The 52126-nt window shown below is 42.5% G+C and overlaps 1 protein-coding gene across 1 annotated transcript; it reads right to left on the reverse strand.

The window, feature by feature from the left end:
- Window positions 1-532: 532 nt before the first annotated feature.
- nell3 (NELL (neural EGFL like) family member 3) lies at window positions 533-50588 on the reverse strand. The gene is made up of 5 exons (XM_060825717.1): window positions 50492-50588; window positions 49636-50318; window positions 10531-11069; window positions 2162-2228; window positions 533-2067 (listed from the first exon to the last, which is right to left on the reverse strand). The coding sequence occupies exons 2-5, from the start codon at window positions 50288-50290 to the stop codon at window positions 533-535; spliced, it is 2796 nt and encodes a 931-aa protein (XP_060681700.1). The 5' UTR covers window positions 50291-50318; window positions 50492-50588.
- Between the last annotated feature and the right edge of the window lie 1538 nt (window positions 50589-52126).

A 52126-nucleotide genomic window follows, 5' to 3' on the forward strand; every position in this document is an offset into this window, starting at 1 on the left:
TTCTATCTGTTTAAGCTTTACTAATGAATGGTATCAGGGTGGTGATCGTGGTTAAAACTTTGAACTGAAGTTTAAATAAAACTTTGGTCAGAGAGGAGCTGAAAATGATAAGGCAAAAGTTTGCTTACATAGAAGCCACATTCTTGTCATATTGTGATAGTAAACCACATTACACAATCACCAGATAATGTTCAATCATAGACGATGAGATTCTACTAGAGGAACTATTTACTGCATTGCAATGTTGGATCCAAGACAACGCTCCATAAAGCAGCAGTTATAATGACCATTAGAAATCTTGCAGTGTGCACAGAGTCAGTTTGGATTTTTGTTTTTTGTTTTCCACTTCTTTCCATTTATCTAGCTTCTTGCACAGCCTTGGTGGTGAGGTGTTATTGGAAGGCAGGGGTGAACAACATTTCTATTGGTTGCACTGTTTTCAATTATAGATCCCCCCCACTTCAAAGACCACCGTAATGAACTGCAAAATCTACAACAGGAGTCCATTATCTGAAACTCTTCATTCAATAACTCAGGATGAAATCCATAAAACAGAAAGGTGAGTCCCATGCCTGTGTGAAATCTGATTAATCCGTCCTCGCACACAGTCCAGGGAAATGGCAGCCATTGTGCCATTCTGAACAGCAAATGAAGCACTCAGACCGATGCTAGTCCATTGGCTACCTGCAGGCATCTGACCCCCAATTTGGCGTGAAACAACGGATGGCTGAACGTGGTTGTTCTGTAATTGGTTCAGAGTGACTTTGACGATATCACAAGAATGAATCAGTTTGATATTGAATGCAAGGCTGGCCACTCCACTCTGCCGGAACAGGACATACTTGCATGCAAACTGCCCAGAAGTCACCAGCACAATCTGATTCTGTTCTACCACTGGCGAAACACCCTGGAAGCTGAGCAACTTATTCCTCACTGCTCCTGTCGGTAATGCAGATGCCGAAACTGAAAGGGAAAGAGCTGATGAAATTGCTGAAGGGATCCAAATCAGGCTGAAAACACTGATCCCAGAAGAGTCACCAAAGTAACGCACACTGCATTGTGCAGGAGAGTGGATCTGAAAGCTGATGGTGTCTCCGCCATTTACCATAGCAGCTCCAGAGGCAGAAATGGAAGTATCCCGGTAGTTGACACCAGATTTATAAACTTGCATTAACTCTTCATTCGTCCCATTCCTGTTAATATAGGAAAGTAATGTAAAGCCTTCACAAATGCACGTGTGACCCATTGCATATAGAGCCTGGTGATACACAAATTTTATGACCCCTTGCTCAGTAAATCTCACAGCCCTGCCATCGTGGAACAAAGTGATCATGTAGGGATCCGAGATGGAAATGACCTTGAAGACAGGCCGATAGTTGGTCTGGTAGTGAACAGAGCTTGCCATGTGTGCACTCATGGCCACTGCTCCTGTGTCATGTGATAACCAGAAAAAACTGAATGGGTTCTGAAGGGGATAGAAGTTAAGGTCATTGCTTTGGTTGCAGAACTGATTGGGGCTTTTCATGAAGATTTGGAGCATGTGGCTCGGCTCCACCTCAGCTGAGCCACTCACACTGCTGCTTTGATAGTATTTCCCCTCGGGTTGTTCAACACGGACACCACTGAGATCACAACCTTTCTCCTCCTCTTCCTCCTTGTTCAGTCTTAATGAAACTTGGAGAAAGTTCCTGCAGTCGTGTCTGACAGCAAAATTGTAATCAATCCAGATCAGTCCGTGCTGCCTGAAGACCAGCCTGCCGTCCTCACTGGTAACCAGGCCAGTCTGGGGCTTTCCCTTTAAGGGGAGTTTCAAGCCCAAGTGAACTGTGCTTTGTCCGGATTTTAGCGACGGAGCTTCGGTGTTTGTCGACCATGATTCCGAGAGATGATTTTCAGGTGACTGGATGCAAACAGTATCACTCTGCAGGGAGCACTGGAAAGCTACCATGCCTTCATGACACAATGAACAGGCCTGGCATTCTTGCATTTCTTTATTGAAGAAGTAGTCATGCCCACAAAATCCTGAGGCTGCATCCCAGTCAGCAATGCCCAGACACCGGAATCCACCTGTTCAAAACAGCAGAAAAGAGACTGGCTGAAATGCCCTTGACCAGGTTTCACACTTGTCACTTTGCGATGAACAGAAATTATCTGGACCTACCTGGAGTGTTAAGACATTTTATCTGATCGCCACAAAGATCAGCTGACTCCAGACACTCATCTTTGTCCTGAATTGAAGGCAAGATGTATAGTCAGTCATTATCTCTGCAAGTAGTTTCACACAATGATCTTATCAATGCTGTGAAATTCCATGAGATGCTTTCATGGATTTATGGAGATAAGAAACATGCTTCCTGCAATAGCATGAGCCAAAGTTATTCAAGTTTGTAAAAATAAAAAGTGTTACTGAAACTTAGCAGGCCTGGCAGTATTTGTAGAGACGGAAACTGAGTTAACGTCTCAAATCTGATAGGACTCCTTTTTAGCTGTGGTCAGACCTGCTGAGTTTCTCCAGCATGTTCTGTTTTATTTCAGATTTTACAGTATTTTGATATTAGTTAAATAAATGCCAACTTTTGCAGGAACCTTAAACAGCAGCATTGCATTAATGAATCATGGTCATGCAAGTACTTATAAATCATTCTAAGGTCACTCAGGCATTGAAGAGGATCCCAAATTAAAAGTAGGTCCAGCAGAGAGTACACCATGCTATCCAACATGCTGAAAGAGCTGAAAACAAATTAGTCCCACTCTACTGAGGTTTCAACACAGACCTGTAATTCTTTTAAAATCAATTACTAATGCAATTTCCTTTTAAATATCAATAATGAACCTCCTTCCACCATCATTTCAGATAATGCATCATTGAGAAAACAATTTTTTCCTCACGTTGCCTCTGTAAATTTACCTTAAAACAGTGTCCAATGCTTCTGTTACTAGAGACATTTGAGCCAACTTCTTAGGTACTTAAATCCCAACTTCACCTTCTCCATTCTGTACATATGGGTTCCATCATTGAAAAGTACTGAGGTGGTGGGGGGGGGGGCACATTCTTTAATGGGGGAACGCCTAACCAAATTAAGCGCTTATCGGTCTTAATTCACAAACAGGAGACAGTGAGGTCTGCAGATGCTGGAGATCAGAGTTGAGAGTGTGTTGCTGGAAAAGCACAGCAGGTCAAGCAGCATCCGAGGAGCAGGAAAATCAACATTTTGGGCCGGAGTCCTTCATCAGGATTTATTTACAAACAATTTACAAACTTAATTTGCAAACAATATTGTGCCAATTTTAGGAGTGGAAATACTGCAGACCTTGGTAAGGGTAGGATTACAATGACAAGAAGATATCGGAGCTGTATTCCCATCTTAATCTGCCCACATTTAGGTATGGGAATGCTCCCTGCCCCAGAACTATGAGCTCATTTCAGTGATAAAGTTGCATCCCAACAACCCTATGTGTACACCATTTCAACCCTAGGCTATATAGTTTTCAAACCCCTGCTGGTGAAAACTGCAAACAGCAAAGATTCAGGAAGTACAGGCGATTACTTCTGAAGCAAGAACATTCTGTGTGTCCATAGGGATACATTGGGCTGCACCTACCTCAGGGTTTGCACCCTGGTTTTTAAATTCTTTCATGGCATTTGGGCAAGGCCAACATTTATTGTCCATCCTGAACTGCTGTCAGGAAGCTGGACATGTGCCACCTTCTTAAAATTCTGCAATCCATTTGATGCTGTTCTACCTAGAGTGCTGTTACAAATGGATGTGATTCCCTGTAAAGGTATATCCAAATTATAGGTTTAATCTCGGACAGCATTCAGCATACAATCTCCTCAAACTGTCTTTTATTTAAAAGTGAATTTCAACAGAGCTGTTAGGATGACTGCCAAAGGTCAGGCAAAATTTCTGCCTCAGGTGACAAGAATGGTTCTGGTCGGACAACGTTATGTGGGGGCCAGTCCCTTCAATGGACATACCCAAAGGAAAGCAATCAATGTGATTTATGTTTGTGTTTTCCTTGCGCTTTCCTGTAACTCAAAATCTATAAATTCCGTGATCCACCGTCTCAGAGCACAATATTTAGTAAATGATGCCTTTAGAAGCCAGTTCATCATGACTTAGTGTGAATGGCAATCCTTTATTGCCTAGCAATGGCTTTGGGCATTGAAATTGATCTGCGCGGACATTAGCAATTGATCATGTGACTGTAGAGGGGGAGAGAAGGAAAAACAGAGAGAAGTGTGTCAGTTTATACAAAACACCAACTGCAGGATCATCAGCAGCAGAAATGGCCTAACTTTTTAAAATGTTGCATCTTCAAATTTTCTCAACCTGCTCCTCGATCTTAAAGAAACAACCTCTTGGTAAGAAGACCACAAGTATTCAACCTCTGAACTTGCTAGAAAAGTCCATATCTTCAAAAGAATCCAGTGATAATTTGAATATACACCTGTGACTAATGTAATCGAGACTAACCCTTTAGGAGTAAAAATGCTCTCGTCAACAGACTTGCAATGATTGATTATTCATATGATGAGCCAAAGGTATAACGATAACTTACTTTTTGTTACAATTTTTTATTACATCACCCTTTCTGACATTTTTTTCTCTTGAGTATTTGCAGCTAAGCAAGTGCTGAACAACTGACATAGCACTGGATTTTCAGGATGAACATATGAATAAACAATCCTCTTTAAACTCATTAAAGCTTCCTACTGGTTTAATAAATAAGCACACGGTCAGGAGTTGAGAAACATATACATTTTCCTTTCCCAAAACACATTGGTTATAGACTGAAAGGGTAAGGGTACAAGGGTGTGAGTTTCTCTTGTCCCTGCCTGTAACAGAGTTTCAAGATTTTCAATCAGTGACAATGAAGGAATTGTCATATACTTCCAAGTCAGGATGGTGTGCAAATTGAAAGGAACCCTTCAGTGATCATGCCTCCTTTTCCCCCCAAATCATTTTGTACCTTGCTGGGAACCTTTTTTAGTGCCCCTGAGGATGGATGTCACTACCTCCACCCCAATATTTATTTCCTCCTCCTGGCAGAGACATTATTCTTACGACACTTGGTGTGAGGCATCAACGGCATGTGCAAGTATGGCCCGGAGTTAAAACCTCCTAGTCCTTGGATTCAAAAGGTAGGCCAGACGGATTGTTGATCCTTTCAGATGGGTTTAACCTTATGAATGAAAGCAATGTCACGGTGCAACTATCCTGCTTTTATCCTCAAGCCTGTAAAACATCTTGATACAGGGCTGTCAGTGAAGTCAAATCTCAAACTCATGCTGACTCTCTCTGAAGTACCTGATTTCTAACAGATTCTTTCACCTCCAGGTCAAAGTAAATCTGCAAGGATTGGCGAACAGCCTAGTATTGGAATACACTTTACTGATAATGACTTTCCGTTTCAAAGGAAACTGGCAACATTGCCTGAAGAATTAATCAATCCAATTTTGACCTGTTAAGGGAGTATTTTCCACCCATGACACAAAACTGGATAACACACTTAAATAGTCAAAGAACACTCCAGGCAGGCAGGTGTAGATTTCATTATGACAAAGGAAGTTTATTACTTGTCAAGTTTAAGGCACCTTGACAGCACTGGCTTGCAATTTTAATTGTTTTTAGACACTACAATTCACTACAAATTCAGATGAAAAAAAATGGAAAAAAACTAGAAATTTGGCAGCTCTCACTTATCACACAGTTTGCTAACACCTCCAGTGGCCATGAGCAAAATGACATATCGCTGCAGCCTGCACTACTCACATTGATGTTGGTCTCACAACACTAGTCAATCTCAAGGGATGTAGATAGTGCATTTAAGGAGGAAGCACTGAACTAATATGGACTATGTTTGTGTGAGAAGGATCCAGTGGTGATGGCTAGAAAAGGTGCAGAGACATAATTACCTCGTTTCTGAACCAGTTGCTGTTAGGAGTTGGGGCTGGGCCTGGTAATAATATTGGGGTGCGTGATAGCATCACAGCTATAGAGCACAGAAGAAACCCAGAAATAATGTTTTTATATCTGCAGAACAAATTGTGAAGCTGAATTTAAACTGTAAACTATCACCAGGAATAATATAAGCATGATAACTGTTATATTGACAGTCATAATGTGGAACAGTACCTAACACCTTGGATTAGCCTACACATGGCTTCAGTCCCAAACTGTGTGGCTCATTTTTAACTCCTCTTGGGTAAACAGTGATCAGCAGCCAACACAAGCCAGTTCACAAGTTTTTTTTTTGAAAGATTAATTTATTTCATTCATAACGTCCACGATAACCGTATTTATCGAAAGTGTTTAGCTGCTTGAGGAATTTTGGCTGCAAGTTGATGAGCTCCAATCCAACCTGCAATGCATTAGGGAGGAAAAAGGTTTCCAAGATGCTTTTTTCCCAACAAGATCATTACTGTACATTTAGTTTGTGGTCATGGTCAAGGGCAACAGTGTTTGACTGTAACTGAGGCAAGCATGAGGATCCAGAAAGTAGCAATGGAGGAGGTACAGCCATTGCAATTATCCAACAGCTTGAAGGTTCTCGCAACCCTGTGGACGAGAGCAGGGATTTTAAGGAAGTTAAGCAAACTGACCAACACTATCATGGTACAGAAACCATTCAAGCAAGGGAATAAAAAGGAATGTGGTCAAAGACAGGAATAGTACAGTTAGCGGGCAGATACAATTCTCTGCAGCTGAGAATGAGAGTTCCAAAGGCTGTGTTGCCTATCCAGTATCAGAGTTAAGGGCATCTCTATAGGTTGAGACAGGAACTTGTCATGGGGAAGGACTTATCATTGTGTATGTGGGTACCAACTGCAGGATTTTCAGTTTGTTAGTCTGAAGGAAGATTTCAGGTTTTTGCCTTAGCTTTCATTTTAAATGGTTTCGTTTGAATTTCTGCTAGGTAGGCAATTAGCTGTTAGCTATAAGTGCTGCTTATGAGAAACTGGTCTTTTTTACATAAAGGTGCCAAGGAATATGGCTTGAAGGAATTGTATCTATTGTAATTACATGGTGTGCCTCAAGATCTATTTATCAGTGTTAAAGAATTAAGTAAAAATGTTGAATTTAGCCACTTGAACTGATTTTGATGGCCATCTGTAAACAAGAATGATACATTTTAATCAGTTTGATCAGTTAACAGTATCGATAGATTAAAATAGTTGTATATTTAAAAGACATACTGATATTCTGCTGTAAACGATTGTGCCTAATTGTTTTAGTTGTTTTTTATTATCTACTGGAATGCTGAAGTGAATGGATTATGCCAGTTGACATTATTGACAACAGGATGTAACACTGTTTGCACAACTGTTTTGTATTTAAAGGGTTAACTCATAGGAGCTGGGAAATAAGAGATGGCATTTGTTTAGCTTGCATGACTCTAGTTCAATTCAGGGTGACACTAAATGACCCTCACCTTGAGCTTATGAAAAAAGTTAATTTAAAACATTTCCTCATAAGAAGTAAGAAGCCCTTGAAATTGGAGAGAAGGAGGAGAAACTCCATCCTTTTTGGAACAATTGATCGTGGCTTCAATGGTATAATTTTTCTGGGACACAGTTCAACATAATCTCACTTCAGAGACAGTAGAAGAAAGGCATGAAGATTGATGGCATCTTTCAACAAATCCTGGGTCTTGAAGAATAAGAAACCTCCATGTTCTCTTCACTGCTTGTTTGATGAGTAATTATAAAATCTTACTCAGTAAATTCTAATTGATTCATAACATTGGTTATTTACATCAAATTAGGTCAGGCACAACTAAGGGCTCCCACAGTCATAAATCAAAATTTCAGAAATTAGAGTTGTAAGTCAAAAGGTTTTATATCACAAACCCCTAAACTCCATTGGGAGGGGAAGGGTCCAGTTGTTATAGTGCACATGGGCACCAACAACATGAATAGGATTAAGAAAGAGATTCTGCTGATAGAGTATATGCAGCTAGAAGCTAAATTAGAAAGGAAGAACCACCAAGGTAATCTTTGAATCTTTGGGTTACTACCTGAATCACAAGCAAATTGACATGGGCTAACTAAAGGTAAAGAGTTGAAGCAGTGGCTCAAAGTTTAGTGTGGGAGAAATATGTTGCAATTCATTGGACACCGACACTAGTACTAGGGAAGGAGCAAGTGCTACTGTTGGGATGGCCTCACCCAAAACACTAGGGCCAACATCCATTGGGCTGAAAAGAGCAATTTATTTTAAATAGCAGAGTTCATGTGAAAGGAGATTTGAAATTTTAAGATGAGGAACGAGGTGGTAGTGCTAGGTTATGATGTGTGTAATGATAACCAGAATGTGACAGGAAAAGACAGAGTGTAGAAACTAAATGTGCACGGGTACAATTAATATAGGAACAGGAACAAATAGAAATGAATGGATTTGACATGCTAGCCATTCCAGAGATAATGCTGTAAAGTGACCACAGCCGGCAGTTGGACATTTAAGAATATATTGAAAGGGTCGGAAGAAAGTGAAAGTAGGGGTGGTGGCTCTGTTAGTGACAAATGAAAATCAAGATAGTAGCAAGAAAAGATTTTGATTTAGAACTTCAAACATGTACAAGTAGTTCTGGTGGCAATAAGAAACAGCAAGTCACTGGAAGGAACAGTTTATAGAATTTCAGAGTAGTTACACTATCAGACACAGTATAAATCAAGAAATAATAGGGACTTATAAGAAAGGCACTGCAATAATTATTTTTGGTTTCAATCTTTAAATAGATTGGACAAATGAAATTAGCAAACACAAGCCCAGAAGAGGAGCTCATATGGTGCATTTGGAACAGTTCTGTTTGGGACCAACTTATTTCAGGCCTGGCAATATGTAATGAAACAGGATTAATTAATGATCTCAGAGTAAATGATCCGCTTGTTAAGAGCAATCATAAGATGATAGAATTTCTCATTCAGTTTGTAGGATATTTGGGTTTGATCGAGTCTTATGGACTTAAATAAAGATAAGTACAAAGATACAAAGACTGACATTGTTGAATGTCAAAAAGATTTCATACATAGAAGCAGTGGTAGACATTTAAGGAGATATTTCATAAAACTCAAAAAAACAAATTCCATTGAGTAGGAAAGGCTCTAACAGAAGGAAGAATCATCCCTGGCTAAATAAGGAAGTTAATAGTGGTATCAAATTGAAATAAAATGTTAAATGTGGTAGGCATTGGAGTATGTGACAAAAACAGCAATCAAATATGCTACAAGGAGATAAAGGGTGTCATTGAGGGTTGGTCCATTAGAGTATAAGAGCAAGGAATAAAAAAATGGGAAACTGAAATAGCAGAGGCTTTGCAGAAGTATATTTTTTCTGTCTTCATAATAGAAATCCTGAAAAGCATCCCAAGAATAGCAGAAAAGGAGTTGGGAAGAAATGGAGAGAGGAAATTAAACAATCACAATCATTTGAGAAAATGTACTAGCAAAACTAAATAGATTGAAGTCTGACAAGTCCTGTGGACCTGATGGTCTATATAAAAGAAGATTTTTCAGAGATATTAAATATATTGGTTGAAATTCTCTCTAGTCTTGAAAGACCCCAATGGACTGAAAGCCATAAATGTAACACCACTATTCAAGAAAAGATAGAGACAGAAAACAGAACGTTAAAGTCAGTTAATCCAACAACCAGCATTTGGAAAATGAGGGAGTCCATTATTATGGGAACAGAAGCTGAACAGTTAAAGAATACAATGGAAGTGGAGTTAAACAGATATGGGATAAGGCAGGAGAGTGGAATTAAAGGTACAATCGGATCAGTTACAATTTCATTAAATGGTGGATCAGGGTCAAGGAAAGGAATGGACTATTCCTGGTCCATCTCTTGGTGTTCATCTAGAATTTTTGCAAGCAATCATCTGCAAGCTGAGAAGCAGAATCGAACTCAATGATACTCACAGTGAGCATAGCTAGAGAGATCTCTGTCAATAACTTAATGGGTAAATAACTTACCCATAACCAACAGAGCTAGAAGATCCTTAGATTAATTTCTATTTTCTGTTGTAACAGTAAATCTCAGCTAGATTCACAGCATGCTGCTAGAATTATTCGGTTAAGATTAGGGAAATAAAAATCAATCAGTACCTTTGCTTCTGACTAGCAACTGAGTTTGTGGATGTGGGTGTGGATTTGATAGGAACAGGTGTCAAGCTGAAGCCAATAACAGGCACTGAGGTACAGATCAGCTGTGATCTTGTAGAACGGTGGAGCAGACTAAAAGGGCTGAATGGATTCTTATGAAAGAGGCTCAGAGTAAAATTACCAATGGCAGAGAAATAAAGCAATGAAGAGTATCTGAGGCAAGTATCAATGGACTCTTCCATTCATGGAATCGTCATCAGACTGGACAAGAAGGAAATCAAAATTCTAAAAGAGAAATATCAATGTTTTTACTTTTATATCAAGCTATACCCAAGACAGTGATTCACAGACTGAAGGAAGACAGGAGGCAACTTAAAACAGTGATTTAAATTGAACCGAGGAGAAGAAGGGATCTGTTTTACCTGACAAATTCGGTCGGCTGTGGCAGAACATTCAGCCACCTGGAAAAACCCGGCCGGGCACATGGTACACCTTTCACACTGGGGCGGCATCTTCTGGAAATCACAGTATTCGTCATGTTGGCACAAATTACACTCCAGAAGGTGATCAGTGATATCAATCACCTTTGCATCCAAGTCCACTTTGTGCACAGCATAGGTCTTTTGCAGTTGACTCTGTATGTGACTCTGCAAACCCTGAAGTTGAGACTCAAACTGGTTCCGGACCTCGGCCTGCACGTTCGAAAGTGATGTCTGCTTAATGGTATCAAAGAGCATTGAGTACTGGACTTTCACCAGCTCCATCTGTTCAAACATGTTCCTCTGCTGTGCCAGAATTTCCCTTTGCTGGTTTATCAACATGGCTTGTTGCTCAGTAAGCCTCTGCTGCAAATCAGTGATCGTTTTCTGCTGACTCTTCAGCATTTCCACGAATTTCTCTTGTCCCTTCGATAGCTGGAGCTGCAAGATCAAGGCATCTTCAGACGGCACCTCATTGTCGCCTGAAATACAATGAAAGTGTAGCCATCAGTACACAGGCAGCTCTGCTAAATCTTCCCCATCCTCTTAACATGCATACCAATCACTGACACCCAGACCCAACTGCTTCTCCTGAATGTTCTACTACAGGGCTCCTCAAAACACTAAGGGATACAGCATCAAAATTAAAACATACCCATTTCTATGACAACTTTTGACAAACCGATAATGAGAGTCCAGAGACAGTATGTTCCTGTTAGGATGAAGGGCAAGGCTGGTAGGTGGAAGGAATGCTGGATTACTAGAGAAATTGGGGCTTTGGTCACGAAAATGAGGAAGCATATGTCAGATATAGACAGCAGAGATCGAGTGAATCCTTAGAAGAGTATAAAGGCAGTAGGAATATATGTAGGAGGGAAATTAAGAGGGCAGAAAGGCGACTTGGGATAGCTTTGGCAAATAGAGTTAAGGAGAATCCAAAGAGATTTTATAAATACATGAAGGACAAAAGGGTAACTAGGGAGAGAATAGGGCCTCTTCAAAATCAGCAAGGCCGCCTTTGTGTGGAGCTGCAGGAGATGGGAGAGATACTAAACAAGTATTTTATATCAGTGTTTACTGTGGGAGAGGATATGGAAAATATAGAATGTGAGGAAATAAATAGCGACATCTTAAAAAATGTCTATATTACAGTAGAGGAGGTTTTAGATTAGATTACTTACAGTGTGGAAACAGGCCCTTCGACCCAACAGGTCCACACCGACCCGCCGAAGCGCAACCCACCCATACCCCTACATTTACCCCTTACCCAACACTACGGGCAATTTAGCATAGCTAATTCACCTGGCCCGCACATCTTTGGACTGTGGGAGGAAACCAGAGCACCCGGAAGAAACCCACGCAGACACAGGGAGAACGTGCAAATTCCACACAGTCAGTCGCCTGAGTCGGGAATTGAACCCAGGTCTCAGGCACTGTGAGGCAGCAGTGCTAACCACTGTGCCACCGTGCCGCCCACAGATAGCTTAAAACACAAAGGTGGATAAATCCCCAATTCCTGATCAGGCGTATTGCAGAAATCTGTTGGAAGCTAGGAAAGTGATTGCTAGGCTAGAGTGGTGCTGGAAATACATAGGTCAGGCAGCACCGAGGAGAAGGAAAATCGATGTTTCGGGCAAGAGCTCTTCATCAGGAATTCCTGAAGGGCTCCTGCCCGAAATGTCGATGTTCCTGCTCCTCAGATGCTGTCTGACCTGCTATGCATTTCCAGCACCACTCTAATCTTGACTTTATCTCCAGCACTCTAATCTCCAGCATCTGCAGTCCTCACTTTCACCTAAGTGATTGCTAGGCCCCTTGCTGAAATATTTGCATCATCAATGGCCATAGGTGAGGTGCCAGAAGATTGGTTGTTGGCTAATGTGGTGCCACCATTTAAGAAAAAAGTGATAAGGAAATGCCAGGAAATTACAGACTGGTGAACAAGAGATAGGTGGTGTGCAAACTATTGAAGGAAATCCTGAGGGACAGGATTTACATGTATTTGGAACGGCATGGACTGATTTCGGATAGTCAACCTGGCTTTGTGTGTGGGAAATTGTGTCTCACAAACGCGATTGAGTTTTTCGAAGTAGTAATGGAGAGGATTGATAAAGGCAGAGCGGTGAATGTGATGTATATGGACTTCAGTAAGGCATTTGACTAGGTTCCTCTTGGTAGACTGGTTAGCAAGGTTAGATTTCATGGAACACGAGGAGAGCTAGCCATTTGGATACAGAACTGGCTCAAAGGTAGAAGACAGAAGGTGGTGGTCAAGGGTTGCTTTTCAGACTGGAGGCCTGTGACCAGTGGTGTGCCACAAAGAGTGATGCTGGGTTCCCTGTTTTTCATCATTTATATAAATGATTTGGATGACAGTATTGGATGTATAGTTAGTAAGTTTGCAGATGACACCTAAATTGGAGGTGTAGTGGACTATGAAGAAGGTTACCTCAGATTACAATGGGCTCTTGATAAGATGGGCCAATGAGCTGAGGGGTGGCAGATGGGAGTTTAATTCAGATAAATGTGAAGTGCTGCGTTTTAGAAATGCAGATCAGGGCAGTACTTACACTTTTAATGGTAAGGTCCTGGGTGTGTTGCTGAACAAAGAGACCTTGGAGTGCAGGTTCATAGCTCCTTGAAAGTGGAAACATAGATAGATAAGATAATGAAGGTGGTGCTTGGTATGATTTCATTTATTGGTCAGTGCATTGAGTACAGGAGTTGGGAGGTCATGTTGGAGCTGTACAAGACAATGGTTAGGCCCCTTTTGGAATACTGCATGCAATTCTGGTCTCCTTCCTATCGAAAAGATGTTGTGAAACTTGAAAGGGTTCAAAAAAGATTTACAAGGATGTTGCCAGGGTTGGAGGATTTGAGCTATAAGGAGAGGCTGAACAGGTTGGGGCTGTTTTCCCTGGAGCATTGGAGTCTGGGGAATTACCTTATCTTGGTTTATAAAATCATAAGGGACATGTATAGGGTAAATAGACAAGATCTTTTCCCTGGGGAGTCCAAAACTAGATGGCATAGGTTTAAGGTGAGAGGGAAAATATTTAAAAGGGACCTAAGGGGCAACCTTTTCACAAGGAGTGTGGTGCGTGTATGGAATGAGCTGCCAGAGGGAGTGGTGGAGACTGGTACAATTACAACATTTAAAATACATCTGGATGGGTATATGAATAGGAAGGGTTTAGAGGGACATGGACCAAATGCTGGCAAATGAGACCAGATTTATCTAGGATATCTGGTCAGCATAGACGAGCTGTTTCCATGCTGTACATCTCCATGACCGCTGGACTTAAGTTTATAAAAAAGCTTATAGAAATAAATTAACATGTCATTGAAATTTATATTTCCTGGCTTTAAGCAGAGTTTCAGAAGGTCTCCACTGGAAGCTGATGTTAGTTAATTAAGGAAATTAGTTGAGTTTCAGCTTGTCCTTTTCTTTCAGAAATGTAAAGGTAATAGCATCTCAGTGTGATTGTGTACTGAGTGTGACACTGAACAGAGTTCTCATAGTTGGGTGATTAAGGGAGTTAAGTAAGTTGCTTGTTTTAAAAGAAACTTTTCACCCTGTAGGGATTGCTTTTACTTTGCTACAGGGAAGAAGCCACATATTTGTTGAGTATCTGGTAAACCGTTTAAATGTTTATGCTATTGGGCTTTGTTTGGAAAAAAAGACACATTTTGTTCATTATCTTGCGCTCATCAGGACAATTTGTAAGGGGAGGGGAGATAAGGAAACTGGTGAAATCTCTCATGTGTTCACCAGTTTCCTCATTCCACGCACCCCCACCCCCACCTTATCCCAACTCAAACCTTCCAACTCGGCACTTCCCTCATAACCTGTCCATCTTCCTTCCCATCTATCTGCTCCACCCTCCCCTCCAACCTATCACCTTTACCCCCACCTTCATCAACCTATCACACTCTCAGCTACCTTCCCCCCAGACCCACCCTCCCTCCCATTTATCTCACCACACCCTCGGCTCACAACCTCATTCCTGATGAAGGGCTTTTGCCTGAAATGTTGATTCTCCTGCTCCTTGGATGCTGCCTGACCTGCTGTGTTTTCCAGCACCACACTCTCGACAAAAAAGGGAGAAAGTTAAGTCAAACAATTTATGCCAGAAGGTGGGCACACCCATTATTTAATTTGGTCAGTCGTCAAGGACAGGAAGGTGTGACTGCGAGCGAGGCTGGTAACATATCAAGAAAGACTGGATCGACTGGGCTTGTACTCACTGGAATTTAAAACAATGAGGGAGCATCTCATTGAAACAAAATCCTGATGGGACTGGTCAGGCTAGATGCGTGAAGAATATTCCTGATGTTGGGGAAGTCCAGAACCAGGCGTCACAGTCTGAGAATAAGGAGTAGACTGAGAAGAGGAAGAATTGTGAACCTGTGGAATTGTGAACCTGTGGAATTCTCTACCACAGGAAGCTGTCGGGACCAGGTCATTTGGTATATTCAAGAAGGAGCTGGTCATGGCCCTTGTGGCTAAAGGAATTCAGACATTGGGGACAAAGCAGGATTGGGATACAGAAATTGCACAATCAGCCACGATTATATTGAATGGTAGTGCAGGCTTGAAGGGCCAAATGGCCTACTCCTGAATCTATTTTCTATTTTTCTTTGTCAAGGAGCACAACAGTGTCGGCCTTTAATCAATAGGTTTGAGGCATCTTCAGCTTCTCTAGATGAGGATGAAGGCTGCCGGATAGATGAGCTAACTGACCATGGCACTGTGGTACAGGAAGACATTAATGTTGGGAGGAGGGGAGCTAGCAAAAAGGCATATAGCAGGGTATAGCATATTGAGGGAGACTAACACTGGTTCCTGTAGCTAGAAGTGCAAATCCAGACGCCTATGTTACCTGCCAAGTTATAGGGGTCAGGACACTTGCTTAGGCTGGACAGAAACTCAGTGGAGGGGAAGGATTCAGTCCTTGTGGTCTCTGTAGGTACCAGTGACAGAGGTAGGACTGGGAATGAGGTTCTGCTTAGACAGTAAAGATCAGAATTTGGAACCAAATTGAAGAGATTCTGAAGGTGGTGAATTCTAGCATAATAATCTCATGATTATTACCTCAGCCATGTGCCATTGGGAGAGGGAATCTAAGATTAGTGAAATTCATGGGTCTCCAAGACTGGAATGGGAGAAATGGGTTCCAGTTCATGGGGCACTGGGATCAGTGCTGGGGAATGTAGATACTGTTGGAACAGTCAGTATCTGAACTGGACTGGGACCAATGTCAGAACCAAAAACACAAGCTAAGAAAGCAGAGAGAACTTTAAACTAAACATTGTGGTTAAGAAGTCAAGCCTGACTCAATGTAGGCAATTAAGGGGTGCAAATAAAGTAGTAATATGGGAAATAAAGGAAAGAGAATGGCATGAAGGGACAGAGATAGTAAACCCAGGAACACACCTACAATTGAGACCAAATGGTACAATGATAACAAAAAGACAAAGCCAAATGTTTTGTAAAGGAATGTGTGGAGCATTCAGAACAAAGTAAATAAATTGATGGCACACATTGATGTAAATAAATATGATCAGATAGCCATTACAGAGATATTGCTGTATGAGGTCAGGGTTCTTAAATATTGAGGAGTATGTGACATTAAAAGGAGAATAAGATACTGGGTAAAGGTGGAGAGGAAGCACTGTTCATCAAAATGTCATTGGTGCAATAGTTAGGAAAAACCTTGTTTCAGGAGATCAGGATGCAAAAACCAATTTAGCTGAAGATGGGTAATAATAAGGGAAAAGAATTCACCAGTGGAAGTGATGCCCAGGCCTGCAAACAATAACCACAACGTAGAACGAAGTATACAAGAAGAAATGTTGGGTGCTTGTGATAAAGAGACTGAAACAATCATTGCTGTATTTGAATCTACATACAAACTAAGAAAATCAGTTTGGCGACAGCAGCCTGGACGAGGAGTTCACAGAATGCTTTTAACATATTTTCTTATAACAGTACATTTGGAACTGAGAGCACATCTCCAGAAACTACAAATTTCCATCTTGAATATACTGAATGATTGAGCTTCTACAACTTTCTGCAATATAGAATTTCAAATAGTCACCACCCTCCAACAACAGATATTTCTCCTCACCTCAGTCTCAAATGGCCTACCCCTTATTTCAATTGTGACCCTAGTTCGAGAAGCCCGAGGCAGGGAAATGCCCCATTTACATCCACCCTCTACTGCCCTCTAAGAATTTTGCAGGTTTAAATACGATCACATCTCATTCTTCAAAATTCTAGATAATACAAGGCCAGCTTCCTTAGCCTTTGAAGACAATACTGAGGTGTAGACTGCTGAACTTCTGTTGCATCCTCTCTATGGAATGTACATCCTTCCTTTTATAGGAAGGCCAAAACTCGAGTGATCTAATTAAGGCTCTATACAATACAGCAAGAAATCTTTACTAGAGCACTCAAATCCTCTTGTGATGATTAAGGTCAACATATCATTTACCTTCCTAATTGCTAACTGTATTTGCATGTTAGCTCTTAATGATTCATGGACAAGGACACCCAAAAACCTTTGGACACCTGGTGTTCCCAACCTCACACCAGAATCATAGAAACCCTACAGTGTGGAATCAGGCCTTTTGGCCCATTAAGTCAATGTCCATCCTCTGTAGCACATCCCACCCTCTACCCTATCACCTTGCATTTCCCGTAAGTAATCCAGCTAACTTGCACATCTTTCGACTTGGGGAAGAAACCAGAGCACTTGCAGGAAATAGGGCGAATGTGTAATTTCCACACAGAGGCTGGAATTGAACCTGGGTCCCTGGTGCTCTGAGGCATCTGTCTAACCACTGAGACACCATTTCAGAAATAATTCTTTTTTTTTCTTGGCAACCAAACTGGACAATTTCACATCCGCCATTTTATTTCCCATTCTCTTAACCTGTCCAAGTCTGTTTGAAGCCTCCGTGCACCCTCTTCACAAAATATCGTCACTTCTGCTATAACACTATAGTTCTGTTCTCGTGCAACCCCATGTTATTAAAAAAAATGTAGTAGCAGCACCATTTAAACTAATGGGACCAAATGTGTTATAATCAATTCACGCTTTGAAAGTTTGTGCTCTAGAAATAGTGTTCCCAATTCGTCAATCGTGTTATAGCGAATTCACATTAATGAAACGTGTGTTATAGCAGAAAAGCCGATATATTCTTAGCTAGTTTTGTGTCATCAGCAAATTTGAAAATCCATCACAAAAGTTAATTGTGTGCTGTGATTTAATTATTGCCTTCACTGAACTTCATGTCTAAAACCCACAACATAGTGACTGACTTTTAATCGTTTCCATATTGAGGATGGTATATAAAATATCAAATCATCCCAAGATGTTTGCACCTTTCACCAAGAATCTTGAAAATCCTAGATTTCAGCCTTATATTTCCTCAGCTTTATGTGCTTCAAACACATTAAGAAATTAAGCAACATTTTCCATTCTGCTGTTAATCTGCAGTGCATGCATGCCTGAAGCAGTGATGAACGACACACAAACTTTAAGAGGCAGATTATCTTTCCACCTTGGGTATAACAGACCAAAGGAGCATCAGGCAGTAATTTAACATGAGGATCCAAGATCTTGAGACCAGATGGCCCACCAAAGTTTCTTTACTAAAAATAAGAACCACCCAAGTCTTCGCTTACCCATATGCATAAGCAATTAAAGATGTACTCTTGATCTTTCAGAAAAAAAAGAGATCTGTATTACAGCATGGAGCCAAAAGGACAGTGTCCAATATCTTAAAGAAAGTGTCAAAAATGAAATTTACTTTGAGTATAATTTTCTTTTCTAAAGTAGGGATTGCTTTGAATTGTTCGCTTAAGGGAGCTGGGAGCTAAACCATCAAATATGCAGGAGTTGGGTCAAGTGGTTTCAATGATGATAACAGCCAAATGTTACCTGCATTTCCATTATCAGCACTGCCACAACAGCAATGTCGTTGACCCGCATTCTTTTCTGATTGTGGACACAGCAATGCTAACAATTTGATCCGTTCTGAACACAATACAGGCTGGAAAGCCAATGTAGATGTCTTTTCTCACTTCATTTAGTTTTAACAAAGTGCCTCCTCCAAAACTGGATGGGTATCTGCCACTGCAAAACACCTTTCTCTCCAGAAAATGCATGAAAATACAACTAACCAGTACAAGAATCTGGAAGGATGGTCTTTAAATACTGCCAAGTCCTAGGAGTAAAGCTGCAGCATGGACATTTACCCATAATATAACAACCTAATCAAGATAACATGAATGAAGGCAGTACTTGGCAGATACGTCATATAGAAATTGAATCAGTCACAAAGTGGATACAATCCCAGTGCAGCACATCACATGTGCTTAAGACCACAAACTTGTCTGTCTCACTTATTACCTCAAGAATCATGCGCCAATGGCTGTGTTACAACCATCTCATGGATATGGGAGCTTGACCAGTCCATGGATTTAATATAGAGAGAAAACAGCAATAAATGAAGTATAATAGTTGAATCTTACCTCTCTGATGGTGGCCCTTTAACAATCCATTTAAGGACTGAAAGTTTGAATGTTCAGCATCTGAAGAAACTGACTTCTCATGCATGGTACAATGTTGCAGTCAAATGTTTCCAAAGGACATGTCAAACAGACTTTAAGCCTTCATTCATATGTATGCACAAAAATCATTCACCTGTTTCAGGCACAAGTCCTGGATATTTTCAGAGATGCTTTAATCATTATGAGAAATGGAGTATCAATGTCATAAATAAATAACACGTACCTCCTTCTATATTGGCCCATATAGTGCCACAAATGACCACTGTTCAAATTTACAAGAGTTAGAGGCTACAGCACAATGTTCAAATAAAATGCCTCACTTTCACAGGCTGACTCTTGAAAGGTTGTGGAGACAAGAATCGGGAGACTTTGGATTTTACAAATAAATTGCAGATTTGACCTCATCATAGCAGATGGGAAAGCAAGACACAGCTTCAGGGTTAGAATTGTCCAAGTCGTACACAGACTGCTATCACTTTCAGAAGCATTTGTTAACTTTATGTTTTAAAGATCTATAACCAAATCTACTGAAAAATTATTTCACTGACTAGTTTACTGGTTTAACCTTTTCCTGAACAGATTTTAACCTGCTGGTAGTTGAATCTTTGTCACTCACAATTAAAAGTTTGCTTCCAAAACCTTTGCAGATATAAATCTGCTTGGTATTTTTATAGACGTTGAAAGTGTCTATTGTGATTGCATATTAATTATTATTTATAGTAATGTGGAGGCATTTTGGAAATCTTTCTTCTAATCCAGGAACAAGAAACCAGTTTATTATTTGCTCAGGGCATCGATTCTAAAATTACTTTGTACCTAAAGTCATAACTCAACACAAAGGAAGCAGTGGCTTGACAGGCTTTTCTGTAGGGCATAAGAAAGAAACTAAATCTGCAGAGGGCTGGCTTATGACAACATCTTTGAAGAAGCTGCAAAAGAAATCAAATGAAACCTTTTTTTACTGCGTTGGAAGTGATACTCATTGCAGAAATACAAAAAGAATAATTTATTCATCAGGTACTGGTTGCAAGCATTAAACATTTTGGCGGAGAAAGTGAGGACTGCAGATGCTGGAGATCAGAGCTGAAAATGTGTTGCTGGAAAAGCGCAGCAGTGAAGGCAGCATCCAAGGAGCAGGAGAATCGACGTTTCGGGCACGAGCCCTTCTTCAGGAATCAGGAAAGTGTGTCCAGCAGGTTAAGATAAAAGGTAGGGAGGAGGGACTTGGGAGAGGGGCGTTGGAAATGCGATAGGTGGAAGGAGGTCAAGGTGAGGGTGATAGGCCGGAGTGGGGGTGAGGGCGGAGAGGTCAGGAAGAAGATTGAAGTTAGGAAGGCGGTGCTGAGTTCAAGGGATTTAACTGAGACAAGGTGGGGAGAGGGGAAATTAGGAAACTGGAGAAATCTAGGTTCATCCCTTGTGGTTGGAGGGTTCCGAGGCGGAAGATGAGGCACTCTTCCTCCAGCCGTCGTGTTGCCATGGTCTGACAATGGAGGAGTCCAAGGACCTGCATGTCCTTGGTGGAGTGGGAGGGGGAGTTGAAGTGTTGAGCCACGGGGTGGTTGGGTTGGTTGGTCCGGGTGTCCCAGAGGTGTTCCCTCAAACGTTCCGCAAGTAGGCGGCCTGTCTCCCCAATATAGAGGAGGCCACATTGGGTGCAGCGGATACAGTAAATGATGTGTGTGGAGGTGCAGGTGAATTTGTGGTGGATATGGAAGGATCCCTTGGGGCCTTGGAGGGAAGCAAGGGGGGAGGTGTGGACGCAAGTTTCGCATTTCTTGCGGTTGCAGGGGAGTGGAGGTTGGGTTGGTGGGGCGTGTGGACCTGACGAGGGAGTCACGGAGGGAGTGGTCTTTTCGGAACGTTGATGGGGAGGGGAGGGAAATATATCTCTGGTGGTGGGGTCCGTTTGGAGGTGGTGGAAATGACGACAGATGATACGATGTATGTGGAGGTTGGTAGGATGGTAGGTGAGGACCAGTGGGGTTCTGTCCTAGTGGCGATTTGAGGGGCGGGGCTCAAGGGCAGAGGAGCGGGAAGTGGAGGAGATGCGGTGCAGGGCATTGTCGATCACGTCTGGGGGGAAATTGCGGTCTTTGAAGAAGGAGGCCATTTGGGTTGTACAATATTGGAACTGGTCCTCCTGGGAGCAGATGCGACGGAGACGAAGGAATTGGGAGTATGGGATGGCGTTTTTACAGGGGACAGGGTGGGAGGAGGTGTAGTCTAGGTAGCTGTGGGAGTCGGTCGGTTTGTAGTAAATGTCCGTGTTGATTCGGTCGTCCGAGATAGAAATGGAAAGGTCTAGGAAGGGGAGGGAGGAATCTGAGACAGTCCAGGTAAGTTTGAGGTCGGGATGGAAGGTGTTGGTAAAGTGGATAAACTGTTCAACCTCCTCGTGGGAGCACGAGGCAGAGCCAATACGGTCATCGATGTAGCGGAGGAAAAGGTGAGGGGTGATGCCAGTGTAGCTGCGGAAGATGGACTGTTCCACATATCCTACGAAGAGGCAGGCATAGCTGGGGCCCATGCAGGTGCCCATGGCTACTCCTTTGGTTTGGAGGAAGTGGGAGGATTGGAAAGAGAAGTTGTTCAGGGTGAGGACCAGTTCAGTCAGTCGAAGGAGGGTGTCAGTGGAAGGGTACGGGTTGGTATGGCAGGAAAGGAAGAAATGGAGGGCTTTGAGTTCTTCGTGATGGGGGATGGAGGTGTACAGGGACTGGATGTCCATGGTGAAGGTAAGGCGTTGGGGACCGGGTGAGCGAAAATCATGGAGGAGGTGGAGGGCGTGGGTGATGTCCCGAATGTAGGTGGGGAGTTGTTGGACTAAGGGGGACAGGACCGTGTCGAGTCTTTTGGCCTCTATTTTTCAGAGGGGAGGTAGGGGTGTGGATTAACCATAAACTGTCAGCATTGTCACTACCTCGCTGAAACTAACTGTGATTTCAAGATGCTGAACATGCCCGGAATAAGTCGGGACACATGCAGTGCACTGGTTGCATGGGACCTCCTAAAGCAGCAAACCCACTTCCACATGACTGTTAGGTTTAATTGGACTTTATTTAGCAGTGACGTGATTAACAACATTTGAAGAACAGAGCTGGCCTTGGTTAATTATGTTTATAATTGTATAGTAGAGTATTGGTAAATGATCATTTAGTCAATTTTTAATTAATTTTCTAAGACTGTCGAGTATTTTACCTTCAATGAATGTAGTTATATTGAATTTGCTCTTTATAAAATTAGTTAAAAGTGATTTTATTACTTTTTGATCTTTGTTTGTGTATCCATGAAAATCTACGAGCATGCTTAATTGCTTAGACAGGCTGACATCACTACAACTCCATGCTGGGAATTTCTAAAAATTGAAGGTTGCTATCAGGTAGCATTACCACTGCACAGTGCAAAGAGGTGAAATTCTCACTGAGAGATTAACTGATCTCAGCAAGAGTCAAGTCATGGTCAGCAATGACTGCCTATGCTTCACTGCTCTCCATAAACTCCAGGCCATTCTCTGTCATTTTCATTTCAGCTCTTTGGAGAATATGTCACCAAGGATCACATCAGTCAGTTGAACAGCTTGTTGATCCTGCATTTCTAGCCCTGCTCTGTATTATGTGTTTTGTAATGATGACCAATGAAACAGCTAGTTGACCAATAATGGTTTATCCTAAATTGAATGTTATCAATATCTATTGTTCCTTTATTATTCATTTATGCCAAGACAGAACACAATGAATGAGAGACAAAATACATTTAATGAGGGCTGGCATGATGACTCAGTGGTTAGCACTGCTGCCTCACAGTACCAGGGAGCCAGGTTCAATTAGGTGAAAACAATGACTGCAGATGCTGGAAACCAGAGTCTAGATTAGAGTGGTGCTGGAAATGCACAGCAGCATCCGAGCAAGACTCTCCACCTCTTCCTCCGCTACATTGATGACTGCATTGGCGCCACCTCGTGTTCCCGCGAGGAGGTTGAGCAATTCATCAACTTCACCAACACATTCCACCCTGACCTTAAATGTACCTGGACCATCTCTGACACCTCCCTCCCCTTCCTGGACCTCTCCATTAATGACGACCGACTTGACACTGACATTTTTTACAAACCACCAATTCCCACAGCTACTTGGATTACACCTCTTCCCACCCTACCTCCTGCACAAATGCCATCCCATATTCCCAATTCCTCCGCCGTATCTGCTCCCAGGAGGACCAGTTCCACCACAGAACACACCAGATGGCCTCCTTCTTCAGAGACCGCAAGGACAGAACGCCCCTGGTGCTCAGCTTCCACCCTACCAACCTTCGCATAAACCAAATCATCCGCCGACATTTCCGTCACCTCCAAACAGACCCCACCACCAGGGATATATTTCCCTCCTCACCACTTTTCAACTTCCACAAAGGCCGTTCCCTCCGTGACTACCTGGTCAGGTCCACGCCCCCCCACAACCCACCGTCCCATCCTGGCACCTTCCCCTGCCACCACAGGAATTGCAAAACCTGCGCCCACACCTCCTCCCTCACCTCCATCCAAGGCCCTCACATCCATCAAAGTTTTACCTGCATATCCACCAATATCATTTATTGTATCCGTTGCTCCCGATGCAGTCTCCTCTACATTGGGGAGACTGGATGCCTCCTAGCAGACCGCCTTCTAGCAGAGCGCTTTAGGGAAGATCTCTGGGACACCCGCACCAATCAACCACACCACCCTGTGGCCCAACATTTCAACTCCCCCTCCCACTCTGCCGAGGACATGGAGGTCCTGGGCCTCCTTCACCGCCACTCCCTTACCATCAGACGCCTGGAGGAAGAACGCCTCATCTTCTGCCTCGGAACACTTCAACCCCAGGGCATCAACGTGGACTTCAACAGTTTCCTCATTTCCCCTTCCCCCACCTCACCCCAGTTCCCAACTACCAGCTCAGCACTGTCCCCATGGCTTGTCCTACCTGCCTATCTTCTTTTCCACCTATCCAATCCACCCTCCCCCCCTCCCCGACCTATCACCTTCATCCCCTCCCCCACTCACCTATTGTACTCTATGCTACTTTCTCCCCATCCCCATCCTCCTCTCACTTATCTCTCCACCCTTCAGGCTCTCTGTCTGTATTCCTGATGAAGGGCTTTTGCCTGAAACGTCAATTTTACTGCTCCTCGGATGCTGCCTGAACTTCTGTGCTTTTCTAGCACCACTCTAATCTAGACCCAGGTTCAATTCCAGCCTCAGGTGATTGTCTGTGTGGAGTTTGCACATTCTCCCAGTACCTGCCTGAGTTTCCTCCCAAAGTCCAAAGACGTGTAGCTTAGGTGTATTGGCCATGCTTAATTGCCTGTAGTGCCCAGGGATATGTAGGCTAGATGGGTGAGCCCTGGGAAATGTAGGGATAGGGTAAGGGGCTTGGTCTGGCTGGGATGCTCTTTGGAGGGTCACTGTAGATCCAATGGGCCAAATGACCTGCTTCCACACTGTAGGGATTCTAAGATATTAATTACTAATCCAATTTGCCACGGGTTGATCAATGTGCTACAATTTATTTCCATTAAAAGATGAATAAGATAAATATCTCTCTTGATTTTTGGGTGAAACTGAAACACATGAAGTAGGCAAGGTAAGGATGATACATTATAAAATGTGGTTGACTTCTTGTGACTGAAGTCAACCACAAATGTAGCATTTGTATTTATCAAATCCTCTCAACAGTCCATGGACTAGATTCCGGACAAGCTGTTGGTTAATTGTCCAAGTAGTGCAGTTCATGATTTCTCTAAAAATAATTTATACATCTCACATTTTTAAGTGAACAGTCATATTTTCCAGTTGATTATGTTATTAATAATGATAGCATGTAAGAATTGTGTTTTAATGCCTTTTTTTGCCTGTTATGTTAGTCATAGAGTCAAAGAGATGTACAGCATGGAAACAGACCCTTCAGTCCAACCCGTCCATGCTGACCAGATATCCCAACCCAATCTAGTCCCATCTGCCAGCACCCGGCCCATATCCCTCCAAGCCCTTCCTATTCATATACCCATCCAAATGCCTCTTAAATGTTGCAATTATACCAGTCCTTGCCTTTCCAAATACATGTACATCCTGTCCCTCAGGATTCCCTACAACAACTTGCCCACCACTGAGGTAAGGCTCACCGGTCTATCGTTCCCTGGCTTGTCTTTACCGCCCTTCTTAAACAGTGGCACCATGTTTGCCAACCTCCAGTCTTCCGCCATCTCACCTGTGACTATTGATGATACAAATATCTCAGCAAGAGGCCCAGCAATCACTTCTCTAGCTTCCTACAGAGTTCTCGTGTACACATGTTCAGGTCCTGGGGATTTATCCACCTTTAATCATTTCAAGACATCCAGCACTTCCTTCTCTGTAATATGGACATTTTGCAAGATGTCACCATCCATTTCCCTACAGTCTATATCTTCCATATCCTTTTCCATAGTAAATACTGATGCAAAATATTCATTTACTATCTCCCCCATTTTCTGTGTGGCTCCGCACAAAGGCCTCCTTGCTGATCTTTGAGGGGCCCTATTCTCTCCCTAGTTACCCTTTTGTCCTTAATATATTTGTAAACACCCTTTGGATTTGTCTTAATTCTATTTGCCAAAGCTATCTCATGTTCCCGTTTTGCCCTCCTGATTTCCCTTTAGTCTATTTCCATTTTGAATATAGACTTCAAAATATTCATAATAAGAGCTAATAATAATCCCAAATTCACTTTTTCTATCGTAGAGTACTTCTTCTGATACCAGTTTAGTTTCTTGAAGCAGTGCCCCACTGGATTCTCTATTCCTGACTCATCATCCTGCAATAAGACTGCACTTAACTACCAAGTCTCTAATACCAGTCGCCATTTTGAAAGGCCTGGAAAAGGTGTCTAATACTGATTCATTTAATAAGATTGTCTCCAGTTTCTAAAACACTGCCTGGAATTCTGCTGATCATACCACTTTTACTTGTTTCTTTAACAAATATTTTAAAAAGATACAGCTATTGTGCTGAAATTAAATACAAACATTCTATATAACCCACATGTTCTGAAAAATCTCAGTTTTCGTTTAGTTTTGGGAGCAAGGAATTCTATTAGAGTCTTCACTTTTACAGCTTGGCAACACTTATCCTTGTGCTACAATGTCTCCTTTAACAAATTTATTTTTGGCTAAATTTATTACTAAAGCAGCCAATTGTAATTGCTTAAACAAGTCATATACTTGTCTCATGTGCTCTTTCCACGTGTTACTATATATCACATGTTATTTAAATAAACCACACAGTTACAGACCTCAGCTACAAGTTGATTCATAAGCTTCTGAAGTGTGGTGAGGACATGCTTTAATTGAAATAGCATCACTCAACATTGGTATATCAAAAATGGATATTTAGATTAGATTCCCTACAGTGTGGAAACAGGCCCTTCGGCCCAACAAGTCCACATCAACCCTTCAAAAGAGCAACCCACTCCATTCATCCCTGATTAATGCACCTAACACTATGGGCAATTTAGCATGGTCAATTCACCTAACCTGCACATCATTGGACTGTGGGAGGACACCCATGCAGACACGGGGAGAATGTGCAAACTCCACAGAGACAATTGCCTGAGGCAGGAATTGAACCCAGGTCCCTAGTGCTGTGAGGCAGCAGTGCTAACCACTGAGCTGCTGTGCTGCCCAATGTTGGGATTTCATTCTGAACATATCATAAAAACATGAAGAACAGGACATAAAGATTTGAGCCTGCTCCATCATTCAATGAAATAATTGCTGGTCTGATCCACCTGATGACACTTTCCTGTCCATACCTCAAAACCTGTTAATCTATAGTTCAAGAATCTGTTTATCTCAGTAAATTCCCAGGAGACGTGAATCACTTTGGGTTAAATCAAAGACATTGAAGATCTGCTTGGGAGACTGAGCAAAATTGGGGTTTACAGATGTCAATATAAATAGAAAAAGGAAAACTCTTTTCAGTTGTTGAAAGTATAAGTTACCATGGGATAAAAAAAGTGCTTACTGAGCCTTGTGTTCTTCAATCCTTGATACAAAGTTCTTTTATAGAACCTGAAATGCTGAAATGTCATACTTTCAACAAGAAGTCTGAACTATCCTTTAAATCATCAATTTCTAAAGCTGTCAGAACAAAGGATTGACAATGTGCCAAGTACATTTCCTGCCATTCCCCCATTAAGTGAGACATTCTCTCAACACTAATCTTATCTGGCTCCTTCTCATAACTGCCCCTCATTCATCTCAACACCATTGAATTTAGGTATAACTTGCTCAATAATTCCTTACAAAACAATCTCTTCATTCCAAGAATCAACTTAATGAATCTCCAACTGCCAAAGCAAATATAGCCTTCCTTAAGCAAGGAAACCAAAATTTTATTCTATGCCTTGCAGTCCCTGATCCCATTAACACAGTTTCATACACAAAATTACTGGTTGTTACCCCAGTAGTGTAGGAAGGCCCTGAGCTGGACTACACCAATCTTTAACAGGATGGAGGGTTGCTACATATCCATGCGTCTATGTAGATGGCACGATATTGGTACCACCTTTCAATAGTTAAAATGTCTAAAATTTCATACTTCATTATATGATAGTCCTGTTATCAGGCCAATGTGCACATTATGTATTCAGTTAAATGGAGATGGTGTTTAGCTTGGATAGACCTGAGTTTAGAAGAGCAATGGTGCCAACATTTTGGTTCCCAAAAAGATTCAGGCATAGTGGAATTCTTACACTTATTTTAATGACATGCAGGAACTTCATGCCATCAGAATTATTACAATTTCTGCAGTAACCAATGATTTTTTAATAGAGGAATTCAAATTTTCTGCTGTCAGCTCAATGACAAATCAAGATTATGTTTGAGTCATTTTACCATCACAAATGACAATCTTAAAAAGACTACTGACTGAACATTATTTTCTTTTCGTAGACAAATTGCACCTCAAGCAAATTAAGGAGATAATTGTTCCCCATTTCACTTCAAGCATAACCAAAAATCTTCCATTTTTGTTGTATTACACAGTTCTTCTCCAGCCAAGAAGCAACAAAAACTATTTGCCACTCCTCAGAGTTTCTGATCCCAGAACTTTCATGGAGTGGGTCACAGTGTACACACTTAACTTTGGTCTCAGTTACATGAATCTTCCAACCTCCTTTCAAAACTCACAAACAGGGGCTTGGATATTTCTTTACCCCTTGACGTTAATAGCAACTGCCAGTACCCCTTCAATAGATTAAACTTAGAAAGGAATGAGGCACCTCTTCACCTATCAAGTATACATTTTAACTGTGGAATCAGGTAATCTGTCTTCATGAATTAATTTAGCTTTCAATGATCTTCTGTGATAGTTTCTAAACCATGTCAAACCTAACATTATTGGTGTACTTCAGCTACTTTGACAAATGTGATATGGCTGTGAAAACGAGTTTCAGCAAATACCTTGTCAAATACCTGGAGCAACAAGGAAACTAATGACATTTTATGCCAGTTTCAGAATTTCCAGTTTGCAGTCTCCAGCTACCTCTTCTTTACCAAATACATGCAATCCCTTTACACATCCATCCCCAACCAGGATGGTGTCAGGGCTCTCTGCTCCTTCCTGGAACAAAGGCATGAACCATCCCCATCCACTACCACCCTCCTCCGCCTAGCTGCTCTGGTCCTCACTCTGAACAATTTCTCTTTTAACTCCTCTCATTTTCTTCAGGTCGAAGGGGTGGCCATGGATATCTGTCTCTTTGTAGGGTATGTGGAACATTCCTTGTTCCAGTCCTATTCCACACCCACCCACAACTCCTTCTCCAGTATGTCGATGATATCATCGGTGCTGCCTCCCTCACAGGTGTAAAGGGTGCATCAATTTTGCTTCCAATTTCCACATCGCCCTCACCTTAACCTGGTCCATCACTGACCCTACCCTTCGTCAACATCTTTTTCCATTTCTGGGGATAGACTGGCTTCCAATATTCACTACAAACCTAATGATTCCCACAGTTACCTGGAATACACTTCCTTCACCCCTTACACTCCCCCATAGCCTCACAGTACCTTCTGCTGATCATTCACCTCTTTCAGTCTCAATATCCAAGGGCCCAAACACACTTTCCAGGTGAAGCAGCACTCTACCAGTACTTCTCACAATCTAATCTACTGCATTCACTGATCACAATGTGGTCTCTTCTACATTTGGGGAAACAAAGCATAGACTGTGTGACTGCAAAAATGTTCTACCTGCAAAAAGGCTTCCTGGTAACTGTATACAGGTGCACCCTGCTTCCTGTAATAATTCCATTCCATTCTCTCAGTTCCTCCACCTCCGGTACATTTGTTCCGAGGATGCCAACTTCGACCAGGGAACCTCCCAAATGTCCACCAACTTCCTCAGCTGAGGATTTCCCAGCACTGTTGTCAACTGAGCCCTCAACTGGTCTGACCCATCTCCTGCACTTTGGCCCTCACTTCCACTTTTCCCTCCCACAACAGCGATACGATCCCTATTGTCCTCACCTACCATTCCACCAGAATCCACCTCCAGAAGATCATTAGCTACCATTTCTGTCACCTCCAGTGAGATGCCACCACCAGACATTTATTTCCCTTACCTCCCTTGTCTGCCTTCTTCAGAGATCGCTCCCTGTAGGACACACTTCCTTCACCCCAACACTCCCCCACAGCCTCACGGTATCTTCTGCTGATCATTCACCTCCTCCAGCCTCAATATCCAAGGGCCCAATCACAGTTCCCAGGTGAAGCAGCACTCTACCAGTACTTCTCACAATCTAATCTACTGCATTCACTGCTCACAATGTGGTCTCCTCTACATTTGGGGAAACGAAGCATAGACTGTGTGACTGCAAAAATGTTCTACCTGCAAAAAGGCTTCCTGCCACTTTAACACTCTACCCTGTCCTCTAACCAACATCTGTCTCAGGCTTGCTGCAGTGCTCCAGCGAAGGTCAGCACAAGCTGGAAAAACAGCACCTCGTTTTCCACAAGGGGATCCTGTAGCCTCCTGGAGTTCAATAACTTTAGGGCTTGAGCTCTCCATGTACCTACCCCAACCCCCACACACAACAGGCCTTGTTATTGTATAGTCTGCTATTACACACAACCCATCATTAGCCACTAACAGTCCATGTTAATAGTTATTCAGCTTCCTAGCCAGATCCTTTGTCTATCCAACTGTTTTGTTTCTCTCTCTCTCTCTCTCTCTAGCCTCTAACCCTACCTGTTGTTTACTCCTTACCCCCTCCCCCTACACTACCTTCTACATATAAACCAATATTTTCCTGGCTACCATCAGCTCTAAGGAAGGGTCACCTGACCCAAAACTCTAACTCTGATTTCTCTCCACAGATACTGCAAGACCTTCTGAGCTTTTCCAGCAATTTCTGTTTTTGATTTACAGCATCCACAGCTCTTTCGGCTGTTTCTTTAAGCCTGCCTTTAAAGTTTGGATTACTCTTTCCACCAGGGTATTAGATGGATGGATGGATGGCTACTCGAATTCCTTGCTGGTAAACGATAGCCCATTATTTGTGACCAACCCTTCCGAGAATCCGTGTATTGTGAAAGATGTACACAGTTTTTCTATCATTCCCATGTTTGATGAGTGAACCCTTCCCTGAAAGCTTGATTATATCCAGCCACTTTGAGTGGTCATCTACAATGGCTAAGAATGTTCAGCCAATGAAAGGAGCTGCACAGTCAACGTGTAACCGAGTCCAGGGTTTACTCAGCCATTCCTACAAACGAGGGAGAGCTACTAGCAGGAATTTTTATCTTTGTTGGTACTCTGGGCACTGCCTCAAAAATACAGCTATGTCTGCATCCAACCCTGGCCATGAGACATAACTTCAGGCCGGCAACTTAATTTTGGAAACCCCTGGATGACCCTAGTGGAGTTCAGAGTTTCTGATGGTGACCTTTGCTCGGGACAATCACTCCTTCTCCCATATTAATATGCCATCCTCTACTGTGATCAGGTCTTTCCAGATCCAAAAACGTTTTAATTTTGGTTTTCTCCCATTACCACCACCTGTTTCAGTTTTGCCAGGACCAGATCTTTCCACGTCCAAAGTCTGTCCAGTCTGTTCGTAAAACCATTACGAACTCTTCCAGTGGCGATACCATCAGTGGTGATCTGCCAGTGGGAGGCAGCTCAATGTATCTGCATTTGTTACCTGGCTTCCTGGATGGTGTTCCAACTTGTAATTATATGTACTTAGAATTTGAGCCCAATGCTGAATTCAGCCTAAAGTATTGGCAGCACTCCTTCAGTAGACCTAGTAGGAGTTTGTGGTGCATTAGCATTACATATTTACATTTGTTAATGTGTTTTTGAAACTTCCTGACTCCAAATATGACCGCCAAACCTTCCTTCTCTATCTAGGCACATTTCTGCCCCTCCTTAGCCAAAGACCCAGATGCATATGCTACTGAGTGTTTGTCTCGATTGGGCACCTAACATTACCTCAATGCCATACGGGGAGGCACTGCATGTCAATACCAGATCTTGCCTGGGGTCATTGTGCCAACACCTTCAAGGATGATGGCTCTTCCTTCATTTTCCTGAAAGCTTGAGAAACATGACCATTTTCCTGAAAGCCTGGGAAACATGATCATTTCCCAGGCTGACCCTTTAAGAGTTGATACAAAAGGTACCAGGATGGAGGCCAGTTTATGTATGAACTTTCCGTAATAATTCACCAACCTGAGCAAAGATCTAAGTTCCAGTAAAGACATGGGAGCCGGATGCCTTTGATGGCCCTCACTGTATCTTACAATGGGTGTAATCCAGTCTTGTCAACTCTGTAGCCCAAGTAGTTCATTTGGGGTGTCTGGAACGCACATTTTTCCCTTCTAAGACATACACTCATCCAGGAGAAAAATCTAAGGACTATGACCAATTCTTTCAATGCTCCTCAGTGGTCTTCCCTGCTATTAGCACATCTAGATAAATGGCAACCTGGAGTTGACCTTGTAAAGTGTTCTCCATTGTCCACTGAAGAATTGCACAGGCTAACAATATCCCACATGGCAGTCTCGTACATTGGTACAAACCCTTATGGGTATTAAATGTAGCATACATCTAGGAATCCTCACCTAACTACAATTGCAAGTATGGATGGCTCATGTCTGGCTTTGTGAAGGACAGTGCCGCCCCGCGCCCCCCACACCCCTCCCCGGCTTTGTGTATAAATTTTCTATTGGGTATTTATCCCGCTGTGAAAAGCAGTTAATTTGTTTTAAAATTCCTCCAGTGGTGAACCTATCAGATATTTATTGTGATTGGTTCTGATTTGGCTATTGCTAAGCAATGTAACTAAGACAGTGCTATATGTGGTGACATTATACACTCCTCACCGTACTCCTGCACTTCTGTACTTGAGTACATGTGACAATAAAATCTAAATATGTTCCACACCAAATGTAGTTGAATTTTCCACGGTCTGTACTCTCCTGGAGAGTGGCCTATAAGTCCTCTAAGGAGGAGAAAGTGAGGTCTGCAGATGCTGGAGATCAGAGCTGAAAATGTGTTGCTGAAAAAGCGCAGCAGGTCAGGCAGCATCCAGGGAACAGGAGATTCGAAGAAGGGCTTATGCCTGAAACGTCGAATTTCCTGTTCCCTGGATGCTGCCTGACCTGCTGCGCTTTTTCAGCAATACATTTTCAGCTATAAGTCCTCTTACTCAATTTCAGTCTAGTGAGACTCTTTTGCTGTCTTGAGTCCGCATACCAGGCTAAAATGGCTGGCCAGCCTGGATCCTGAAGAAACTGTTAACTGTTTGGCTGAAGCTTGACTTTGTTTTGGGGTTTTGCTGGGGGCTAACCTCAAGACCCTCTGTTCAGGATACATCCTGAGTGAGGCTATGTAATTGCCTTCACCCAAGTAGTGGTCCCCAAGCTCAACTGGACAGGCTGTGGAGTGTCCACTTCCATTGGAACACTCTGCAACTTATATGCTTCACTTGCCACATTTTCCAATGCCAAAGCTAGTTGTAGTACCTCTTTGAAGTCCAGTTGGGCTTCAGCTAGTAGGTGCTTTTGCATGGTTACATCATTAATCCCACATATCAAACAATCTCTCTGCATCTCATTAAGGGTTAAACCAAAATCACATGCCTTAGCTAGACATCTTAATCTAGTTAAATATCCAATATGGATTCCCCGGCTTCTTAAATTGCCAAGTGAACTGATACTGTCTCAGAATTAAAGGAAGCTTAGGGTTGTGATATTCCTTAATAAATCCATTAATATTTGAAAGAATTTAGTATCTGGTGCCTCAGAGAAAGTTAGGCTCCAAATAACTGGAAAAGCTGTTGGCCCACAAGATGTCAGGAAAATTATTTGTTACTTTCCACCTGCCCCAATGTCATTTGCCCACAAAAAAAATCATACTTTCCACACTGGGCCCAGTCTTTGAGAGTAGGATTGAATAGATCAAGCTTCCCAAATAATGGCAGGATTCCAGAAATGCTTACCCCAACTCAAAGACAACTGTTGTGAGTAAATGGTTTCAGCAGCATCTTTTCTCTTGTCACCACTGAAATAACTCCAGAGGCTGGTCATCCAGTCACCAAGTCAGCCTTTATTTACACACTATAAGTCTTAACACTGATCCAGTTCCCTCAGAGCTAGCTTGAAGAGTGAATAGCATGCCTGACATTCTTGTCCTTACTTGATTGAGGGGCTCCCTGATTGAGGTATTAATCTGGTCCAGTCAGAGAACCCATCTTCTGAGGTCCACCTGACTCGTTACAATCATTACACAGTGACCTCTGGTGGTAAACTTTGCTAGGACATTGCTCTGACCACGACACATGATGAAGAAATACCTGTAAACTGTTCTTAAGATTAGAAGCTCATAAGATATGGGAGCATAATTAAGCTTTTCAGCCCATGGAGTCTGCTCCACCAATTGATCATGGCTGATATATTGCTCAACCCTATTCTTCTGCCATCTCTCCATACCAATCAAGAACCGATCTATCTCTGCCTTAAATACACTCAATGATTTGGCCTCCACGGCCTTCTGCAGCAATGAGTTCCACAGATTCACCACCCTCTGGCTAAAGAAATTCCTCCTCATCTCAGGTCTAAAGGGTCGTCCCTTCATTCTGAGGCTGTGCCCTCGCGGCCTAGACTCTCCTGCTAAGTGCAAATATCTTATTCACATCCAGTCTATCCAGACCTATCAGCATTCTATCAGCTCTCCCTTCATCCTTCTGAACTCTATAAAGTTCACACCCAGAGTCCTCAATCGCTCGTCATATGACAAGTTCTTCATCCTCAGGATCATTTTTGTAAACCATCTCTAGACCTCATCCTTCCTTAGATACAGGGCCCAAAACTGCTCACAAAATTCCAAATGAGTCTTCTACAATCCTGCTTTAACCCTCCAGAAATAAATGGTCACATTGTATTTGCTTTCTTAACGCCCAAATGAACCTGCACATTAACCTTCAGAGAAGAATCCTGAACCCGGACACCCAAGTCATTTTGTGCTTCAGATTTTCAAAACCTATCCCCAGATAGAAACTAGTCTATTTCTCCCATCTTCCTAACAAAGTGCATTACCTCACAGTTTCCTACAATGCATTCCATCTGCTACTTTTTTGCCCACTCTTCCTGCCTATGCAATTCCTTCTGCCACCTTGCTACTTTCTCAACCACCTGTTCCTCCATCAATCTTGCAACCGTTCTGTCTCGTTATGCTCAACTGCATTTTCTGTGAATACAGGCGCAGCTACAATTTTCACTCCTGCTAAATCATTTCTCAAGAGTAAATCAACTCCATGCAGAGGTAATTTCTTAATTAACCTGGCTACAACTAGGCTAAACAACAAGGCACACTTGGATTAGACTTTACAGAATGGAATGGAATATTATATCCACCTATTCCATTTATAAGAATCACAGAGTTGTAATGGCACAAAAGGATGCGATTTGACCCATCGTGCCTCTGCCAGCTCTTCAAAAGAGCATCATTACCTACTGTGAATCTCCTATTTTATCCCACACCTCTTGTATTCTGTTTCTATCCAAATAATCACCCAATGCTCTCGAGTGCCTCAGTTTCACAAGCCCCCATCACATGTTCAGGCAGTGCATTTCATACCCGAACAAACTATTCATTGGCTGAAAATGTCTTGTTTCGTTTGCACATTTTCAGTAAATCTATGCCCCCTTGTTCCTTCTACAAGTATGAACAGCTTCTTCCTATCTACTCTAACAACACTCTCATGATTTTGAAAAGCTCTATTAGATCTACTCTCAAGAAGAGATCCAAGGAGAACTATCCGAAATGTCTTAAATTTATCTTCGTCAATGAAATCTCTCATTCCAGAAAATATACTTGTAAGTTTTTTCTACACTCTCTTCAAAGCATTCAGATCTTTCTTATAATATGTTCCCACAACTACACAAAATACTCTAGTTTGGGTCTAACAACTGTGTCATTCACATTCAATATTACCTCTTTGCCTGATACTCCATGTCACTATTAATAAAGCTGAGGACACTATGCTTTATTAATGGCTCTCTCCATCTCTCTCACCACATTCAATGATCTGTACACATATATATCAAGGTCCCTCTACTCCTGCATCACCTTTGAAATTATACCCCTATTTTTGACTGTCTTTCACTCCTTTCTGCCAAGGTGCATTACGTCAGACTGCTCTGCATTGACTAACTGCCACCGATCCACTTCTGTAACTTGTCAACATCTTTTGGAGTTCCACACTGTCGTCCTCAAAGTTTACAATTGTTGTAAAATTTGTCATCTGCAAACTTTGGAATTTTTGCCTGTATATCAAAATCCAGATCATTAACAATATACAGAAGCACCTTGATTATCCAAATGAGACAGGAGGGAAGTATTTTGTTCAGATAACTGATTGCTTGGATAACTGATTGTTTGGATAACAGATAATGTTTTTACAGGACCTTGAGATCTTGTTCGGATTGTCGTCCCATTTTTGCAACAGTCGGAGCAAATACTCAGAGACACAGTATGGCTCCACCTTCTTTATCTTAATTCCAAGCCCTGGAGAGACAACAATCTCCCATGCAGACAAAGACATGAGTTCTTGGTCTTCTTCCGAACAGATTCTTAAGGAATTATATAGTCACTTATAGGCAGCAGCATCCAAATAAGGCAACATCGATATTGATTGGGTAAGCATACAATTAGTATGCATCAACAGTAAAGATTAAGCCATCTGGCATTACACAATGGATGTTCTTTACCTCGTTAAAACACTACCCTTGCCTCCAGCAGCTCATTGTTTACTGCAAGTTCTTATCTGGTCAAAGTCATGCTAACTGAGCCTTTGTCAAGCAACCCTAAACTTAACTCTTTCCCTGTCTGCTCATACCTTATACACTTTCTCATTCCCTCCTTTTATCATTTCATGATAACCATCTCGATGACACTACCAGCTTTCATAAGCTAGTAGCAAGATGGCGCCGGATATGGTCAATTCCTTGCAAACTCCTGCGTGCAGATCTGAGTTTCTTATTTCCTCCAATTGTTCTACACTCTTTAAACTTAATAGCATGCTTTTAAAAAATACGAATAACTCTGTTTTATCTAAACATACAGGTTGAAAGCTCCTCTAATCCTCAAAGCCAGCTTACTGGAAGAAGGCAGCAGATTATGTGATGCCCACAACCCATCTGACCAGCCTGGAAAAAAGCCAGGCCAGCCGGAGGCAGCCTACGCGTGCCCCAGACTTGGGGCCTGCTGGAAAATGGAGGACCCGAGATACTTCCCCAGGAAAGAGAACCGACACAAAACACTTCCGGCCCCATAAGACGCATGCCTGACATGAAATCTATCAGAACTTACCTGGAGAGCAGCCCAAACACCTCTGCAAAAAACGTGGATGGACCTGAAGCAGCAAATCCATGGCAACTGAAACCAGGAACTAACTGGACAAATTGGAACACAAGCAGAAACTTACCTTCTCCACTAAGTCCTAAGCACACTCCCTCCAGTTAAAAAAAGCATGTAAATTACCTGCTACACTGGATCCTAAGCAGACCCTCTGCAAAAGTACACCAACCTGCAGCCTACCTGCTCCACAGGGTCTGAGGAAGGATCACTTAACTGGAAGCAGTCAGAATCCACTTCACCAGACCACTCAAATGTAAGAAACCTGTAAGGAAGCGGGAAAAGCATTCCGGCCTGCTAGTAAGACTAAGTGGTCTAGGAAGAGCCCCCTTCTAAGCTTGCTCCAAGCAAATGTACAACCTCTGGAGAACAAGATGGACAAACTCAGATCAAGGCTCAGCGTTCAGCATGAAGTGCAGGACTGCTGCACACTCTGCTTCACAGAGCCCTGGCTCAACCCATCGATTCCCGATTGCGTACTTTAGGCTGATGGTTTTTCTATCCATTGTATGGACTGCACAGTGTCCTCGGGTAAGACAAAGGGTGGAGGGGTTTGCTTGTCAATCAATAACGTGTGGTGCATGGACAATGCTGCCCAAATGCCGCCCCTTCTATCTACCACAGGAATTTATCGCTGCTATGCTAACTGCTGTGTACACACCACCACAAGCAAAGGTTGCGGAAGCTCTGGATATGCTGTACTCCACCACTAACACTCTGGAGATGGAATACCCCGAGGCCCTGTTTATTGTGACTGGCAACTTCAGTCAGGTGACTGAATGTATGGAGTTTGCACATTCTCCCTGTGTCTGCGTGAGTTTCCTCCAGGTGCTCCAGGTTCCTCCCACAGTCCAAAAATGTGGGGATTAGGTGAATTGGCCATGCTAAATTGCCCTAGTGTTAGGTAAAGGGGTTTGGGTGGGTTGTGCTTCGGCGAGGTTGGTGTGGACTTGTTGGGCCGAAGGGCCTGTTTCCTCACTGTAAGTAATCTAATATCTAAGGAAGGTGTTGCCCAAGTACCACCAGAACATTACCTGCCCCATCACAGACCCAAACATTTTAGGCCACTGCTGCACCACTGTGAAAGATGCCCACAGCTCTGTTTCCCGCCCTCATTTCAGGAACTCTGACCACAATGCTGTAATTCTCCCAGCTTACAGGCAAAAGCTCAAGCAGGAGAGCCCTTCACAGATACATGTCCAGTGCTGGTCGGAGGAGGCAGAGGATCAACGCTAGTGCTGTCTGGAATCGGCTGAATGGGCCATGGTCAAACAGTCCGCAGGTACCTTGGACAAGTACGTCACCACCGTCACAGACTTTATCAGCGAGTGTGTGGAGGCCTGCAGACCGAGGAAGTCAATCCGGGTGTTCCTCAACAGGAAAGTCTGGAGGAACAGGGCATACAGAAACTGCTAAAAACCAGGCGTGACACCTTCAGATCAGGAGACCCACTCTAATATACGGAATCCAAGTATGACTTTCACAGAGCCATTAAGACAGCCAAGGACCAATACCGATCCAAACTAGAGACCCAGAAAGACACCCGGCAACTATGGCAAGGGCTGAATGACATCACAGGTTCTAAAAAAGACAGTGCAAGATAGCAGACAATGACAAATCCCTCCCAGATCAACTCAACACCTTCTATGCTGCTTTGAGCAGAATTTCGACGGTGAGGTAACACCTATCAACAAGTCCTGAAGAACCTATCCCAATAGTCACTGAGTTAGAGGTCGGATCAGTTTTCCTTCATGTGAATCCAAGGAAAGCGATGGGACCAGACGGAGTATTAAGCCATGCACTCAGAGCATGCACAGATCAACTGGCAGAGGTCTTCTCAGACATTTTCAACCTCTCCCTGCGGCAGGCCACTGTCCTTGCCTGGTTCAAGAGTGCCAACATCAGCCCTGTGCAGCATGTCTCAATGACTACCACTCAGTGGCCCTAACTTTAGTTGTCATGATCGGCTTTGAAAGGCTGGTCAAGGCATTAATCAGCTCCAGCCTCCCCACTACTCTTGACCCACCCCAATTTGTCCATCAGACCAAAAGATCCACATCAGATGCCATATCACTTGCCCTTCATTCCTCCCTAGATCATCTTGACACCAAGAACAGCTAGATAAGAATCCTACTCATTGACTACAGTTCAGCCTTTAACACTATTACCCGCTAGCGACTGATTCAAAAACTTAGTAATTTCGGACCAAGCCCCATTCTGTGCAGCTGGATCCTCAGTTTTCTGATCCACAGGCCACAATCAGTGAAGATTGGGGACAATATTTCATTCTCAACACTAGACCACCCCAGCGGTGAATTCTCAGCCCCCTACTTGTACTCACTGTATACCCATGACTGCATCGTCAAATACCGGATTAATGCCATTTACAAGTTCATTGATGACACCACCATAGTCAGTCGAATCTCAGATGGCGACGAAACAGACTACAGATGGGAGATGGAAGACCTGGAAAAATGGTGCATTGAGAACAACCTAGCTCTCAATGCCAGCAAAACCAAGGAACTCATTATTGACTTTCAGCAGGATGTTACTCATGCCCCTCCTACACATTAACTGCACAGAGGTGGAACGAGTGGAGAGTGTCAAGCTCCTGGGAGTGGTCATCCACAACAAGCTTTCTTGGACTCTTCATGTGGACGCACTGGTTATAAAGGCCCAACACCCTCTCTTCTTCCTCAGACAGCTGAGGAAATTTGGCAAGACGGCAAATACCCTTACCAACTTTTTAGGTGCGCCATCGCGAGCATTCTGTCTGGATGTATCACGACCTGGTATGGCAACTGTACCATTCAAGATTGGAGACGATTGTAGAGAGTGGTGAACTCAGCCCGGACAATCACAAAGACCAACCTCCCATCTATAGAATCCATCTACCAGGCCTGCTGTCAAGGAAAGGCTGCCAGCATTCTCAAAGATCCATCCCACCCTGGCAATGCTTTTCTACGACCTCTACCATCGGGGAGAACCTACAGAAGCCTGGACACATGCACCAGCCGGTTTTGCAACAGTTTCTACCCTACTGTTGTTAGACTACTGAATGGACTCACAGACTCTTAACATTCGCCTGTACTTGTGTTGATGTTTTTGCCACTGTTTACCTATTACTTACTATCTATGCTACTTAACTATGTGATTTACCTGTATTGCTCGCAAGACAAAGCTTTTCACTGTGCCTCAGTACACGTGACAATACATTCAATTAAGACTCTGACAGCCAGTATTTAAGCAAGTTATTAACACACAGCATACAATGATTATAGCAACAAAAATTAGTAGTCCATGCAGTAGATAGGATCTGCAGTATCCTCCCATGTGGAAAAAATGTTTACCAGTAATGTTTTTAAATCCACAGTCATTTGTGATCATTGCACACCCTCCAAGTTGAGTGGAAATGGGCCAGTTATCCAAGCTCTCCTTCATCTTTCCTGATGAAGGGCTCTGGCCCGAAATGTCGAATTTCCTGTTCCTTGGATGCTGCCTGACCTGCTGTGCTTTAACCAGCAACACATTTTCAGCTCTGATCTCCAGCATCTGCAGACCTACTTTTTACTCCTTCATTAAAATCCAATCTGAAAACAAAATCCAGTCTGTCCTTGCACATCATTCCATGGCGAAATCTGAATTCTTGGATAAGGGCAGTTAAATACTTAACAAAACTGACAAGATTTCCATCCTTGCAGAGATGCTTCAGATGGAGGATACCAGCACATCTGAGCGTGCAGTGCAGGAGCTGAGAGTGCAGGTGAAGTGAATGCAGCATTCTTTGCTTCTTCTGCTCCCATTCTGCTGTCAAATGTAACAAAACTAACTGGCTGTTGTGATGTTAGCTTGATCAGTGAACTTTCATATCCTTTAAATGATGAAAAGAGATGGTAAAGCTCATGTGGTTTAATGTCCATAAGAAGGCAACGGACAAAAGGCATACGGACCTCCTCTTCACTGTTGTTCACTTCTACATTTTTTTGTGCTCATGACTGGGGAGCTGATTGAATCCATTGGATCAGGTTGTGGAGGGGTGGGCGGTGGTCCGAAGGTGTGCTTTACCTGTGAGTGGAGAAACTTGAGCGACCATGTTAGCTGCTGAAAGTATTTTTGCATTTCCTCTGCCATTCCTTCCTTGCCAAGGTAGTTATCAGTATGAATACAGTCACCCATTTAACTACACTAAATTGTGTCTGCCTATTTCAACATTCTCAGTCATCTTGAAGTCTGTTACTCTGTTCACTACTTATGACATTATCAAGTTTTATACAGTCCACAAACTTCTAACTTGTACTGCCTCAATAATTCAGTCATTTATAAACAACAATCAATGGTCCTAAAATCAAACCCGCAGAGGACCTCATTCAGGTTATTTAAAAATTATGTTCCTTTAACATACTAATACTTGGCTAATGTGAAAGCTGTCAAGAAAAGTATTTCAAAAATCTGGAACAGCAAGAAAACAACTAAACGTTTCCTGTGCTTTAGCCATTGAAGAGGCCGTTTCAGTTCAGATTTAAATCTCAAATATTCGCGGGAAACAAATGCTGAATATTTTAAAATATGTTCTCCAAATGAAACTTGCCAAATAAAACAGTTGGAATTATTGTGGCAACTTTGGTAGAGATCAACATTCTTTGAATTTGCAATATGAAGGGGGTCAATGAAATCTTAACTATAATTGACAGAACTTAAACAGCTCAGTCTCAAGTTCTAATATCCTCTAAAATTTTAACAAAACAAAATTAAAATACATTCTTCTTTTTGTGAATACATTGCATTAAAAAAACAGCAAAGATATGTTAATACAATACTCTCATCTGGCTAAAGCATGACTACTGACACAATTGTTTTTTTTAAACAGGTATTGTAGAATTTCAAACAGATCAGGGCTCAAGGTCCTCAACCAATTTGTTTTAAGGTTACAAGTTAAAAGGACATAATATCAATATAAAAACAAAATATGCTCCATTACATAGCACACAACACATTAAATTGAGATCCTGATTCAAATAAGGCAAAAAAAGAGTTACTTTTCTGAACCAGTATTTTAACAAACCAACATATTTAAAATGTCAAATACTTTCAGTATGGCATATTGAAACTTGCTTTTTTGACCCCAAGTTTTAGTACAACATTAATTTCTCTTCTTTTTTGCATCCTCTCAATGAAATTACACTTTTATAAAAAGACCAGCAGACCAATGGTGCCGCAGTCCATGCCACTTCCCTCCCCCCCCCCAGAAGAAAGACTCACCAAGTCAAGTCCACAGCCAAGAAACTGAGACTCTCACAACAAAAAATTGAATAAAGCTTCCCCAGTAGTTACTTCACTGTCATGATCCGGGCTTTCTCCCCCTTTTCCCAGTGTTGCCATGTTATCCTAAAAGTACTTCTAAGGGGAGGTGTGTGTGTGTGTGTGTGTGTGTGTGTGTGTGTGTGTGTGTGTGGTGGGGGTAAAGGTGATAACTTTAAAAAGTACCAAATTTTGTTCAGTTTTTTAATGCTCCTGAGCCTCAAAACTTATGTCTGTTGGACTCCAAACTCCTTTTCCTAGGGGACTTTAACCTCCTTTCACCGAGAGTACTTTAACCCCTTTTTACCGTGGGGACTCAAACCCCTTTTCTTACTCTATATGTCCGGGGACTTGAATGCCAATTAAACCCAGGGGACTCAAACCCCAATTAAACCCGAGGACTTTAACCTCCTTTTAAAACCCAGGGGACTCAAACCCCAATTAAAAACCAGGGTCTTGAACCCCTGTTTGTCAGCAAGTTTATGAAACTGTGTCTCTCGATTGAACAAATTACTATTTGAGGAGTCCTTAGAATAAAAAGTGACTGAACAAGAGGGCTGTTTTTGACACACAGGAACAGCGAGTAGGATCGAGGTTTAAAATCTTACCTTGTGGGCCCGTCTGTCTCAAGATACCAGTGTTATGGATAATTGCTGACACCATCCAATTGTAACTATTCATTTGGTCCTACCTGGCTCGCCAATATTGTCGTCCCATTTCCATATCCCCTATCAGCCAAAACAAACACTCAGAGACACAGCTCTACCCTCTTTACTTTTATTCCAAGCCATGGAGAGAGAGCGATCGCCCATGTACACAAAGACATGAATCCTCAGTCTTCTCTCAAACCACAGATTCTTAAGGAATTATATAGTCACTTACAGGCAGTAGCATCCAAATACGGCAATATCTATATTGATTAGGTGACTAGTACAATCAGTGAGCATCAACAGTAAAGATTAAGCCACCTGGCATTGCACAATGGATGTCCTTCACCTCATTAAACCATTACTCTTGCCTCCAGCACCTCATTGTTTACTGGAAGTTCCTATTTGGTCAAAGTCATACTAACTGAGCCTTTGTCAAGCAACCCTAAACTTTACACTTTCCCCACCTGCTCATACCTTACACACATTTTCAGGATAATCAGAAATTTGGATAATTGATGTTTGAAGAACCGAGGTTGTTCCATATCAGGAAAAACAAGGGTCCCAATACTGTTCCTTGGGGAATGCCACGACAAGCCTTCCTCCAGCTTGAAAAATATCCATTGATCATAACTCTGTTTCCAATCACTCAGCCAATTTTGTTTCCATGTTGCTACTGTCCCTTGTAATATCATGAACTATAACTGTGCTCACAAATCCAGCGTGTGGCAAATGACCTGTCTGGAAGGAAACCAGGTACCTTCTCCAGTAAGAGTTTGAGTAACTCCTGTATCTCTTGATATTCATGATGTAGAGGACCCAGTGCTGGACTGAGATGGACAAAGGTAAAAATCACACAACAACAGGGTATAGTCCAACAGGTTTAATTGGAAACACTAGCTTTCAGAGTGTCACTCCTTCATCAGGTGGTTGTAGCAGTGCTCCGAAAGCTAGTGCTTCCAAATAAACCTGTTGGACTATAACCTGTTGTTGTGTGATTTTTAACTTTGTCTCTTGGCATTAGATTAGATTTTAGATTAGATTACTTACAGTGTGGAAACAGGCCCTTTAGCCCAAAAAGTCCACACCGACCCGCCGAAGCGCAACCCACCCATACATTTACCTAACACTACGGACAATTTAGCATGGGCAATTCATCTGACCCGCACATCTTTTGACTGTGGGAGGAAACCGGAGCACCCGGAGGAAACCCACGCTGACACGGGGAGAACGTGCAAACTTCACACAGTCAGTCGCTTGAGGCGGGAAGTGAACCCAGGTCTCTGGCGCTGTGAGGCAGCAGTGCTAACCACAGTACCATAAGGGCATTGTTATAGGTTTGGATACTTTATTTGAAGAATATTTTTATCCATGTATGTGTGTGTATATTTTATATGGCGAAATCTTTATTCTCTTTAGACAAAACCCCTCATTGCTCTCATCTAATCTATATTTCTTGTGCAATCACAGCGGTGTTTACCTCCTAGTTGTAGTTAAATACAGAATATAGAACAGTACAGAGCAGAAACATGTCTGCACTGACCATGGTGCAATTCTAAACTAATCCCATCTACCAGCACACGATCCACATCCCTCTTTACCATCTGTCTACATGCCTCATAAACATTGCTATTGAACCTGTTTCTACCACCTCCCCACGCAGTGTATTCCAAGCTCTCTGTGTAAAAAAACATTTCAAGCACATCTCCTTTAAACTTTTCCTCTCCCACCTTAAACCAACTAGTACCTGACATTTACAACTTGGGAAAAAGACTCTGACTATCCATCCAATCACACCTCTCACACTTTTATTTCCTTCCATCAGGTCACCACTCAGCCTCTAATACTCTTGTGAAAACAATCACCATTTCTCTCCTTATAGCTTATACAGTCAATCCAGGCAACATCCTAGTAAACCTCTTTTGCACCTTCTCCAAAGTCACCAAATCTTTCCAAACATGTGGCAACCAGAAGTGAAGATAATAATCTAAATATGGCCTAAATAAGGCTTTGTAAAACTGCAACGTGACTTCCCACCTTTCATATTTAATGCCCTGACCAATGAAGCCAAGCATGTGGTATGCCTTCTTTGCCACCTTATCCACTTGTGTTGTCACTTTCAGTGAGCTACGGACCTGCACACCAAGACCTCTCTGTATAGCATTGCTCCTGAGAGTCCTGACATTTACCGTATACCTTCCTCTTACATTTGACCTCCCAAAATGCATTGTCCACTTGTCCAAATTAAACTCCATCTGCCATTTCTCCCTTTAACTTTCCAACTGATCTATATCCTAACTATGCTTTGGTAACCTTCCACATTATCCACAATGCCACCATTTTTTTTATCATCTGCAAACTTCCAAATCAAATGTTTGGCTCAAAAGGTGACTTTTAGTAGATCGCAGCCAGGGAGTTGCTCTACTACTTATGAAAAACTGAACTAGAAGGCTTCCTCATCCTATTGCTCAAATTTTGGTAGTGTCCGTGTAAACATAAACATTGCCTTCCTGCAATTCAAATTATGCCTCAGACTCACATTCGACAAGGTGCCACACAAAAGGCTGCTGCATAAGACAAAAGGTGCACGGCGTTACGGATAATGTATTAGCATGGATAGAAGATTGGTTAACAAACAGGAAGCAAAGAGTGGGTTAAAGGAGTGCTTTCAGTGATGATCAGTAACTAATAATGTGCCTCAGAGATCAGTGTTGGGACCACAATCGTTTACAATTTACATAGGTGATTTGGGGACCACATGTAGTGTGTCACAGTTTGCGGATGACACAAAGATGCGTGGTACAGCAAAGTGTACAGAGGATTCTGAAATTTTGCAGAGGGATATAGATAGTTTAAATGAGTGGGCACAGGTCTGGCAGATGGAGTACAATGTTAATAAATGTGAAGTCATCCATTTTGGTATGAATAACAGTAAAAAGGACTATTATTTGAACGGTAAAAAAATTGCAGCACGCTACTGTGCAGAGGGACTTGGATGTCCTTGTGTATGAATCATAGAAGGTTGGTTTGCAGGTGGAATAGGTAATGAAGGCAAATGGAATTTTGTCCTTCATTGCTAGGGGGATTGAGTTTAAGTGCAGAGAGGTTAAGTTACAGCTTGTTGGTGAGGCCACACATGGAGTACTGCATGCAGTTTCGATCTCCTTACTTGAGAAAGGATGAACTGACTCTGGAGGGAGCGCAAACGAAATTCACTTGGTTGATTCTGGAGTTGTGAGGGTAGGCTTATGAGGAGACACTGAGTAAACTGTGATTATATTCATTGGAATTTAGATGAATGAGGGGATATCTTATAGAAACAAAAATTTATGAAGGAAATAGATAAGATAAAAGCAGGGAGGATCTTTCTATTGGCAGGTTAAACTAGAACAAGAGGGCACAGCCTCAAAATTAGGGGGAGCAGATTTGGGACTGAATTGAGGAAGAACTGCTTCTTCCAAAGCGATGTAAATCTGTGGAATTCCCTGCCTGGTGAAGTAATTGAGGCTTCCTCATTGAACATTTTTACAGCGAAGGTAGATAATTTTCTGAATTGCAATAGTATTAAGGATTACATTGAGAGGGTGGGTAAGTGGAGCTGAGGCGACAAAAAGATCAGCCATGCTCTTATTGAATGGGAGAGCAGGCTCAAATGGCCTGATGGCCTACTCCTGCTCCTAGTTCTTATGTTCTCCCCACCATAACCTGCACCAGCATCTGATATCTCCTGTTTCAACTGCATTTAAGCTTATATCCATATTTCCTCACTAATGTCTTTGCATTTCTCATTATCGTTTCCCAGGTCCTTTCTTTTCATTTCCATTTCTATTTCCTCTGCTCTTCCCTTTGGAATTCTATTTTTTTTCCTCCTCATACTCAAGCTACATTGACCATAACAGAATAACACCTGATTCCAATGTTTCACTACCCAGAGTACCTGATCACTTTGCACTTCTTCTAAACCCAAGTGCCATACCAGTACAGGTGCACAATCCTTTATCCAAAATGCTCCGGACCAGCTGGTTTTCAGAACTCAGATTTTTCGAATTTCAGAATAAGTGATAGCTCGATGGTGAAATTTTTAAAAATCTTACCGAATAGCAGACACACTGAGTGAATCAGGCCCTGAAACAGAATTGAGGTCTGCCAGTGCTGAGCCACACCCCCACAGGCCGCATCTGAGTGACACGCATCGTATGGGTGTGGAGTTGGGTTAACTGTTTGCATGCCAAACAACCTTGTTAATGAGAAAAAGACTTCACAAAAAAACTTCAGATTTCGGAACTTTTTGGACTTTGCGATTTCGGATAAAGTGTTGTCTACCTGTACCTCACGATGGATCGGCCTTCTTAACAATGCCATCTCCAGTTTACACACAATTCATTCAACATAGGCTTTGAAACTTCCCTTAAAACTGTCAGGGACAGTTCTGCTACCTGCAGGAAATGCTTTGCCTTTTAGTGTGGCATGTTCCTTCATTGTAATATTTACCAAAACCACACTCAAATTCTTGATACTTCTGTGGACTGTCAGTCAATAAAACATTGTGTGAACCAATTTGAATTTTAAAAAATTCAGAGAAATCAGACAGAACCAAAGGCTGATTTCAGTCACAGAATCATATTTGTTGTGATTGGAACCACTTGTGTGCAACATTAGCTGATCCTCCTTTGAAACAACATTTGCAATAAAACAAGATGGCAGCAGACAACGGTGAAAAGTTTGGTTGGTGATCCATGCCATTTCTACACTGCACAACATCCCCATTTCACTGGGCTACAACAGGCCAGTTCTTGTCTACTGCTACACGTGACTGTTGGCAGTGAGAAATGTTTCTGAGGGAGGGTCACCGGATCCAAAGTGTTAACTCTGATTTCTCTTCACAGATGCTGCCAGATCTGCTGAGCTTTTCCAGCTTATAATATCCATAGTTCTTTCACTTTTTATTGAGAGTGTGTAGAGATTGTCTACAAACTTTCTCTGCACCTCCTCACATTACTACTGTTTCTGAAGGCCATGTAAAGAAGGAAGACCTCAGAAAGCAGTAGCAAATGACCTGGTATTCTACAAGTCAACAAAAACTTAGTATAGCTGTGGAAGTGCCATTCATGCATAATAGAAGTCCTATCCCCTACACCTCCCCAAACCCAACCCAAAGAAAACCGTGTTAAGGAATTAACTGAGTACTGTAAATCCCACATTTCATAATCTCAGTATACATAATTGTGCTCCTTATGAGCAAAAGGATAGATGTAAGAAGCTGACCATTACACTGAATATGTCACCAGATGAGGAACTGGTTGCACAGCTTAAACCGGAATTATAAATCTTTCTTAGTTGAAGCACAGCACTCACAGACAAGTTCCAGAAGATCCATAAAATACGGTTTATATTAACAATCATGAAAACATGAAATGAAAAGATTTGGCATAGTCCTTTTACCATACCCAATGCAGACAGATAATATGAAAACTAATATAATATCAGAGCTGTTGAAACTGTCAGAGAAGTGTAAATTGTACAGATGATGCAATTTTGTTCTCAGCTATTGTAAATAACTATTTCAATAAGGTTTTCCAACAGAAGGAAGGCAAACAGTCAAGGGCAAATAACAGAGGCTAGAAAATGATCTGGATATTTTGATGTTTCATTTGATTTATCATAGGGAGGAGAGGTAAGGCAAAACTGCAGAATGTTTGTCAGGAGATGAAGTAGGTCGGGTGAAGTGTATGATAAAGTGGATTGTGTACAGCCTGCGGAAGGACTAGTTTGATGAGCCTTCTCCCATTCCCTGCTTTATTGTCCAAGCAATAAACTGAGAAGGCAATTGTTTTGCACTGCATTGCAAGGCACAGGCCCTAATTAAATTCAGGTCAAGGAACAAACCATAATGGTAAAGTTCAGGTGACTCCTGCTTGAACTCTGAGCCCGGATGCTATGCAGGAGAATACAGCCTAAACGGAGGTTGTTATTTCTGCTGCTTCAGTAAGGTCCTGGTCTGAGTCTGAAATGCCCTAAAGTTAGACTTAGCACCATCTGGAGCTTGATGAAAGAGTGGGCTTAAAATGTGCTCAGACTCTCTGTGGAGTACACTAAGCACTTCATAAAGTTAGCATTCAGTCCTTGAAATATAACATAAGGGAAATAATGCATCTCTCGTGAAATCTTTTAAGAATATTTTATTCTCTGTTAAAAGGGAACAAAATAAATATGTCTGATTGCACTCACCACTCTTCTTTGCAGCTAAAATGTATGCATTATTTTCAAAGCTGTTGATATACTTTCACTGTTATGTGAAATAATATTTTAATGACAGTTGAAAAACTAACATGCTCATAATTGTGTCATGCTCCATCACTCAAAACAGATTGTGTGGTAGCTCTTGCTATTGGTGGCAGAGGGCCAATTGAATCCTATCCAGGCATTTGACGAAGAATATAACTTCAAAAGATCACTCTTTGTGGCTGTAAGGCACTTTTTGAGATCGTGAGAGCCATCGCATTAAGACTTTCTTTAATGGGCAATGTTTTCTTTAATTCATAACATTTTTAAAATCAGTAAGCATGAATTCCATCAGGTTTTACCTGGCTTTATGTCACATGTTAGCTGAACTCCCAAAGCTGCTCCTCCGAGCTCTGTGGTTGAATAGCTGAGGTCAGGAATTTCTCCAACGTACTGAGCGGCTCGGTCAGGCATGTGCACGGGGCTGGACTGTCCAAGCACTTCTGCCTCTACTTGAACCGGACCAGGAGGGCAGTACCCTCCACCTCCGGCACATTGAGCTCGGCCTTTGGGCTTCAGGCGGCTCCTCAGGGGTAACCTGCACTCGATGCCTCGGCATTCCTTCGTCTCGTTGGAGGTGGGCGGTCTGCCCGGGCACTCTCCCCCCGGGCAAAGCCCCCCGTTGGCAGGAGGAGGGTCGCCGGCGTTCTCCTGCTTTCTCACGGCATGGCTGATGATGTTGGGGTCGGTGGGGGATCTGGAAGCTGGCGTCCCTCCGCCGCCCGTTCTCTGATAGCCCCTGGACGCCAGGCTCCCCCTGTCCTGAATGTTGGCCGAGTTGCCCCGGGATGGTCTGAATGATCTGCCCTGGCAGTGAGCCCCGGGGCACGGCCAGCCCCGCTCAGAGCTAGCACCTCTGTAGCAGTAGAAACCCCGGCAAATCTCCGGGGTGGAACCTTGACTGGGTCCCAGAGTGAGCCCCGTTAGTAGCAACAGGATTGGCAACGTTGAAACCATGCTTCGGCTGGGCACAAACCTCTATTATCTGAGAAAACATGAGGGAAAAATTATAATTAATGAAAAAAAATCCACAAACCAAGCGCCAGGTTTAATTATAACTAACATATAATTGTGTGGAGAGTATCCCTTCATTGACATGAATGACATGGGAACCTACATCTCAAGAGTAAGAGTGAAAAAGTAGCACAGAAATTTTACCTCAGGGAGTGGATGTGGCTGTCAGCTTCCGAGCAATGGTTCTAAACCAAGTTTCTCCCCCAGAGTTTATAATCACCCGGCCAGCCCCCTCCTCAGCCCGAGAGTGAATGGGAAATGTGCATGCCAGAAACTTAATGAGTGCTGTTCAGGCTTTTGACCGCCACGTCGTATTCCTTGCAGGTAATGTTCTTCTCAAGTTTCAAATCAAAACACTGTTTCTCCTTGTTTGTGTTATCCTGCCCACCAATTCCGGAAGTACCACTGACCGGAACCCTCTGACAGGGCGGTAAAAGCCGGTCATTAAAAAGGACATTTCCAGATTGTGGGAGTGAAGTGTTCCTCGAAGAGAAGTTAATTTGTTGAAAGATTTGAACAATCTGTCTGTTGTTACAAATAGAGTGATTGATCACTGTTTGACAGACAACAAATTCAACAATCCCAATCTCATATAAATACATCTGCTTCCATATTGAGTGCTCAGGCATGCTTTTATTCTCTCACAGGGAAGGTTTTATTTTCATCTTTCGACCGGTCAAATACCTTAACACAATCAAAATAATTTAAATGACTAATGGATTGATGGTTCTCCTGTTGCACGTTCTCCATCGAATTCTGGATTAGTGGTGCTGGAAGAGCACAGCAGTTCAGGCAGCATCCAAAGTGCAGCAAAATCAAGCCAGCTCTTCACTGTAACAAGGGTGAGTTTGGGGGGAATTCGGTAGAAATCTACCTCACCAGGAATCTGCAACTTAATTATTTTGACATTCCTCCAGTGCTATCTCTGCCACTCTTTCTGAAGGATGTGAATGCACTGGAGGAGGGGCTCCACAAATATTTCCATCCTTAAAGATGGGCTAGCCCAGCACAACAGTGCAAAAGGTAAGGCTGAAGCATTCAAAACAACCTTCAACCAAAAGTGCCAAGTGGATGATGCATCTTGGCCTCTTCCAGAGGTACCCAGCATCATGGATGCTTGTCCTCAGCTAGTTCAATTCCCTCCAATGTGATGTCAGGAAACAGTTGGAGTCACTGGATCCTGACCTGACAACATTTCAGCAATAGAACTGAAGATTCGTGCTCCAGAACTTGCCGCGTACCTAGCCAAACCATTCTAGTACAGGTGCAACACTGACATCTACATGACAATGTGGAAAATTCCACACAAAAAGCTGGACAAATCCAACTCAAACAAAAACCACCCTTCTCAATCAACAGTAAACTGATGGGAGGTGTCATCAGCAGTGCTATCAAGCAGTACCTGCTCAACATGTAATTATTCACTGATGCCCAGTTTCCATCAAGACTGCTCAACTCCTGACCACATTTTGGCTTGGTTTAAACATGAACAAAAGGTAAGGTGAGAGTAACAGCCCTTGACATCGAGGCCACTTTGACCAAGTGTGGTATCAAGGAGGCCATGCCCAACTGGAGTCAATGGAAATCAAGGGTAATCTCTCCATTTGTTTGAGTAATATCTGGCATATAGGAAGATGGTTGTGGTTGTTGGATGTCAATTATCTCAGCTCCAGGACATCCCTGCAGGAGTTCCTCAGGTAGTGTCCTAGGTCCAAATATCTTCAACTGCTCCATCAATGCCCCTCCCTCCATCATAAGGTCAGAAGTGGGAATGTTAAC

Source organism: Hemiscyllium ocellatum, chromosome 5 (genome assembly GCF_020745735.1).
Source record: "Hemiscyllium ocellatum isolate sHemOce1 chromosome 5, sHemOce1.pat.X.cur, whole genome shotgun sequence".
Classification (NCBI taxonomy): Eukaryota; Metazoa; Chordata; class Chondrichthyes; order Orectolobiformes; family Hemiscylliidae; genus Hemiscyllium; species Hemiscyllium ocellatum.

Coding starts and splice junctions, on each gene's coding strand:
- nell3 (XM_060825717.1), bottom strand. CDS start 50,290: ATGGTTTCAACGTTGCCAATCCTGTTGCTACTAACGGGGCTCACTCTG. Junction 11,070..49,635: donor AACATGTGACATAAAGCCAG/GTAAAACCTGAT, acceptor ATTGTATTTCAG/GCGACAATGAGGTGCCGTCT. Junction 2,229..10,530: donor CAGCCGACCGAATTTGTCAG/GTAAAACAGATC, acceptor CCTTCAATTCAG/GACAAAGATGAGTGTCTGGA.